General features: G+C 35.6%; 3 protein-coding genes, 1 non-coding gene and 1 pseudogene across 4 annotated transcripts; 4 read left to right on the plus strand and 1 right to left on the minus strand.

Annotated features, from left to right (window-relative positions):
- Nucleotides 1–8,213: 8,213 nt before the first annotated feature.
- On the plus strand, nt 8,214–8,286 carry Trnaa-agc. The gene has a single exon. It is a non-coding gene; the product is annotated as a tRNA-Ala (tRNA).
- Nucleotides 8,287–14,073: 5,787 nt separating this feature from the next.
- On the plus strand, nt 14,074–27,694 carry LOC114537874. The gene is made up of 2 exons (XM_028558984.1): nt 14,074–14,131; nt 26,470–27,694. Exon 2 carries the CDS (start codon nt 26,471–26,473, stop codon nt 27,623–27,625), a length of 1,155 nt encoding a protein of 384 aa, XP_028414785.1. The 5' UTR covers nt 14,074–14,131; nt 26,470; the 3' UTR covers nt 27,626–27,694.
- Nucleotides 27,695–44,691: 16,997 nt separating this feature from the next.
- On the plus strand, nt 44,692–47,164 carry LOC114537877 (contactin-associated protein like 5-3-like). The gene is made up of 3 exons (XM_028558989.1): nt 44,692–45,176; nt 45,369–45,426; nt 46,425–47,164. Exons 1-3 carry the CDS (start codon nt 44,838–44,840, stop codon nt 47,036–47,038), a joined length of 1,011 nt encoding a protein of 336 aa, XP_028414790.1. The 5' UTR covers nt 44,692–44,837; the 3' UTR covers nt 47,039–47,164.
- A 7,108-nt stretch (nt 47,165–54,272) lies between these two features.
- LOC114537884 lies at nt 54,273–57,043 on the minus strand (annotated as a pseudogene).
- Nucleotides 57,044–68,983: 11,940 nt separating this feature from the next.
- LOC114537885 (contactin-associated protein like 5-3-like) lies at nt 68,984–70,882 on the plus strand. The gene is made up of 3 exons (XM_028558996.1): nt 68,984–69,310; nt 69,484–69,541; nt 70,274–70,882. The coding sequence occupies exons 1-3, from the start codon at nt 68,984–68,986 to the stop codon at nt 70,879–70,881; spliced, it is 993 nt and encodes a 330-aa protein (XP_028414797.1). The 3' UTR covers nt 70,882.
- Nucleotides 70,883–72,089: the final 1,207 nt, after the last annotated feature.

The raw sequence follows: 72,089 nt of genomic DNA on the forward strand, positions 1-72,089 counted from the left end.
CGCAAAATTGAAAATGTGTTGCTGGATGTTTTCAAATATTGATATATTGGTAAGATATTATTTTTACTTTTAGCAGATCTTAACGAAACAAAATTAACGAAGGCTATGACTTTTTCCTGTTCTTTTTCAAATTTCTAGAACGTGATAGAATGTTTTTCGCCTAATTAAATTAAAAGAAAAAAGTAATTATAAGTAATTAAAGTAATTAAATAAAAGTAATTAAAAAAAAAGTAATCATAACTATGATAATAAGATCATAATTTTAATCTTGAATAATAAATTATTCCTAAATTACGTATGTAACACAAGAGACAGTTGTTCAAAAGAAAGTTGTTTAACTTCAACGGTTTATGTATACAGCTGATTCAATTAAGTTTGTGACAGGCAATAGCCCAATGTATATTCCACGCGCAAGAGGCATATGAAGGGATTGATGGCATTTTATGCATAATTATGCAACGAATGAAGTTATTATTGGAAAAGCATTGTTGAGTATAAATATAATCATCTCGTGGGAATAGTGTGAGGATGAACTTAAGGCTGTTATTATACTGTATAGCGGTAACGTGGAATACACGTTGTTTTGTATTATAGAAATAACCAAAATCTGCTAATCAACCGTAGTGTAAAAATGCCCCGTGCTTACAGTGCGCGCAGACCTGCGATGGAGAGCGATTTTTTTGACTGATATTTGTGGACTATCTGTACAAGCGGCTGCTTTCTTCTTGCAAATATCAGAGATGTCGGTTCGTCGCTACGTTGGCAAATTTCAAACAACAGGAAACGTTAACACGGAGATCCACCAAATGCACTATTTATCAATCTAACTGTTTGCTCGCCTGCAAAGTGCAACCACAAACTATTGTGATAAATGCACATGTTCCTTTGGGAATTGCAAAATCACCGCATTTTTCATATGTGTCTTTTGTACTCTGTTTTTTGCATAGTGTCATTGTTTTGTCGAATGATAACATAATAAAATAATTAGCGTCCATTAACGACACCATTCAAAATATGTCGATGCATTAGTTAGTCAAATGCACTGGACCCATGACACTGTTCGCGCTTACAATTTACATTTGCCTATTGCCTGTCACAAACTTGATTGAATCAGCTGTATATGTTTGCTACCTACTGTGATGATCACTTAAGCCAGCTTTCCACTTACGCGTTTTTTATACGCACGTACACGTACGGAAAATTTTATATGCTTTTAAATTTTTACTATTTAACATCTAGGTCAACTATTGCATACTAAAATATGCAGAAAACTAAGTTCCTTCGATTTATTCACTTAGTTTTTTCAAAGATAACATGTACAAGGATTTAGTCTTTCGCGTTCGTGTACGTGCGTATGAAAAACGCGTAAGTGGAAAACATGCAGTCTTTAGACTAAGTATATCATGAATTTACTTATGATTGACAATTAATTAACAAAAGGTGTAATTGTAAATCTAAGACCTTATTTATAGTATCATTTATTGCAAAGGTACAAGCACGAGCAATTATTAAATCTTACAGAAATTTGCAAAATGGTGATTCGCATATATAAAGTAATTTCCATTTAACTTTCAACAATAATGCATGGCTTTTAACTTTTAATAATGATGATGGAGAATGCTTTAAAGAACACTTCACCTAGCCTTTTGAAAAATTGTTTTCAAGCAAGAAATATCACCTCAAGCTAAAAAGATAATAGATAAAGACCAATTTGCCTATAAAGTTGGTACAAACATTACAACTGCTCAAAGTGCCAACACTGACTGAACTGGTTAGAGGACGATGCCGAACAAATTCGAGTTATATCGTTTGATCTAAGTGAAGCATTCGACACCGTTCCTCATGATATCGTTTGTAAAAAATTGGAAACAACTGATCTCAATCCATATATAATAGACTGGATGATCAATTTATCAAACCGAAAACAGAGAGTTGTGGTGGATGGAGTTGAAGCGGAATATGTCTGTGACGTTTATTAAAGTTTATATTTTTTAGTTAAATAAAGTCCGCGGTTACTGTCGCTGGTTAGAGTTCTGCGGACGCGCGGGACGAAAAAAGTAACGTTGCGAACACGTTTTGTCTTTGATCGAGAAATACAGCAAGTTTAATTTAGATTTAAGTCTAACAAGTTTCTACCTTATAGCTTAAGTTTATCGTCGATATCAGAAGTAAGTTACGTCATGATTATTTGCGCACCTTTTTTAATACAATTTTAGTCGCAGTTTTAGCTCTTATTTACATATTTATTTGTATTATTCATAGTTTTTACCGCTCTGTTTACGTGTGCCTTTGTTGAATAAATCAATGTTAAAAATGGAGTGTTGTGCACAACTGAGTGGTTAAAACATGCGAACTTGACGCATCAGCAACCTCGTGATGTGTTGAGAACGCGACAATGTCCATATCAATAGAGGTGTGCCACAAGATACTGTATTGGGTCTTTTCCTGTTTTCTCTGATGGTAAACAAATAAACAATATAAAACCAAAAGATACAGATAAAAATATGTTGGTCAAATTCGCAGATGACATGACTGTTAGTGTACCGGTTACCATTTCTGGGGATACCGCTTCTAACGAGGTTAAAAACATCAGAGATTGGACATATGAAAACAGAATGATTCTGAATCTATCCAAGACATGGGAAATGGTCATAAGTAAGAGATCATTATATCAGTTACCACCCCCAATTGATGGGATGAACGAAAGAAATGGCTCACACTCCTTGGTGTTAGCTTTTAAGACGATCCTTGTTGTTGAGATATCCATGTAGACGGTTTATTGTCTAAAGTTAGTGGACGAATGCATATCTTAAGAGTATGCAAATTATATGGTTACTCTCGTGATCAATTGACTAAATTATTTCAGACATTGATCCTATCCTTGTTTACTTACGCAATCGAATTATGGGGCGGGGCACTACTGAAGAAATACTTGAAACGGATCGATCAATTTTTCAAACGCGCTACTCGATATGGATACACGGATAATATGTCTTCGCTAATTGAAGAGAGAAATAATTAAAGATACTGAACATAGTCTTTATGAACTCTTGCCAGATAAGAAACAAAGAACATTAAGGGCACAGAATCACGACTACATCATCCCCCAAGTTAAAACAGAAATTTAAAGGTTTAAACGAACAAGAAAACTTACCTTGAAAAAAGGGACCCGTGCCTGCATGACATGCTGAGTAGGACGCCGAAAACCAATAACAACAAGACAGTGCTGACCTAGAAAAGGAAAGAAAAAAAAACGGCTAACCCAATTGGTCGTAAAAACTAGCTGATCAACGGTAAAAATGGGGGACGGGAGGTTGGGCGAATGAACAGTTAACAACTGGCCAATTTAGACCCCAGAGCCCTCGATTCCCGTGGTGAAAAAACAAGAGTCTGGATGACAGGATCTTCAGCTCGTTGCTCCAGGTTCACGAAAATGGAGCTGGCTTCGGATTCGAGCGAACCCTGAACTGGACTGGCTTGTTTTCATACAAACCGATGTGGCAGTTTTTAATGCAATTCGAAAAATTTTAAAAGGCCATTTTTCTTTTTTATATTGTTAAGAACATGACTTTAAATGAGAGTTTTATTTATTTTAGTTTGTTTGCAAAGGCTTCGTTAAGTTGGAAATTTTTGCGCAAAGTTGACTGGTCAGCGGCATGGGCGACCGTTAGGGTCTATAAAAGTTCGATTTACTATAGCTTTACGTTGAGTTTTTGTAAAAACTAAAAGATGGCCTTTCGAGAGAAAGCTTATGAGAATATCCTCATACTTCTAACCTTCTTCTAGCTTGCGAAACCACGAAAAGAAACTTCTGTAAACTTTGGCCGTCTGATTTCATGCACGCACCCGTGGTATAAATTTAATCCCTTCGCGAAGGCAACTAACCTAGCCTCCTCCGAAATCGTATTGTGAACAGGCGGGAGTATAAAGGAGTGAAAGAATTTTTGCTTTTGCTACAAATTCGCGTAAAATTTGGTGGTTTATTCAAGAACGAATAAAAGTGTTTTGTAATTGTAACATGGTAAAATATAATCACATGTCAACATAGCTGTGGAATGTGCATTTAGGCAAAATCGAGCAAATGTTATCCAGAAAATATCGAATTTGCCTGCGTTTGACTCACGCACGGTTTTAATGTAGACTGTGAATACGAAGGGTTATGCGTTTTAATTCAAGCGAATATTTCTCGAAAGGCTGCGATAAAAGTGGGATTGATCATTGATGCTCGTCGAGTGGAATGTATTGCTAGCCTAGATTATAGATGCATGCCTCCTCCTGTTTCATTTCATTGCATGTAATGTTTTGCAACACCCAAATCTTGATGCTTGTAAACATTCCTGTTTGTAAACTATTCTTGTGTCTATTCTAAATTAAGGGGATACAGTTTGGGCATGCTATCTCCAGTTAAATAAATTGAAATTTACTGACAAAGACATGCTGTCCAAAACATTTTCATAATAAAGTCCTGCCAGCGTCAGGGTTACATATATGCAAATAGTATGTCCATCATAGACAACAAGTGAGAACCAGCCCTTAGACTTAATAAAGCACTCCTGCTAGTTAATTAATTAAATAACAAATAAAAATTTGGTCTTACATATACAGTATAAGCACCCCTTGCAATTTTAGAATTAGATGATTTGCTACAATAGCTAACAGATGGACTATAATAAAAAGCAAATCAGGGTAATATCCGCCCAGACCTGATTTATCATACTTTTTAGGATACATCCAGTCAATACTAGACAACATCAAATTCTTCTCCTTCAGAGTAATACCTTTATAACAGGGGAGGGGACAAAAAAAAGGGGAACTTATAAAAAATTTTAAAGATTGCACTCCATGTGATGTAGAAGTTAAATTTGGTCAACTTACTGTGATTTTCTCACATATTTATATGTAATCCACACAGTAAATATGACAAATGGCAAGCACTGAGTGCAGATGCCATATACCACACAGTAATTATGCTACGATGTAAATATTTGGTGTCATAATGAATTGCATTATTTGATCTTCAAACCATTTTACCCTAACACAGTTGTTTACACAAATTTATGGAAATGTACTATAATTGCAATTTTACAACCCATGATTATAAACTACTACAGTGTAGGTAATATTAAAGATATTATATTATATTTATATTAACGATATTATATTATATTAACGATAACTACAACAGCGAGTTTGAGTTTTCACAGAACATGCCAGGGTTAACAATGCTCATGTCATAAAACAAGTAATGCCATGAAAAACGCTGAAAAAGAACATTATCTTTTCTTATTTAACATATGCCATTTTTGACTAATTTTTGCACTTTTCAAAAATACGTGTCAAAAGTAAAACGCTGATATCTCGATGAATATTGTATCAAAATACGCATGGAATATACCAAATTTTAAGTTAGACATTCACGAATCTAACGAACGTAATGTTTGTGTAACAGACATTTTAGTTTTGAAGTTATACTCAATCAAACAGGCTAATCTGAAGCCCATCGAATTACGAGCTTATCTACCTGACCCACAAATATGTTGGTTCTATATCTGAAAGCTTACCTGAAGACCACAGAAGGTATTCGGCAAAATGAATCTCCTTTGTTTATCACCCGCCAAAAACCTCACAAAGCTGCCAGCAAGGATACGATCGCTCGATGGATTAGAATGACCTTGGCACAGGCTGGTATTGATACGAGTGTTTATGGAGCACACAGCACTAGATCAGCTTCGACGTCGGCTGCGGCACGACAAGGATTACAAAGAAATACTATTTTTGATAGTGCTGGATGGTGTAGTAATAACACTTTTGAAAAATTTTATAATTTAGAACTTGAACAACCAAATTTTGGGGAAAAACTGTTAGATAGCTTTAATGCAAATTAGTTTGCATACGAAGCCTTTATAATTTTTCTGTTAAATATTTAGCAATTATTGAATGAGGTTGAACATGATATGAAGAATTATCAAGCCGAAGTTTGTCATTATCAACCGAAGCCGAAGGCTGAGGTTGATAATGACAAACTGAGACTTGATAATTCTTCATATCATGTGAAAACCGAATTCAATAAAATAATGTTTTATTATTTATTTAAAAGAACGAACATGTATTCCTCATTCCACTTGAGGAAGCCATTGTGTTGATGTCTTCGCCATTCGTGTAACGTCAAACGTGGGATACGACTATTTATAACACTAAAAAAAGTCGTATCACACGTTATGACGTCACACGTTGGATATGACGATTTCACACATGGCTATTAGCCAACCACAGACTGTGAATTCTTTTAAATAAATAATAAAAAACGTTGTTTAACTACTGTGTTGAATTATTTCCAAATATTCCACATCGCTTGCAAATCTCATATTATTTCGTAGTGACGTCACTATGACGAAATAGAATTGAGAAATTAAACGAAACTTACCTTAAGTCGAAGTTTGATTGGGATTATATGAGTCATAGTAAAGGCCATGTTACCCGCTGCAATTTTTCTTGCAACTTGCAATGCAATTCTTCTTTTGAGAGATGTAAATTTGACAACTACCAAACTTTTGTCTTTATTACACTCCATGGCGTATCTTGCACTAGCATTTTGGCACAGATTAGCTATATACAGATATGAAACTGAAGCCAAATCGAGTCACACGGTTTTCTGCCCAACGTGCGCATGCTCATGCTTTACTTGCTTGGCAAGTGTCATGTCGAAATTTAATGAGTAAATAGATAGAAAAATCGAATTTTTGACAAACAAATGCTGATTTAAACAAAACCTTTAGGGCCATGTCCCATTTGACTTAAAATTTTCAAAAAGATGGATAAAATGGCTCTTCTGAGCTAAGAACTGGTTTCTGAAATTATCTGATGCTGGCAAAAAGAGTAAGAAATATAGGTGAGGAGTGCAGGGCTTGCCGTATGGAAAGCTGTGCAATAATTTAGCACTGGCTGAGCTATTTTTGAGTTTACAAAACATGTAATACATGCTTTAGATACAATATATCTCCAGAAGATAAGATGAAATGAATTAACAAATACCTATAGGAATAATAGAAATGTGAAAACGAAATGATAGGAGCTTAAAAAGGATTTAGTGTACTTGAAATGAACAACAACAACAACATGCCGAACATGGCATGTAAATTTGACGAGCAATTCAGCGTATTTAGCGATTTTAGGCGTTTGGCGATAAAAAAACAACTTCATCACCCTTGTCTTGGACTATTTTTCACACAAAGTTTACAAATTGCTGCTTATGTGCGATTATTATGACCATACACGGGTCTTTTTAGCGGAATTCTGAAAACAAAAAATAAAGACATCGCCATATTATGTTTTGAGTTTCGGGTTTAAAATTAGCAATCAAACACTCTATGCTTTGATATTTTTTAAAAAAACAGATTTAAAAGACGGTTAGCAACTTGAAAAATTCAGATAAATAATATTTACGTGTAGATATGGGACTTCATTGCAAAGAATTCAGCCAGAGTACATTGATTCCATAGTGCCAATGCAAATATCATTCGGCATCAATCGGACCAGCTTTTTTTTATTTTCAAAAGTCAATTTTGAGCTATAGATATGCTCAATTGCCTTTCCACAATTAATGAAAGATACATATACCGATTCTCTTTAAGAATTTATTCCAGAATTAGCCATAGGTAGCGAGGGTTTTTTAAAAAAGCAATTTTTCGTCTTAAAATCGGCGTTTTACTCATTAAATTCCCTCATGACACTTGCCAAGCTCGCCGGAAGTCATTAGCTGCGCGTGGGACACAAAACAATCAGCAAAAACACAGATGTTTCATATCTGTATATAGCTAATCTGTGATTTTGAAGACTCTTCACTAATTTACATCTCTTAAAAGTAAAATTGCAATGCCAGTTGCAAGAAAAATTGCATCGTGTAACATGGCCTTAAGAAGCGGAGGTATAATATGCCCCCCTCTATAGATGGCTTTACCCATCCCAATATAATGTGCCCATTTCCGGGATCTCAATTATGGTGGATTCGCATTCGCTATCTCATATTATTCCTTACTATGACTCAAAGAATCCTAATCAAACTTCGACTTAAGGTAAGTCTTGTTTAATTTCTCAATTATATTGCTCAATTATGTCACTACTCTGAGTCACCAACCGGGCAAGCTGAAAAATTAGCTTGACCACGGTGGGAATCGAACCCGCGACCTTTGGTTTGCTAGTCCTCAGGTTTGCTAGTCCTTGTAGCTCAGTTGGAAGAGCATTGGACTAGCAAACCAAAGGTCGCGGGTTCGATTCCCACTTTGGTCAAGCTAATTTTTCAGCTTGCCCGGTTGGTGACTCAGAGTAGCAACATCACATATACATTACTAAACGACTAAACGGAGGCCAGGCATTACGGCGACGGCTGGTACACAATACATCACAAAAGAATGACAGGCTTGTCGCCTGTTACGCGCGTTGGCGGGCACACTGAACTCGACTTTGAGATCTTCAAGAAATGTCAACAAGTTGTGGTGTTTCTGATTTAACAGCGTATTCTTGTATTCAAATTGATTCGCAAATTGTTTATCATCAATGGTTATAAGCCGAGTTTCCATTTAGTCGTACATGTATTTGTCGTGAGCAAGTCTTTAGAATGTGGATGTGTGAATTGGGCCTTAATTCTGTATTCAAACCGCTAATTGCATGTTGACCGCACACACTTTAAAATAATCTATCACATGCATGCATCAGCCACCTTGATATGTTCAAGACACTCGGGACTAAATGAAAACCAGGCATTACGGCGACAGCTGGTTTACTAATGAGTGCAATGGTAAGAATATTTTAATGAATGGAACATTCAATCTTTCACCTGATCAAATTATTCTTACCAATGCACGAATGAAAACATTTATTATTTGTCCTAGATGACACCAAAAAAAGTTAGCTTAATGAATTATTTCTTTATTAAGTAAACATACCTCACAGAGTTGGCTTCGTCGATAAGCATGGAAAAATCCTTCGTCTGTCGTCAAAACAAAAGGCGATTCTGTTTTTGAAGCACCGACCATTTTGTCTCATTTGTGTTTATCGTTGACATGCAATCCCATCGGCCATATTATTCGGATTCGTGATCAAATACGTGCAAGCACGGTACGATTAATATTGTGAGTGATTGAATTTAGTGAAAGCAGCCGTACAATGGAAAAAACTGTGTTTTCCGTTGCGCGGTCATTAAAATGAAAATTTTTATTTAATGTTACGTGATCAAAAACAACCAATGAAAGACATTATAATTTTATTAATAAACTTTTATGTAATATACATTTCATAACAACATAAATGAAATCACGAGCTTCAGATTCTTGTTCCGACGCCCACGATTCGCAAATTGTTTATTATCATTGGTTAAGCCGGGTTTCCATACAGTCGTACATGTATTTGTGGTGAGCAAGTCTTTAGAATATGGATGTGTGAATTTGAAATAATTTATCACATGCATCAGCCACCTTGAATGTCCTTGATATGTTCAGGACAATCATGTCTAAATGGAAACCAGGCATGACGGCGACAGGTGGTATATACAATGCATCACGAAAGGAATTTTTTTAGGATTTGAGATTTTAGTCATATCATAGAAATTGAGAGTGAGCAGTATACTGAACTGTAATGTTATTTACAAAGAGGGACGTTTTTGTGACAGAGGAAAATGAGGAAGTTTAATCATTACAATATGTTCATTTCAACGTTGATGAGCAAACTGAACTCGACTTTGAGATCCTCCGGAAATGTCAACAAGTTGTGGTGTTTGTGTCCTAACCGACACACACTTTGAAATAATCTATCACATGCATGCATCAGCCACCTTGATATGTTCAAGACACTCACGACTAAATTGAAAGCAGGCATTGCGCCGACAGGTGGTATATACAATACATCACGAAAGGAATTATTTAGGATTTGAGATTTTAGTCATATCATAGAAATCGAGAGCGAGCAGTATACTGAACTGTAATGTTATTTACAAGGAGGGACGTTTTTGTGACAGAGGGAAATATTTTCCTTTACTGACCGACCAAACTTATAAATAATCTATTTATTTTTTTCATTATTAATCTCGCCCACAAGGAATTGAAAAGGCGGAAAATGAGGAAGTTTAATCATTACAATATGTTCATTTCAACGTTGGTGAGCAAACTGAACTCGACTTTGAGATCCCCTGGAAATGTCAACAAGTTGTGGTGTTTGTGTCCTAACAGACACACACTTTGAAATAATCAATCACATGCATGCATCAGCCACCTTGATATGTTCAAGACACTCACGACTAAATTGAAAGCAGGCATTGCGGCGACAGGTGGTATATACAATACATCACGAAAGGAATTATTTAGGATTTGAGATTTTAGTCCAGGCATTATAATATGCGTGTTTTTGATACACTTTGTGTCCTTGTAAAATGCGAATGTGTCCTTGTAAATGGAAAAGTGTCAGCCTCGTACCCAGGCGCTTTAATAGTAAAATCTATAACGTTGCATCCAGGTATTGTATAGAGTTCAACTGAAAAAAGCAAGCGCGCAAGGGTGCTTGGGGAGGTTTGTTTTAGCGAGGAAGCGCCTGGCAGAAAATGACCGATTTCTGGCAAATCGTGACCGATTTCTGGAAAACGCTTGTATTTTGCAGTTTTTATTCTCATTATTTATAATTTTTTTACTGGATCGACTGTCGACGGGCTAGCCAAGTATTATGAACGTTTCCTTTGGCGAAGAATCATCTGAAGGTACTTTTATTTAAATATTTTCCGTCGGAGTGACTATATTCGTAAAGTACTCGAATAATCGCATGCCGTATTTACATATTACTATTGGGAAAAGCGAGCGCATTTACAACATATTAAGAGGTCTCTGTTCATGACATAAAAGATAAACTCATATTCCTTTGTTTGCAGGATTAATAATCCGATGATGAATTCAACGCGATATGGCAACAACTTGAATTTAAAGGTAAATTGATTCCATACGTGATACTTATCGGATATAATTTGTAACATAATATTAATCAACCTACAACATTTTTAAAAGCCGGGGTAACTGTAAAAACCTGGATCTAATTCAAGTAATTATAGCATATAATTATATTGTATTGTATTATATTGTATAATTCATTTGATTGTTTACATGTTGTCATGTTGAATTCATTTTCTGCTAGGCGCTAAGTTTGGCAAAACAACCCCAAGCACCCCCGCGCGCTCGCGTTTTTTTTAGCTGACCTCTATACAATAACTGAGTGCATTCAATGCAACATTATTTTTTACTATTAAAGCGCCTGGGTACGAGGCTGGAAAAGTGTGTAGTTAAAAATCATGCCTCATGGACAAAGATGTCTAATATAATTTTAATTTGACTATTTAAAATAATTATTGTTTCTATTATAAAGTATATAAAAACGCTTGGATAGTTGGGGATTTAAAATTATATGATCTAGAGGCCATGACGCGTAACCTGCGTTGTAATTTCACGTTGTAATTTCTAAGACTAAGTGATTATTGAACCTAAAGACAATGTGTGTCCTTGTAAAAATTCCATATTATAATGCCTGTTTTAGTCATATCATAGAAATTGAGAGCGAGTTGTATAATTGTAATGTTATTTACAAGAGAGATGTTTTTGTGACCGAGGGAAATATTTTCCTATATATACTGACCGACCAAACTGATAAATAATCTATTTATTTTTTTTTCTTTATTAATCTCGCCTACAAGGAATTGAAGAGGCGGAAAATAAGGAAGTTTAATCATGACAATATGTTCATTTCAAAAGCGAATAAAACGAATATACAAGCGGAATTCAAACATCAAGAAAACTAATTCGTTTTTGAAATATTTAAATAGCTTATGATAAGGCAGAAAAACGTCAAAAAATTCTATTTAGTCCGATTCATTGTCATCGCTGGGGATTTAAATTCCGCGCGGTGCATACAGGTACAAAATATATTGTTATATAGGTGCTGTGTATCATTGGTGATAGCACACCCATTAGACTATTTTACCACCTCGACAATTTTGACATGTTCACGACACTTACGACTAACCGCTAATTGCATGTTGACCGCACACACTTTGAAATAATCAATCACATGCATGCATCAGCCACCTTGATATGTTCAAGACACTCGCGACTAAATGAAAACCAGGCATTACAGCGACAGCTGGTTTACTAATAATGAATGCTTATGAGTGCAATGGTAAGAATATTTTAATCAATGGAATATCCCATATTTCACCTGATCAAAATATTCTTACCATTGCACGAATGAAAATATTCATTATTTGTTCTATATGACACCAAAAAAGATCAACTTAATTAATGAATTATTTCTTTATTGAGTAAACATATTGTAATTGATGCATAATACAAACACTATACAGGGTGTATCAAAAAAAACGCAACCACTTAATATTCATGAATATCTTCTTTGTTCTACAACACAAAAGACGTTTGGCCCCTGGAATGCGAGAAAGCTTGTAATCATATTCTAGCGGCACAATCGTCGGTAAACAAAGTCGGGTGCGTAAATCAACGATTACAATTTATTTTACAAGGTCGACAGTTAGCATTCAAGTTATCATGCACGACAATAAAAACTCGTTGTTCGGTTGTTAGCTGCACCATTATTAGTTTAGCTGATTTGACTATTAGCAGTTGAACTGTACGATTAGAAGCCATTTTAAAATCCCAGGGGCATAAAATCTATTGAGCTTATGAACAATATGAATTTTAGAATATTAAGTGGTTGCGTTTTTTTTGAGACACCCTGTACAGGGTGTCCCAAAAAAAACGAAAACTATTGAAATCACTCATTGTTAAAATTTGAATGCTGTGTTCACGAATTACAGCCCGTGGGGATTTAATGCAACTTATAAAATGCTAAATGCTTTGTGTTGCTAGAGAAAGGGGACATGTCGAAGGTCATGGTCCTTGAGATGCACATTTAAATAATGTTATCTATATTTGTGAATTGTATATATTGTTGATAAATATTTTGCGAACAAGCAAATTTTACTGCATCATATGCATGCATAAAAATGACTACATGGCAAACATTTATACACCTATGGGTCCCAACAGAGTGCTTAGGCATTCAAACTCTAACAATCGCATTGTTATGGGTGATTTCAATAGTTTTCGTTTTTTTTGGGACACCCTGTAGAAGTTGCTAATGAATACTTGTTTAGCAGAGTCAGCTCACAGAGGCTTCGTCGATAAGCATGGAAAAATGCTCGTCTGTCGCCAAAACAAAAGGCGATTCACGGTCATTGAAATGGAAATTTTTATTTAATGTTACGTGATCAAAAACAACCAATTAAAAGACATTATATAATAAACCGTTATATAATACACATTTGTTTCCATTCAGTCGTACATGTATTTATCGTGAGCAAGTCTTTAGAATATGGATGTGTGAATTCGTCCTTAATTCTGTATTCAAACCGCTAATGCATGTTGACCGCACACACTTAGAAATAATCTGTCACATGCATGCATCAGCCACCTTGATATGTTCAAGACACTCACGACTAAATGAAAACCAGGCATTACGGCGACAGCTGGTTTACTAATAATGAATGTTTATGAGTGCAATGGTAAGAATATTTTAATCAATGGGACATCCCATATTATTTCACCTGATCAAAATATTCTTGCCATTGCACGAATGAAAACATTCATTATAATTTTATGATCTATATGACACCAAAAAAGATCAACTTAATGAATTATTTCTTTATTAAGAGAGTAAACATATTGCAATTAATGCATAATATAAACACATTTAGAACATGCTAGTGAATAATTTTAGCAGAGTCGCCTCACAGAGTCGGCCTCGTCGATAAGCATGGAAATATTCGTGCATATTAGTTATGCAAAAAATATGGAAATTTTGCTGGCTGTGCCCTCGCGCTAACGTTTTTGCAGTCTTGGCCAATGGCGTCGTCGAAGTTAGCCTATTGTAGAGCTGAACCGGAAATATATATTGTATTACACCTTAGGGTGCCAAAATCAACAACGTAGATTATAAAAAAGGATCTCACAATAATTGGTTCGCAGTTAACTTCAAAGGCCGACGAGTAAAGAGAAGTCGAATTCAAACACAGAAAAGGTTAAAATTTTAGGTGGGTATAAAGTAAACTTATATGATTGTCATAAGAATAGAAGAAGAGACCTACGAAATATCAGACTTAAATTTCAATTGCACGCGTATACATTTGGCTTCACAAGCCAATATTATATTAAATAATGCATTCCTCTCTATTCATTTACTAATAGCCAGTTATACAGGGTGTATCAAAAAAAAGGAGACCTTTAGAAATCCTTTTCAATTGCATTTGCACATATGCTAAACCGTAGTGCGTGAAATATTGATGGCATGCATGTATACATTAGAAAAAGGAGACCTTTAGAAAATTAATTGACGTTTGTACACAAGATTGTATGCTCCTGGGAATTTGAAAGTAACTTTAATAGCATAAAGAAATATAACGACCCAAAAATATTCAAATGACTAAGCACAAATGACTAAGCACAAAAGCGATAACAGTATGCATGGTAGATTGTTTTAGCTGTTCCTTCAAAACATGAACAAATATTTGCCATTCATTTTTAACACTGCGTGCGAGTATTAGGGCTGTTCACATGAGTTAGAATTGACTTTGAATCCGGAATGGCTCAGCATTCCATTTTACAAACCCTGGCTATTAAAATGTTTACATGAAAGTCAGGAATGAATTACAACTTGGTCTGACACAGATTCACTTGACATTTCGATCCGGATTGAAAATTACTGATAAATTGAACATCAAAAGAACTGAATGTCATGGACCATGTCCTTCAACGTGGCCTCCATTTCTCTCAACACAAACTATCGTACGCTTCTGCATATCGCGAACTGCTTCTCTGATGACGGCAGGCTGCCCTCGTAATGCATTACACTGTTCAATTATTACACTCGTTGCTTCATTCGAGTATTTTCGCACGTTTTTAAAAATTGTACTTTTTACTGGTGGCTTTCGATCACGAAATCTTTCTCGAAAAGCGTTTTGCACCTCAGCTATACTGCGAGTCTTTAACACTACAAAAACTCTTTGCTCCGAAGTCAGTTGAACCATTTTTGTACTGGTAGTGTGCTTAGTCATTTGAATATTTTTGGGTCGTTATTTTTCCTTATGCTATTAAAGTTATTTTCAAATTTCCAGGAGCAGACAATCTTGTGTACAATCGTCAATTCATTTCCTAAAAGTTTCCTTTTTCTAATGTATGCATTAATATTTCACGCACTACGGTTCAGCATATGTGCAAATGCAATTGAAAAGGCATTCAAATTTTAACAATAGCTTGATTTCTAAAGGTCTCCTTTTTTTTAATACACCCTGTAGTATGCCCCTCTGTGTGTATGGAACTCCCTTTTGGCACTTACAGAAGTCAAAACAGTCGCGTTCACGAGCGAAAATAAGCTGCGGCCTAAATAAGTTGCGAACAGTCGTATAAAGCTCCGTTTATACGCGACTAAAATAGGCCGCCCAGATAGCGACTTCCTGGCGTTGCGAAGCTTCTGTGCACTTCCATCGCGTTAAATATATCTGATTTTGGGGAGAACTATTTAGCCCACAATGTGGGCAATAAAATAATATAGAAAATAGGTTCGTCCTTTACGCTTGTAGTATATATGTGCAATTATTTTACCATACTTTTTCCAAATAAACCAAAATATATATTTATATTGAGATAAATCAACCGCCTCATTCCGCAAGATAACTTTACAACAACACTGCATTCATGGACATTGCAACAATTTTGTCTCGTATGAAATGTTATATATAGTTAAACGTGGTCGTGTAAGAATTAGGTATGTGTGTATATATCCATAACCTAGTATGTATATGAATATACTGTAAGCGGAAGGACAATAGACGTTAACAGATACTGCGAAACAGCAAACACGACTGTGAATGTTTTGTGTTCGCTATTTAGTATAACATACATGAACAATGTAGACGGTCCATCGACCATGTCTCGAGGCTGGTAGCACCATTGTAATGGATAATTGTCATTTTCATCACAATGATGGAGAGAATGTACTGCGCGAGTTTCTTGACGACCTAAACATAATTATGCCCACGTACAGTGCTGATTTCAATCCAACCGAATATGTTTTGGTAACTAAGTGTGTGTTTTTGAAACACAAGTTGGGGGATTTAACAAACAAAGATTTACGACTTGCAGTCTACAAGCAATCAATTTAATAACCCCAGGAGATATGCACGTGTTTCATCTAGTAACAGGATATTTAGATATTTAGATATTTAGTAGCCACATTGTCGAAGAACACATTTACCTTTATCAATTATATATTTCAGTGATAACAATATAAACAGTCTATACTACAAATTTCATGCAATGTCATTTTCGTGCGATACTATATTTGCGTAAAATAATCTTTCCATCGTCACAAATTTCATATTACTTTTTTTCTCTGATTTTACTTTTTTACGGTAATAATACTGTGGCTAGATACTAAAGCTGAATTTTAGATCTGTTCGCGTACATCAGAAACAAATCAACACAACTACAAGAATGTGCTAAAATTATAAAAATTTCAATTTGCATCATCCAACAACTACTATGGGTAAATATACCTTTTTCACTTTATGACTTTCGACTCAAATGCAATAATGCAGCAGCAGTGCCAGCTTGAAATTGGAGGTCCGAAGCCTGAAAATTTTCAGAACATGATGCAGGAACATATTCACGCTCGTTCGAGACTGCCTCATAATCGTTTTCGAAAGAAACTGGCTTTGTAAATGGCGAATCTTTTACTTCGATTATTTCAACCTCTGACCTTTCTTCCATCTCATCTCTCTGACGTTCTTCACAGCTAATTTATAGTAAGTTTCTTCTTGCATTTTTTGTTCATTTGTTTTTGAGATGCTTGCACTGCTTTGATTATCTTAGACGGCGGAAATTTTATAGCATATTCTTCGGTTAGCAGACGTTCATGGGATTTCATCCTTTGGTCGGTTTTTTGAACTTTGAATAGGTCCCATTCAAAGTTTCGTTCTTCGTCCTCAATGTCATATTTGTACAGAATTTGCAGAACACTATAGCGAGATGGAAACACCCATTTCAAGTGCTTTTGCAGAGCGGAGACATCCTCATTAAGTAAAATCTAATTTCGGAGGCCATTTGGTACGTACCTTTAGAGACTTCCTTCGTGAGTATGTCCTCGATTTTTTATACAGAATTAGCGCCTCCCTAAGTTCTCTATTTCCTTTTTAGTTGACGTCAGTTTATTTGTAAGCGTGACACTTCATTAAAACAGGATTGCCCTGTATTCAAACATTATAATGTTCAATCTTTGTACTTTTTCCATTTTGAATCTACAATATTTTGCAGTTTTTCGTCAGGATGTCTGCATTTTATCCCCAATGTTGCGTTTTCTCGAAACATTGCTTAAAAATGATTTGGTGACATGATGGCAAACTGAAAACACAACATTTGCCAAAACCAAGGGGGCCTTAAATTATTAGATGTGTTATTGTAGGCATTGTAAAATAGTCAGTATAGTGTATAGTACATATTATTACATATTTTGTTGATCAAGTTTTTAATTAAAATATGCCGTAATATTCAAACCTGTTGTTACAGTTTAATGAGTTTATACTCAAGAATACTTCAACTTGTAATTGCTGTTTATTAATAGTACTATGGCCAAATCAAGGGCAAACTGGGCAAATTGAGCAAATTGCATTTTTCTCCCGCAATTCAATAAACAATTTTCGACAAATTAACGACATATTTAACCGAATTTTCTGCTGCAGAAAAGGATAATATGTTGCTTAGCGACAGGTTTGCCCTATATTGAAAAATGCTTGGTTACAAAGCTATTTTGAGAAAGTTAGCCTAAAATATTATTCTGCCAGAAGTACAACGAAATTGTTTCAATGCTTCCGCTACAAGCAATTACATTTTTTAAAGTTCCACGAGTGAAAAATGAAACAATAGGCATCCCTATATTTTCCCTATTAAATGGAAACACCGCCTTCAATTTGATTTTATAACCCCGCTCACTGGTTGAACAAATTTCCATCAATTATGTCGTCGTTGCCATGTCTCGCCGCCTTTCTGCACGATAAATGCAACTTCTTGATCCCCACCTGTATTTTTTCACAGCATCGAGAAATACTTGATAGTACAATAGTACCTATCCAAAATTTAAAAGCATTTGTCCAACTTGGGAGTAAAAAGCCTCCTGTCGTTTATCGGGAATTAAATTTAAGTGCGAAAGACTCAAAATAATTTGAAAGTCTCGCGTGAACTCCGCGACGAGTCATCGAGGACAGCATTATGGGGGGACGCAATGCATTAATTAAATGCACTGTTGTGTATTCCCGGCTGAATTCCAAAGTTATCCGATTCTGTTATCAGTTTTGACCTTGAACCCCCAAACTATTCACAGGTAACAAATATTATTCGCGGAAAGAAAGCATGTGGCTCACCTTGCCCGTTTGATCAACTTTCAATAATATGCTCTTCGAGCGTACTTGACTTCGAACGTATTTGACAAAAATAATACGTTGCGTTTGGCCCGTAAAGTCCGTACCAACCGAATGAAAAAAAGTATGCTCGATACTTATTAATGAAAAGGCAGTACAAGTGACCCTGCAAATTTCCGTCCTCTTGCCCTTCAATCCATTTCTTTAAAAGTGTTCACCTCATATCTTCGCAACGCTATGTTCGCCTATCTAACAGCTAATAATTTTATCGAAGAGAAAATTCAAAGAGCTTTCACTCGCATCCAAGTCGGGCACTTTGGAACATACGGTTCAAATGACAAATATCATCAAACAAGCGAGAATAATACAGCGCTCGGTAGCCTCGGTAGTCATAAAGTCATAACCCTTCTTGACCATAAAAACGCATTTAGTAAAGTGCATCATAATCTTACCCAAACTGTCCTAAATTATCATCACATTCCTAATCACATTAGCGAAATTATCAAGAGCTTATACCTACCTCCTCCACAGGCGTTTCATTATACTGCGATCGGACGGGAAAACTATGAGAGGGCGGCGCGGGCAGCATTAGAAATGCGGGTATTGCGAACAGAAACTCCAGCTGATTAAGAGGAGATTTTTTACAAACTCGCGTATTGAGCGCTCAAAACCAATAAGATTGCTGGGGTGCGGAAGTTGATAGAAGCAATTCCATGTAAACATGGCGGCCGGATTTCAAATAGTATGAGTTTTTCAGTGCCGTTTTCACAACCATAACTCTCGGAAATTTATGCAATTTAACAGAAAACAAGATGGCCGCTAGGCATTAAACTCGCATTGCTTGAGTCGAGCTAGGGCTATGGCAAAAAAGACGCTTACTCAGGCGTGTGTTTGGGCTTGCCATATTTGTTCAGCTATGCAACGGAACGGGCGTGAAAACTCGTGAGAACTAGTGAGAACTCCTGAGATTGATTTGAGATTGTATTCAGTTTGATCAGGGAATTCATAGCGATATTAAGCAACTTTGGTTCAACATAAAGTTGAAAAGCATGAGAGCAACAGAACACCCCGTTCCGAAAACGCTCGGCATCTTTTAGTGTAGGGTACTGTGCTCGGCGTGTGCAGTTGTATGTAAGGTGAGCGTTAAGATAAATATGGCACTTGGAAGCCACATTTCGAAATATCTTGAATTTTTATCGTCTTTTGTCCACAAGAAAACGATGAACGTCATGAACGAATGCACTCAGCAGTGCAGCATGCACGTTAGCTTAGCAACCACGCCTGCGTAGCTCGTGGCTTGCAGGTCAGCGCACTTTATCGCACCTTGCGGGTCGCGAAATTCTCGACCATAAAAATATTAATAAGAACGCTTCCCATTTTAAGAACTCGCTTGTGCATTGCGCAATGCGAGTTAATAAAAGGCATGTGATCATCTAAAGATATGAAACTCCTAGACAAAATGGATTCACGGTTTGCCAAATAATTAAGCTTAAGGACGGTGGAATGTTATACAAGAGTTCGCTATGACTGCAGTTCATAGAAGTTAGGATTGTATGATTATCATTTTACTGTTTTTTTAGCTAGGTAACTGCCTGTGATCACAATGAATAAAATATAATGTAATCCTTTGACATATCAGTGTTCAAAAATTGCAGTTTCGTAGAACTTTTAGTGCCTAATCTTATTAATACACCATCTTATTTTACAAACAATTCAATATTGGAATTGCTATCGGAAAAATGTACTACAATCAGCACTTTTGACCGTATATCTTAAATATTAGACGGAAATACTGTATTGTACGTACGTGATTTTCTTTTGCAATAGATGTATTTTATGTAAAAGCATGCATTAGTTTTAAAATCCAAACATTAGATGTACCTAAAATAATTGCTGAGGTTTTGCTTGATTTGACATGAAATTAACCTTGGTCTATTGCTAAAACCTATGTTCAACACTGGTAAATTACCCCAAAACTGTTTTCGATCAAAGTAATTCATATTTTGCAATACACCCTGGGTATCGTAGTTTACAAAAAGTATAATTTGATTTAAATTTGGGTGGTAGGTCCATGGTAGTTTTTTGACATTTTCAAAATCAAGCAATTTTCCAATTATCACAGCACATATTTACCTGACATCTCAAAATAGCTATCTGCTTCTTGAGTAGAATTTGAATGGAGATACTTTGAGCCATATTACCCATGCATATAGTGGCTTCCTTAGTTCATATTACAAAATTCAGAGCAATTAATTTACTGAATAAACAATTTTCATCTAAAAAATCCATAGGTTTTTATTTAGGTCCTTTTTGTCAAAAAGGGACTTAATGCGAGCCTTAAGTTTAGCCATTAAAATTCAGTGCAGAATTGTTTCCGATCAAACTAATTTATATTTTATGCTAAGCCCCAGTTATTGTAGTGTGCAAAAATGGCGGCATATTCGTCATCGTGAGAAAGGCTGATTTTGTTCAAATTTGGTCGTTTGGCCGTGGTCGTTTTTTGACATTTTTAAAATCAACCATATGTTACTTTAGGCATTAGTATGCCAAATGAAGTGGCACCTGTATTAACCATATTATTGATATAATGTAAATACCTAGGCAATTATATTTATAAGGGGTTAATTGCTGTGAAGACAATAAGTAGTGGCTTTGTTACGTTTTTTTCACTTGAAAGAAATGTGCTAGGATTATGTATTACATTACATTTCCTTGTGTTTAACCATAAAAAAACAATGCAAATGTTTCCAATCAAATTTTCTCTGTATTCACAAAGATAAATATTATAATTTGAAACTACTTGTAAGTATTTAGACTTCCTCCGAATTATTACAGAATAAGTGTAGTACACTATTTATTGAAATTATTGATATAACATTTTAACAACAAAGTCACATTATAATGTACAGCTACATGTACACAGGCATATGGTAAAACGCGGACTGGACTAAATTAGTAAAACGCGGACTGGACTAAATTAGTAAAACACGGACTGGACTAAATTAGTAAAACACGGACTGGAATCAATAAAATTTCTTTAATTTCATAATTATTAACGCAACAAGAGATTTAAAAAGTCGTATCCCAAAGTTTTGGAAAGGAAGCGTAGAGCCTTGAACATTATTCACGATGTAAAGAAACGAAGAGCGACGAGCATTGCTTCAAAACATTCCGGGCGTAAAAATCGAGCAATTCTTTCAGAATCTACGCAATTTATCATCTTATGTTATGAATTACGAGCATTCAATTCAACACAAATATAGTTTGGAAGGTTTATTCCATAAATAGAGCTAAGAGGTTAGGAAGAAACGACGGTCTGTTGTTTATGTATTGATAGATCTCTTACACGAATGACCAATATATATTATGTCATTAGCAAGTCGATGCTTGGTATTCTGCATAGAGTACATAAATGATAAAATAAAAAACGGACATTTTGTGCAGTAATCAAATCAATTTGGCGGTATACAGTATTGATTATAAGTATATTATTTTGTATCGATTTATGCGTCGAAGTATCCACATCATAGACATAATATGCACCGCGGTTTATTTACATTATTTACAACGCAACTATTTTGGCTATTCTTATGAAATGACGGATAAATTGGTGCCATCATATAAATGTAGTGAATGTAGTCACAGTTGTTTGACGAAGAAAAGAGACTAAACTGAGAAAATCGCGCCTGGTTTACATGAGCAACTAAAATTATAATTTAATAGTGACAGCTAGTATCCGCGACTAACGTAACTTGAGTACTTTGAGTAATTTCCTTTAACCTAGTTCATTATATTTTTAGGGCATGAAAACTTTGCACTATCCTTGGATCCTTGAGTCCGTGTTTTACTAATTTAGTCCAGTCAGCGTTTTACTAATTTAGTCCAGTCCGCGTTTTACCAATTTAGTCCAGTCCGCGTTTTACTAATTTAGTCCAGTCCGCGTTTTACAAATTTAGTCCAGTCCGCCTTTTACTAATTTAGTCCAGTCCGCGTTTACTAATTTAGTCCAGTCCGCGTTTTACGAGTCCAGTTCAGAAGCTCTATTTTAAAGACTGGCACGTGCGCCGGACAGCCTCGTACCCAGGCGCTTTAATGGAAAACATAAAGGCTGCATTCAGCGTAATATAGAGATCTGTGGCTAAAATGTGCGAGCGCGCAGGGGTGCTTGGGGAGGACGCGACAAATGAAGCGCCTGGCAGAATATGCAACAAATATGGCGCCGCGGACGACTTATTCATATTCATAGATGCAAATGAGCAAATTGCCGTACACCCTATCACCGGGCGGTACATTTGGGAAAGATTTTGTGCAAAAATTGTCACTGCGTTGTATTATTCATCATTTTTGAATATTAAGGCACAAACAGTTATTTACGAGCGCTGAAAGAAGAGAATCTACTCGAATATGCAATGATTTACATCAGATTTAGGTTGCACATTTCTTCCATCTGTTTGACTTCTTTATTAATTTGTTTTTCTTGGGAATCTGTTATCTTAACACCTCCAGAAACACTAAGAATTTTGACTTTGACCTGGTACGTTTTTATCATGCTGAGTTTAATTTGATAAATTGTTGCAATTTCACATTATGGTCTTTTGCAAAGCTCATTAGCCAGTTCAATGTTTCCATCATCTAATGCAGTAATAGCAGCAGTTGATTCTGTTCATCTAAGCCATTTTCCATTACATTAAGTTCATTCTGCATTACAGAAATATTATCATTCTGCATTACAGAAATATTATGGTTTACTACCATGTGGTTTTATTAACAAATTAGTGTAAATAACTGTATTAAATGTTAAGAAAAATTAACTATTGAAACCTATGTAGAGAGTAATTCATTAATATTCCTTTACAACACCAACACTCTTTGGTATACTGTACTGTACATGAAATTCAACTGGTGTACTACAAAGCAAATAATAGACTTAATTCATTCCTACAGCAATATACTTATATATACATCACACAATGTAGATGCAGGTTGTGTACAGTATTCCAAGAAATTACTATAATACATGTATAAATTATATTGTTCCATAGTCCTATTTACTACATTATACTCTCAAAAGGAGATAAATATTTTCACATCCAACAATTATTTTCTTTTTTGTAGAATGTGGGAAAATTTCTTTAATTCCCGAGTCAAAGTATTATTTTTATTATCAGAATGCCATATAAACTCATTAATAATGTCTGTTTTTCATGGACATTGGAGTCTTCACAATAGTCATTAGTCCAACAACCTTTCTAATTCAGAGCATAAATTTGGTGATTTATATCTTCCACTACCTATGAAAAGCATAAATATGTATAATTTATGAATAACCGTCCCAATTTCTGACAATCGAGTCTTGATATATAATATGTACTTATGTTTATTGTTAAATTCACACAAACTCCAAGCATTGGGGTTAAAGCATGTTTCCCTGCTGAAATGATTCTTTTCCTTCCTCTTTCTGTTATTGTATATCACTAGTAACACGCATATAAATTGCATCTTGATAGCATATTTGATATAGAATGAAAATAAAAATGAATTATTGTTTAATTAATATCAATATAGTGGAAATATTTAAATCTCAAGGCAACTAAGCACTCGCCTCTAACACTCAATTCTTGATTCTTCGATACCAAACGTATACCTTTCCTCCTCCGAGCTTGACGATACTTTTGTAAGAAAATTAAGACGAATTTAAATAGTGTTAAATACTGCGCGACTGCATAGTAACACAGAGGAGTATACTCATACACTGTTTACGAAACGAGATTTGTCAAAATAGTCGTAAAATAAAAAAATTCAGTATAAAGCTACCTTCAAATGATAGTTTTTGAAACGATCGTCCAAATCATCCATAATTTTGATCGCAGGTTCAATTCTTCTTCAAAATATATCTACATATTGTAGCCTTCACGCATTTCTCACTTTTTGCAAAAAAGGAGACGGAAATCTGCATATTCTGCCAGGCGCTTCGTTCTCCCGTCGCGTCCTCCCCAAGCACCTCTGCGCGCTCGCACATTTTAGCCACAGATCTCTATATTACGCTGAATGCAGCCTTTATGTTTTCCAATAAAGCGCCTGGGTACGAGGCTGTGCGCCGGAGTTAAATCCAGAACAGGCGTCTTGTTGCTCCGGCATCAACGACGGAGTTGAAAATTCGCCCCGGTTTTGTTTTTTTGTTTTTTTTTTGCAAGTCTGAAATGGCGCGAAACATTCTAGTATTTAAAATGTGTATGTGACTGTATTTATCTACGTCCCAGTCTTATCTCCCAAGAGTTGTGGTGCACAGCTTTGGCTAATTTTCCGATGCGCGATTCGATTTCGCTCGCATGATACGGCAATTCCTCCAAGAGGAACAAATAAACCGTTGTTTTCATGCCGTTCGATTAAGTTTAGATTGAATTGGAGTCAAGAATATATTTAATACATGTAGATTCTGGTCCTATTTTAATAATATCGCTGCTATTTCGCCGTTTAACAAGATGATGTGGTCGTGTATGGGCGCGTTGACACGTCGTAGTTTGCACAGGATTGAAGATATAATATATAAGCGCGAATTCCAAAGGCTAAGTGTGAGACAAAGCGAATGTATCATGCGGTTTGTTTACATTTTCGAACAATTGAACTTCTATACTTTTTAAAGTACGATGTGCTGCTGAATTTCGCGATCGAACATTTAGCTTCGTAAGGCATCTAAATGCGATTAGTATAATTTCAGTATTGAAAAATGACCTTTGAGCATTCTGATTGGCTCCCTCGGCAGTAACTATGAGGCAATAGTTACTGCTCAGAGCAGTCTGAGCAGTAACTATTGCTTTTCCCCAAAAAACATGGCTGAAAATACTCAAAATCGTTTTGGAAAAATTTCGGAAGCAGAAATTGAGAACATAAATCAGTTGTATTTATAAATAAAACTTTTTCAATACTGAAATTATACTAAAACAATTAGTCGCCTCAGGCTCGGTGATTGCAAGCCTATATTCACTTCGCCTTCGGCTCAGTGAATATAGGCTTGTAATCACCTCGCCTTCGGCGACTAATTGTTAAATATGAACTGTATTGTTTATGTTCAGAAGCTCTATATTAAAGACTGGCACGTGCGCCGAAGTTAACGCCAGAACAGGCGTCTTGTTTGAATATAATTTCCCTTCAATTTAATTATGGAATTCAAGGTTTCATATTTCGCTTCAAATGGATCATATTTCAACAATAACTTCCAAAATATACCCAGCTAAGACGGAACACGCGAAATGGACATTTTGTCCCGAAAACAAATATATTATTTAGCAGGCCTTTCCCCGTTGTTTCGTTTTTCTTCGCATTACCCGAATATCTAATGCTGCCCGCGCCGATCGCTTCCTAATTTTCCCGCCTGCTCGCAGTATTATGCAACGCCTGTGGAGGAGGTAGAACTTGTACACTAACTTCAATATAATGATTATAACAGCTGAATATTCCACACCATTAATAACAGTTGGCCGAGGTGTAGGCTACATTCCCGTAATGGACCGACACTTTCCCGTAATGGACCGGCGTTAGCGGGGATCCATTACGAGATAAAAAACAGAGAAACTCTGAATGAAAAAGGCCTAAATAAATGCCCTAGAGAAAATTTAAATGATCTTGAAATCAATAAAACGTCTCCAGGCAGTTTAGGAAAAACTGAATAATTCAATATTGTGTTTTTGTTTTTATCAAATGCGTACCAGCTCGGTCTGTACAAAAATACCTCCGTCCGATATTTCTCGGTAAAGACCTCGCGTTCGGTTAATAAGAAGTTAGTAATTTCTACAACATTTGGCCGCTCCGCACGCCGATATTTTTACAGTTTCTATATTTTGAAACCAAACCTTTAAACTTTCCAGCTGTATAGTGGTGAATATTCAAATTTTTAAATTTAGCCTAATAGGGGAGAGTTTCATCACATGGTGTATATATTCTCATAAAAATGTTTTTTTCAGGATGATGACCCTTTTGAGAAAAGATTTTATATGTTGGGGGATTATTCTAATTGGGATATTGGAAGCCGTTCAAGGAACCGTTTCCAACACCAAGTATATCACTCGCTACAACAAACTTTGCACTAGTCCCTGTAATAGTAAATATGGAAAAAGCTATTGGTGCTACACAGAAGGAGCATCGGACAGTTGGGAATATTGTTCGCGATCACCAAACGAGGATATCGAAGGAAAGAAATGTAATAATCCGTGCGCTGGACATGGGGAAAAATATAACTGGTGTTATCTTCTCAACGGAGGGTGGAACTATTGCGGGCTTGTTCAAAACAGACTCCAGCGCTTCAAAACCAGATATGGCGATGACTGCATTGACGACTGTTCGTATTATCCAAGCAAAGGATATTATTACTGTCATACAAATAGTGATTATGATTATTGTTCTCCAAATTCTGACACAACTATTTATGGGAAGGCATGCAAAGGTAATAGCAAGTGCGCTTCTCACGGTAATTCATATACCTGGTGCTATACAAATGATGGAAGTTGGGATTACTGTGGAGTAGTTCAATGGAATTCTTGCCAAAACACTAGAGGAAAGCGGCAGACTGAACAACTATGCATGAGAGATACAGCAAATAGAATTCATGTCGTATACCTTATGGAGCCTGGGCAAATTGCTACTGATCAACTGAGCACTGCTCTTAGGCATAGTGCCCATCACTCCATCGCTCGAATGGAGATTTCGCGAATACCAACGCGACCACGCTCGAACATCCTTAACGATATAAATTCCGACTTTCGTATCGATTTGCAAGGAATCCATTCGTGGGAAAATCAAAATTACTACAATCTCCAACTACAAAGAAATATTCCTCGCCGACCTGGTCAATCAACCACCTACGCCACAGTTCTCGTTCCTGTAGCTCGAGCAGGAAGTCAGTATATGAATTCACAACTTCTCAGAATTGCATTCATCAAAAGCTTATCAGAAAAACAAAACATCCGAATAATTGTTCGATCGACTCGATCCAACCAGAGGATAAGCCGAGGACTGGCAGGAAAGGATGAAGGACCTGAAAAATTCTTTATCCAAGATGAGCAAATTAAAGAGAATGTGAGTGAAGGAAATTTGGCAGGCTTCGAGTGGAAGTTGGAATAACTGTTCTTTACAGTCTGCAAACATTATAATTATTATCATATATACTTTTGATTAATTAAATTAGATTTAGTTTCATATAAAAATGCAAGCTGCTTGATTGAACTAAAGTTATACATATACATGTAGATTTGTATTTGAATTAAAGATTTTTTAATCCAGGAATATTGGTTCGTCAATGAATGTTCTCCGGATTTAGAATTGTTTTTTATTGAGCTTTCGACTCGGTACTTAAGTCTTCTTCAGAATATCTAAATTATTGACATGTGGCTAATTTAATATATTTATTTAAGTTTCGCGCTGTTCTTTAAAACTTTGTATACGTTGAGAACCCCTTATTGGTTGTTTTGTTATATATATAAAATTATGCTGAAGCTGATGAGATGCACGACTTCGAGTAGCCATTCAGTTTCAATATCAGTTTCAACAAGATTCGCTAAATATTTTGATATTTGCACAATTTTTACCTGTTTAGAATAGGTAAGGAAAAACATCTCAGCGCCTTGAGAATTTGCGCAATAACGAAATTATAACCACGAAACTGGGCGTTAAATCCAGCATTATTAAGTTTCGTACTATATTCTAGTGAGCTAATAAAATCGTGTTCATCTTCGACGTCACACGACAACAAGGTGGCGGCCCAAATGTTCAAACAGGTAGTGCCAAAAGTCGCAACTTCAGATATCTATAAAGTCTGCTTTAATTGACCAAATTCATTTCTGATTACGGCAAACAAGTTGATAAAAAGTTAAAAGCTAAAGTGAAGCTAAAAAAAAATAGGTTAAAAAATTCGATTAAGTAGCACTTTAAAGAAAGATTACAGTGGTTTTTGCGCATCGGTTGTGCACATTACATTATGGTGCGCCCATAATTAATTGCTTGAGTATAATTACTAGCCAGCGTTTACACTACATTAAATAATTATAATGGCCCAGCATGGATAAATGGATACCTATACCCAGTTGTATAGTGTTCAAGGTAACAAGACAAAAGCCGAGCACAGATGAAATGGGCACGGATATCCATTTTAGCCTATAAATTCGGTGAGGAAAGAAATGAATCCGTAGAAAATACATTTTAAAAACGTAAATAACGACACGCTATGTGTCTTGAAACACTCTAAAATACCAGTAATCTGTCTGTGCCGAAATACAACAGGACCGATCTGGCTGTTTCTATAACGTTTAAAGAAAAGCGTCCAACCATAGGAACGTCCAACTTGGATTTCAACCACAATGATAGCCGCGTGTTTTGCAATGAGTTTGCAAACGGTTGGTTTCTCTCAGATACCTTGGCCAAATTGTTATCAACGTCATTGACAATGTTCTAGTTTAATTTTAACATTGATTTCATATTGCTGCAGAGGGCTGATGACCTAATATCGGGCTTTATCGGGCCAGCCTGTCGATTTGTCCCGCTATGCTAATATTTTAGTGTTCACTGACTGTGAAAACAATAGATTTCTAAAGACATGAATAATTATAATAACTCGAAATTTATATAGCGGGACAAAATCGTCAGGTTGGCTACGCTACTGGTGATTACTTTAATCGTGTTCGTTCTGTACATTTAGACTTAACTGAATTTTGCCAAGCGCGAGGTCTGTACCGTGAGATATCAGACCGAGGCTTTTTAAGTTCATGCAAAAAACCCTTGGTGTGATATTTAACTCTACAGACCGAACAATCGAGGTCAATAATTCGTTGATTATGTGACTGAACTGCGTGAGACATCCGGGATACTGGTCCAGACACCGAATATACAGACCACAGTCCTGATATGGGTTATACGGACCTCTCGTCAAGCAAACAGAATAGAGGATTTTGAAAAGCCATAAAATAATAACTAATACTTCAAACATCGATATATATGTAGAAATATGTTGATACTGAAGAGATTGGATGATTCACATTCTTAATTATTAATGTCTTTGAAAATTTAAACATATTGAAATACATTGCCTAGAAAAAGTGTTTGCGAAAACAATTGGTGATGCACTGGCTGGGTAACTTGAATCATTACTTAATTATAAATAAACGTATTCCCGTTTAAAATACATCATTTTATACCCACTGAGCATAACCGTTTTATAGTAGGACCAGTTGTATGGTGGTAAAAGTATTTGTAAACAGGAGAAGTTGTTTCACATTTCAAACACTATCACTGATATAATTAAATGTTTATTAATTTTTCATTCAAAGGAAGATGCTTAAAGCTTTCATGTTTCCACGGTTACTGTTCTAGTACTAATGGCTCTGAAATTTGTCATTGTGATAAGGGTTTCAAGTACAACGGACATGCTTGCATACTAATTCTCCTAGACAACGTTCCATCATCTGTTCTTTAAAAGGTTGCATTGCGATATAATAGTAATTAATTATAATACACCGCCCTTTTTAATATAAAAGATATGGTGATTGGGAGAAAAGTTTGATTGGCACTGATTATTGGCCGGGCTGACGGACCGAAATCTATGAAAGAAAGGGGGTGCCTTTCTCGGTTCTTGATCTTTTTTTAATTTGGACCTAAAATTATGACAAGCCAAATAACGTGGATTACATTTCGTTCTCCCAAACTCCCTCGCGTGTCTCTGAAAATGTATGTCGATGTCTCACCTTTCTTTTAACTTAAAAGGCAATAGAATAATTCTTAACAAAGGCAATGCCTTTGGCAAAGAAAGGGTATGAATACGTCTCGGGTACACCTACTCACCAGAACTACTGTCTCCCATACTAAATTAAATCATAAAGTCTCAGGCGGGAGTATCTAAGCTAGTCAGAACAAAATAATACAGGGTTTATAAAAAAAATGTCCCAAATGTAAATTTCCTTTTTCAGCATATTTTGCAGAATTTGGGAAATTTTTGTGTTCCTAGGGATAGTTAAGACTTATCTGGTATACCTAGGGCAAGTTTGTTTTTCATTAAAAAAATTATGTTATCGGGGGGGGGGTGGTTCCTATACACTGATATTGAGAGGGCTTGCGCGCGAAAATGTGAAGCCAAAATTGAGACGTTATTAAACTGTAGGAAAGTAGGAAAGGTTTTTAATAAACTGTCAAAGTTTTAGGAAAAATAATGCGTACTAGGAGCCAGGCGCGACCCCTAAAGCTAACGAATATTTCATTGCGCGCGGTGGATTGAATGCATCGTTGATTTTAGCGTGACCGAACTCATGCAAGGGTGAGCAAATGAATAAATTATAGCGAGAAACTGAGCACAAAGACAAAGCGATTTAATAAAAAGATTTTTTTATTCGTGATGTTACTGAATCCTCAACATGTTCACCATTTCTATTTAAGCAAACCGCGTCTCATATGAGGGATCGATATTTGATAAAAAATCTTCAGCAAATTTCAAACTTTGCGAACTAAAAAGTTAGTATTTTTTCCTATTGACTGAAGTTGACTAGATTACCCCGCGCAGAGAACTAGACAAACGCATTAAGCCAATCAGAAGCCAGAAGTTTTCTTTAAGCCAATCAGGACGCAAGAGTATTACGCAGTTTAGTCAACCCCCCGCAAACTTTAGTCAAAATACGAATTGACTAATCAAATGGCTTGAATCTGCCTCAGATTAGTCAAGATTCACACAGTCATCCGCTTTTTAGACTAATCTGCACGCTGGCTCAAGTGATGCATGAGATATATAACTGGACTTACTGGAGAGCATTTGAAACTTAATATGCGTACTTCTGACGCTGTATGGAATGTTTTAACTGGAGTACTTTGAAGTTTTCTGAATTATTATATCTGTGCAATATTTACCCTAGTTGCGTGACTAGTTTGACTACATAGGTCCGCCACTGACAGTAAACCAGGTGCTGATTGACTTTACAGATGATCATAGCCTTTTCCAACTTGTAACCCTTCCAACACGACAAGAATCTGTGCTTTCACCCAGATCTTGTGCACAGCTTGTCTAGCGTTGAAAGCATCATTGACCATTCAGCCGTACCGTTTAACTTAAATCCCTAAAAGTCAACAAAAAGAAGCCACGTATACAGTGTATCAGTTTGCTAAGGCTAATTTTACCGAAATACGCAAGGATGTTGAAATTCTCAGTAATGATTTCTTTGAAAGACATCCGGTGAATACAAATATTGAGAGCAATTAACAATTTTTCAAGTCAAGTATAATGAACATCTTAGATGGAAGAGTAAGCCAAGAGGTGTGGTACCAAGCAAGAAGTGTCGTTCATGGAATAACTCTCCTTGGATGCATGACAAGAGATTTGAAGACATCCCTGAGGAAGAAGAAAAGGCTATGTAATAAATACAAGATATCAGGGAAAGTCTGTGACAAGGAGAAGTATTAATATATTAAATCAAAAAGACAAGATCAAGTTGGAGTTGAAATTAAAAAAAAATGGTGGCATAGTTCAGACGGGCAGTGAGGGCAAGGCAGAAATCCTGAAAAAAAACAGTTTATTTACGCAAGAGGATCCAACATCGATACCATGCACAGGCTGTAGTGGAATCCCGATGATTGGTTCAAAATCATTTGATAAGGCTGCAGGGGAAAAGCTATACTTAAGAACTTAAATATCAATAAAACAAATGCTCCTGATAAGATACCAACTATATTACACATGGAAACTGCATCAAAAATAGCAAATGTTGTGACTTTCCTTTTGAAAATATAGTTCTGGCCAACTACCTGAAGACTGGAAAAATGCACAAGTGGTTCCAAATTCAAGAGAGGAGTGAAACATAACCCTTGTAATCATAGACCGGTGTCCTTAACTGTTGTATTATGTAAGCTTAACTCTGATATGATAACTATGATAACTCTGCATATCACAAAAACCTCATCCAATAATTGTTTATTATTTGTAGGTGGCTAGCTAATTAGAACGGAGATTGTGTATGCAATGAATAATAATACCAATTAACAGCAGCAAAGAAAGAAGTGAGCATAAAAATTTGCAGAGAAAAACTTGTACTATATGAACATGTTCAGGATTTACATTTTGCTCTCAATATTCTATAATCATTAGCCATAGGAAAAACCAATAATATTAAGCTACAGTATGCATCATGATCTAATTATTTTACGCTGGTTAAGGTTTTGGAATGATGCAAATTTTGTAATTTCAAGAAACCTGAGAAACTCAGTTTATTAGATATTACTCAACATGATAATCTACCTATTTGATTGTCCTTAAATTTCATTTGTAGTAAGCACCAAGTCAGGCCTGCATTACATAGTAACATTGATGTGTTTTAACCACATAGCTTTTTAACTAGTATGTACTATACATGTGCTTTTAAAGAGTAAAACATACATTTTACTTTTCTGGATTTCAGTTCAGATTTCAGATTTCAGTATTTCTTTAGTAATTTACCATGCCAGTTGAATGCTCCCTGCTTTTCTTTGCATATATAATTCATATGCATAAATCTTATCTAGTATCCTAGACTTGATTGAAATTGTAGTAGTGAAGATAAATAATAGGTATGAACACCTTAACACAAAAATCATAAAACATGAGCTTTATAAAACTAGAGCCAGACAGCTTCACTTCTCCAGATCGAAAGGTAAAAAATACATGTGTTTCATCTCAAGCGGTTTACTATAGAGCTTAACAGACAATGTTTTCTCAAATATTTACTACAACAACCACAGGTATTAAAGGCTGAAAATACAAATTCCGACTATTAAAGCCGAAATATCGTTTTAAAAGAGAGCGAAGATCATACTAAAATTATTTTTACCCAATCATCCAGCCTCTTTAACTTCATTTTGGTGTTTTTTAGTTTTTTTGTTTCTCCGGCCTTCAACTGCCAATGACCCCAGACGTTTTTGCCTCATGTATTCGCCGACATCAAACCTTTTGTAAGCAGGCGCCTTCGAATATGGATGATTTTGCGGTTTAAGATGCCCTTATTGAAAAAACAAAAACATACAAATTTAAGTAAAGCATAGCACTTTAAAAAAACTCTCAATCTAAAAACTGAAAGCCTTTCGATGGGATTCCTATACTAGCTGAAGTTTGAGTATTTTTGCAATTTCCATCGAACAGCGACATTTCGAGCAAAAGCCCTGCGCAAGAAGCGAAGCATCGTGTAAACAGCTTCATTTTCCATGGCAATTTATATATCAAATTGAAGCTCCGGAATGTCCCTATCTATCCAGCTATTTATCTTTATGATCAAGAATCTACAAATATCTATTTCTCGCGCAATTTGACGCATTTTTCAAAAACTATTTTCATTAGCATCCTAAAAACTCACGCGCGGTCAAAAAAAAATTGCCACACTTTCTACGGGCGTTTTTCGAACAAAATATGCCATTCTTCCAATCATTTCTTCCCGTCTCTTAAAAAGTAGTATATATGAATGTTTTATGAATGAAAATTTTTCTTCTGTACATAGTGCATATCAAGACTTTAAAAAATAAAAATTTGATAATGTGGAAAACGAGTTTAAGACGACATATATTCACTCCCACGCAGAGTTTCGCATGTCACGAATCGCGTATAATATTGCGCCGCTGATGTTTTTGTTTACTTGACATTGTGCTATTTCTGGACGTGAAATAAATGGAATTTGCTTTTATTATAGAAGCAAAATGCACCTGTCATTTTGATAAGCAAAGAATAGACACCGTGACGTACGATAAAATGTCCGGCCCAATATCATGGACAAGGCCAAATATTTCATGCCAGCATAAGTTTCAAGTTCTTAATCTAAAAGTAGTTCCCTACGTAAAATCCCCGAAGAGTTTTTCTGTTGGTTTGAACAAGATCAGGAATATTTTTGAACTGTATGGTGGGCTGAAAAAATCGTGTGACATTTTGATTTATACTCGCTCCTGTAACGCGACAAACAAAGGCAAGTAATATTCCTAATAATTTACGCATACCGTATTAAACATTCGTACCGCATTAAATATTAAGCTATACAATAAAAATTCATCCTGAAGTGGGTCATCTATGGGAAATAGTGTGAAATATACGTGAAGTGGGTCAAAAAATCTAATGTGAGTAATTTATTTTTTATTAGCAATATTTGAGAATTTTTGTCAGGTATATTTTAACCATTTCTAATGAGCATCAGTTTTACTAAATATTTAGGAATTGATGGAATTACTAAACAAAAAGCCAACACGAAAGGTAGAACTATATTGTGTATTCACTTTTTTAAATACACTGCATCGGCGAATCAGTTGTACTGAATTAGTACTGCTTTTCATATATTGAATTGTCATGTAAACAAAGTTACAGCAAACGTGTGTTTTAAGATTGAGGGTGCATCAAATGAGGAAATCTTTCGCAATCATGCACAGCCTAACACAACAACTACAGCCTCCTTTATACAAATTCAGAAGTAAATTTAAAGGCAAAGTCGATAATTTACCAAAATGGATCATCCAGCCAGACAATTTTGTTTAAGATTTAACTTCCGTGCACATGCAGTGAACACATGCATGAGGGATTTTTAAAGAGATCAATTATTATACTGAAAACTTCATGCGCATCACGGTGCTGAATCGTTAGGTTAGCTAAGCTATTGATTCTTTTTAACATCGCGTGTGTAATTTCAGAATGCAAAAAAGATATTCTTGTTCTTTTGGACAATTATAATTTTGTTGGCCTTAACCCTAATGTGAAAAGATTTCTAAAGAACTTAGTCAGAAATGAGAAGCTGGCCGCGAAGGAACAAGGAACTTATCTTGGTTTCGTCACCCTCCAAAACGACAACAAACTAAGAGAATTATTGCAACTTGGGGATATTAAAAATAAAACAGAGCTGATAAAGTGGATTGAGGATTTTGAAAGCAGCAATGATTCCAGAAGCAATACGACCATTATAAAAAAGGCAACAGAACTTAAAATTCATGTGAGTTGATTGTGAATTATCCCTATACAGGGTGTATAAAACGGTGTATAGAACTACTCATTCTATTAACGATTTTTTTTCACATTGCAATGGTTAGCCTTTTAACTATTTAATGACATGTTTTTAATACCAAATGGTGAGAAAATGAGCAAATAAGAGGGTAATAAAAAATGTTAGTCAAAATTGCATATTTTCACATCTGAGAGTTGAACATTGAAAATGGTTTTAGTCCCAACTCTCAGGGTGAAAATAATCCCAACTCCCTATGGGACTTAATTGAAGAATTTCGCTTCAGAATAAACTGCCCCCATATGCATATTAAGTAGGAATAAATCTCACTCATCGAACAACGAACATTCGTCATTAAAACATCGAATAAAAAGGAAATTCAGGCAGAAGTCGCTCTGGACGATCAGAAGCCCACATTCCGGCAGCAAGACAGCGATTGGCTGAGCATCCGACAGGTACAAGACGGAATATTGATGGCCTACCATCCGCTACTTTTAACTAGGATAACGAGACTAGATCTAAACACGCACCCTTACCGCATGCAGATCTGACACCAATTCCTTCCTCGAGACTATGCTCGGCGACTGCAGTTTGCGCGATGGTGGTGTGATCATTACGAGAGAAACGAGGATTTCCTTCGGCCATTCATTATTGGAGATGAAGCTGCATTTGCGATGAGCAGCCAAGTAAACTCGCACAACGTTAGAGAGTATGCAGCAGCAGGACAACCACCCGAGTTCAACTATGAGATCAAAATGAGGTCGCGAAAAATTGACGGTTTGGATTGGACTTTGTGGCACCGGCCGATAATTGGTCCATTTTTCTTTGAAAGAAATGTCACTGGACAAATTTTTCTCCAAATGATAAACAACGACGTTGTACCACAACTCCAGCGACTTTTTCCAAGGCAAATCGGAGGGGCATTTCTAAATCTCTGATGGGTGCAAGACGGTGCGCCAGCACTTCGTTTAATTGCAGTCCGAGATCCGCTAAGAGAACTGTTTGGTCATCGCGTGATTGCCTCTACTATGACGTGGAATGGCCACCAAGTTCCCCTGCATGAGATGCGATTTCTTTCTTTGGGGTTACCTAAAGAGTAAAGTGTACACAAGCCCACCACATGATCACGTTCAACATGAAGTTGAAGCGTTGCGAAATAATCCTCAGCTAATCAGGAGAACATTCCAAGCAATTCCGGGGCGATGTCAACTTTGCATCGATAGAGATGGTGGTCACGTTAAATGCATTGGCGCATAATCTCTTTAAAGTGTAAATGTAAATAATTTGAATAAACATGTTGTAAAACCAGTGCAAGCTGCAACATGTTCGTGATTAATTGTTTTTTTCTTTTGTTATGCATGCACTGCTTTAATTATGCTCAGAGGTGAAAATATGTGATTTTGACTAAATTTTTTTATCAGCCTCGTATGTGCTTATTTTTTCACTTTTGGTATTAAAAGCATGTCATTCGATAGTTAAAAGCCTTATCTTTCTTAATGTGTCGTTCATAAAAAATGTTGTTCATAGAGTAGTTCACGTACAAAATTAAAACACGAAGTTGGATTATCTGGGTTTTTTTATACACCCTTTAAAAATCTTTAAAAAAAGTTATGTAAACTTCGTTGCATGTGCGAATGTCTTCTGCTCATGGAAAAGTAAAGCGATATTCCGTCTGGTTAAAACATATGTAAACATTTAGGCTTTTTGAGGAACGAAATGCTTCTAACTGGCCAACTGAAGTTTTTGACAATGTTGACAGAGCATCAATATAAAATAAATTATTCTATCCATCTTACTATATAAATTATAAACTGCGCAACCATTATAATAGAGGGAGTATATTCCATTTTACCGTATACAAACTACTATATATAATCCCAGACATTAAAATGATCCGAATGACAAATTATTTCTTTCTCATTTGAAGGCACTGAAAAGCAGCAGTTGGCAAAACGACCGTCCTGATGTGGACGACGTCATCCTGTTGTTATTATTGGGCAATAAGACTGACAACAACAGTTTAGTAAAAAATCAAGCGAGGTTCGCTGATATCTTAACGAAAGCGAAAAATTCCACCATCGTAGGCATTGTTGGAAGCGAAAGCAATTTCCTCACATTTGACGTTAAAATTTCGACTTTTGCCTAAAGGGTCACGTGTTCTGATTATGAGAGAGGTCTAGTCGATCCACCTGGCGTCACGTCTCCCGCACATTTCTCGCTCGGCAAACACGTGATTACCTATCCATTCTCGTACAAAAGTGATGGCAAGATTATTCGGTTTAAGTGTTTTGTGAAATTCACCGTTGTTCGTTGTTCGTTTACATCCCAAGTACTTTTTCTTCTCTCGTTTTCAGAAAAAAGGGGAAAATGTTTGCAAATAAATGATACAAGTCTCAATAATTGATCCTACAGAAATATTAAAATCTGTCCTATATAGTCATGAAAATTCCAGGCAAACCAAATCAATAAATAATTATACGTCCATGTTTATACCGCTCCGGAAAATATTTTGGTATGATTTTATTCTACTAGACTCGTCCCTTGTCTTGACCAGTCTCTTAGGAAGTATGTTCCCTTATGCATTTTTTAATTCTCGCATGCAGCAACTTTTGATTTTTTTATTTAGCCTGTGAATGTCCATGGCCAACAAACAATGAAAGTATTTGTCAAAGCTCGGAGAAATCTCTTTTTTAGCTGGCTAGAACCTACGTCCAATTGCCCAAATACTCCAAGTTCAGGCAATCCGAACGAAACCAGTGGGTGGTTCTCTCATGGAAATTACAAACTGAACAACAATTACACGCACAAAAGCAAACATCAGTCATTTGGTATTCAATATCTTGTAAGAGTGGTAGTCAAAGGTATGCTGGCTGTTTTATATTCTAGCTTTTTGACATGTACATGATGGACAAATAAGATAAAATTGGATTTATATTTAACAATTATACCACGAGGTCGAGTCGTATATGAGCCGATAGTCGACGAGATGCTTAGCACCGAGTTGGCTATCAGCTATATATACGACGAGAGCGAATAAATACATCGGCTATTGATTTATGTTTAACGAGATTGGCTATTGATATATGCTTTCATGAACAAAAAGCTGTTTATTCTCTGATCCACTTACCTTTAAATATTTTTATCGCATATTTTGCTTATTTGTTTGGACCTTAATATATAAGACTCTGGGACCTGAACTTTCAAGTTTTGTTCCAAGTTTAAAACATTGGCAGCTAAACGCCTGACGAAGCTATCGTTTTCGCGTAACAACACTTAAAAAAGTAGGCTTTAAAGAACCTATAGCCACTTTTAGACGAGTAATATCAGCAAAAGCGAAATACATTTTTTTCGTGTAACCAAGCTTCTTACTTATTGCTGTTGTTCCTATTATTTTCTTCCGCTATTAATTTCTATATTATATAACCAATTAAGCCTCCAACTTATCCAATTTTTTTGGGCAAATGCAAAACCAGATAATAAACACTCTAATAACAAAGTGTTCTTATTCCACAGAATTCCTAAGTACATGTTCAATATTACGAGAAAAAAATGAAACAGCCGATAGCGGCATGTATCGTATAACTTCCATACAAGGAGGCTCAGCTATGATATTCTGTAAAATAGCGTCAAAGAATGGTGTTGGTGTGACAGAGATTGCACATGACAGCGAATCGAAAAAAATTGTAGGTGGATATGAAGCTCCAGGTTCTTACAAGAGAAAGATTAAATATAGCATTTCCATGGAGCAGATTGTCGCGATTATCAACCAGTCGAAGAATTGTGAGCAATTTATTAAATATGAATGTTTTGGTAGCGTTTTTTTGACAGATTCCTATGGTTGGTGGGTGTCACGTCAAGGTTCAAAGATGAATTACTGGGGTGGAGCGGCAGTCGACAGTGAAAAATGTTCATGTGGAATGACCAAGAGCTGTGCAGGTGGAAGAAAATGTAATTGTGGCGAGAATTATTGGACATGGCGTGAAGACAGTGGATACCTGACAGACAAACGCACTCTGCCTGTTACTGAACTGAGATTTGGCGATACAGGTATACTGCACCGTGTAGATGAGCGTGGTTATCACACACTGGGTAAATTACGTTGCTGAGGATAAGAGATGGAACATCAAACCTGATGTGATTCGTAAAATCTTTTGACTTTATAAGCTTAATATAGAAATGTTTTATGCGGTATAAAACGCGAGGCGTAGCCGAGCGTTTTATAGCGCATAAAACACGAGCTACGAGTGTTTTGAATAGCTTAAAATAAGACGTTAATATTCAATAGACATTGCGACCAATTGGATTGAACATGAACTTTATATAAAGCCACATGTGTCTTTATATAAAACAGTGTCCTGATAGTGCTTTATCGAGTATAAAAGCCTACTTACGTGTTTAAATAAGTTCATTGGATTGGTCAAAACGTCTATTGAATATTAATGAGTATTTTAAAAAATATAATAGAACAGTAACTCGAAGTAACATTTTGTAGTTTTATTCTATCTACATTTAAACTAGCTTGTAGTCATCATTGGGATAGATTAGGGTAATATTACAAATTCTGGGATATATATATATATATATATATATATATATATATATATATATATATATATATATATATATATATATAGTTAAGAAGGAGGAACTCGATAATGTCTTTGAAATATGATCAGTTCTTTAGAAGCCTTAGCACCGTGGTTAAGATCTGGTTTTCGTCGGCGTATTCCGACGATAAATCGTCAGACCTATGAATTATCTTTCAATTTTAAAAAAAAAGTTCTGTTATAAGTCATTGTTTATACTGTTTATATCATCAGCTGTAAGTTCCATCAACGATCTGATATGTTGTAAGTGTTAACATGAGTTTATATAAGCGTAAATCTCTGCATGAGCTTTCACGTATGAGATTTACGCTCATATAAAATCATGTGAACACTTTGAACAAATCAGATTGATGATGGAACTCGTTTTGCTGTGTAAAAATATTCAGTGGTTTCCGTAACTATAAACCTTACTTTGATTATCATTTTTCATTAAACTACATATGTCATAAATACAAGACTGCTCGTCATGCTGTACTTTAAGTATAGGTAATAGTATGGTTTCGAGTGCAATTTGGAAAAAACATGCACGAGTGAGTTTTTCAAAGTCTCAAAATAGCACGAGTTCGAAGGACGAGTGCTATTTTGGGTCTTTGAAAAACTCACGAGTGTATGCTTTTTTCCAAATTGCACGAGAAACCATACTATTACTTGTTAATAATATACATGAAAATGTTTGAGACAAACACAGGAGTATTTCTTGTATTTCTTGTCTCTATGTACATTTTGTTGATCGATTTTTCCTTTATATTGAATATTTTCTTTAGCGACGTTATATTTCTTAAATATTTTGTTGTGAAACCATTGTTTTAACGTTAAAAAGTCGCGAAAATCCAAATTTCCGTTTTTTATTTCCGTCGCCATCTTGGTTGTTTTGTTTGGGGCAAGCATTATATTTTTCCCGCCAAAACGTAGCTCAAATTTGATTGGCTGATATATTTATGACAGCCAATCAGATTGGTCTGTTACAAATTTTTGCACTGTTGTTACAGATTTTTGCACTGTTGTTACAGATTTTTGCACTGTTGTTACAGATTTTTGCACTGTTGTTACACATTTTTGCACTGTTGTTACAGATTTTTGCACTGTTGTTACAGATTTTTGCACTGCTGTTCGGGATTAATTGCACTGAAATCGACCAATCACAGTCGAGAAACATTTTCATGTATATTATTACATGGAATATTACAGACCCAACTCCCAAGTATTCGTAATTAAAATTTTAATGATTCTTATCTATTTATTCCTTAATGGGTAACTGTCTTAAGCTTGCCTGCAATAAAACAGTGAATTATTCATGTTATTTTATTTTAGCATAATTAAAAAGACAATTATTCAAAATTCTGGTCTGTTTGAGCAACTTCGGGATACCAAGTAGTAATCACTTAAGCAGATTTTTCAATATGGCGGCGAATTGCATTTTGTCAAAGCACAGGTCACATTGGTAGAAATTTACGGAGTGTGTAGACGATCCAATAGACGATCGGCGACTTTTTTAACACCCTGATAAATTTCTAATATTGCTATTCTTATGATATCAAAAATTTAAGTACGGTTTTTCATATATTTCAAAATATTTCCACTTAACTGACTTTAACATTGAACAGCACAAAGAGTAATAAATTGGAAGGAAGATTGAGTTTAGGCGATTATGTTTTCGGCGTGCGACCTAGTGCAACCAAATCCTGACATAACTGCACGTTTAAATAATACACGTTTACATAAATTCTTGCCAAAGTATGAATAAAATAACAACGCCATTGTATGACGAGATAAGTGTTCTTGATCAAACATGAGCAAACATTTTAAGCAATAAACACTGAATATTATAATGCCAATGAAATCTTCGTAATTAAAGTGCCTATATCACTTGTGGGATCTTTACGGATTTGAATAGAGCTTGAAAAATTAGTTTATAAGTTCTACAACCTTTTTTTATATAATTAAATAGTTTCGAAAATACGTCGATTGGGAGGACTGGGACTCAGGAATGATTTGCAAATACGCCGTCTTTTATAATGTAAACATGAAAAGTTTCATTGGCGATATAGTTTGCGCTTTTCAAGAAAAAAAATCGGAAACGGTGCGTTGTGTATGGCTGTAGCAACTGGGCGAGTTTTTCTCAAAATGTTTTACGTTATTGGAAGATCGAAGTAAAATTACAATTGATTATATTATGTTTGACAAGCACTCGGTTCCTGAGTCCCAGGCCCCCGAGCACAACGGAAATTAAGGCAAATCGTCATGTTTAGATGTAAATATTTCCGAAACTATTTAACTATATCAAAAAGGGTTGTAGAACTTATAGACTAATTTTTCAAGCTCTATTTAGATCTGTAAAGATCCCACAAGTGATATAGGCACTTTAAAATTTTAATGATTGTTGTATATTTATTGCTTATTGGGTTGAGATTAGAGATTGTACGATTGTACGATCATGAGATTATACGTGATCTATACAGCTCATACGTGAAAGCTCATGGAGAGATTAAAGGCCGCGGTTTACACTAGCAAAGTTTCTGTGCGCACAGTGACGTCATCGTGTATGAGCACAGTGTTTGAGCAGAACTTCGGAAAACACACTGTCCAAGGTCAAAGCATAGTATTTTCTGTTGCACAGACAACAGGTCAAATATGGACGCCCGTAAACGGAAAGCGCTTCTTTGTTTTTTGTTTTTATCAGCAGAAATGAATGAAACTTTGGTAGACATTATAATTTTTTGACTTTTCCGCCACAGATACAGCTTGAGTTCCCCACGCAATAGTCTCGCAAAACCCACGAGTGGCGGCTTCTTTGAAGTTCAGTGTTCTAAGTTGAACACGCTGCACTTCGTTCAAAGCTCTTCATAGTCTTCGCTCAAAGTCTTTGAAACGTGTTTACATTTGCACACACTTCGTTCAAAACATAATGTGCGCGCAGGAGCTTTGCTAGTCTAAACCGGCCTTAACGCTCATATAAAATTATGTGAACGCTTTCAACATATCAGATAGTTGATGGAACTCGGTGTGTTGTATAAAAATATTCCGAGTTGTTTCCGTAACTATAAACCTTACTTTGATTATCAATATTCATTAAACTAGACATGTAATAAATTCAAGACTACTCGCCATGCTGTACTTAACATACATTAATATTACAGACCCAAGTATTCGTAATTAAAATTTTAATGATTGTTATCTACTTATTGCTTAATGGGTAACTTAAACCTTAAGTCTTAAGCTTGCCTTCCTTAAAACAGTGAATTAATCATGTTATTTTATTTTAGTATAATTACAAAGGCGATTATTCGAAATTCTGGTCTGTTTAGGCAACTTTGGAATATCCAGTATATAGTAATCACTTAAGCAGATTTTTCAATATGAGTTTCCCACGCAATAGTCTCGCAAAACCCACGAGTGGCGGCTTCTTTGAAGTTCAGTTTTCTGAGTTGAACACGCTGCACTTCGTTCAAAGCCCTTCAAAGTCTTCGCTCAAAGTCTTTGTAAGATTTTTGAAATTCAACTACGGCTTTCAAAGCTTGACGTCTTCGAAAGATAATTCGCCGCGAAAAACTAGGGTCGCTTTCTACCTATATGACCTATCAGTTCGCGCGAATAAATTCGTTGAGTGGGTTTTAAGCATTGCTACATATAAACACAGACAGCACTGTTAAATATCATGGTCGCTGTTTATTTTTGCGCTCGCGTGAGTATGGCTTTTTGAGAATTTCTCAATATGATTTATGAATAAAATAAAATAAGATAATACTTTATTATTTTATTATGATATATTAATATATTTTCACTTTAAATCCATCCCGAAGCCCCATTTACACTACGATCAATTTTAGGTTAGGTATATACGGATGAAATTTGCTCCATTTTACCAAAACCTAAATTATTGAATTTACGTAGTATGAACGGATTAAATTGGTACGTTTGAAAGTTGACTATTTGGCAGTCTAAAATTTCATCCGTACCATTTTTTCGGTACCGTACCAAAATTTTTGTAAGTATTGTAAAATATTACACAGCTCAAGGTTTGATATTTCACAGAACCAAGGATGATAAACAATGCCATGTGAATTGAACTCTGATGTTTCCGATGCCGGACTAATTTTAACTTCTCAAATAATAATCACGTTTAGCATGACACAGCTAAAAAATTTTGCCAAAAAATTAATAAACTATATATGTGTTGCCGGCAATTGAGCAAACATTTTAAGCACCAAAAATTGAATGATGCATGGGTCTAAAATTTTAATTAAGTTTCAAAGTTTTTTCCGACGCCAAACTTGTTGTTAAAAGTGGTAAAAAGTTGAAGAAAATATTGAAAACGTTTATTTAAAATATCGTATTGTAGCATAGGCATGATTGTAAAACAATAAGACCAACTTATATATAGTGATCGAATACGCGTGTATATTATGTCATTATCCATGTTCGGGCGACGTGGCGAAATCTGAATCCGGTGATGTGATTGACTGGGACCGCCGCAAAAGATTGGGATCGCTTCCTACTTTTTATCATTCCGCGCGAATAAATTCGCCTTGTGGAAAACGGGCTTTAAGCATAGCTATATAAACACAGACAGTTCTTTTAATATCTTGGTCATATTATTTTCACTATGAATTGAGGATTTGTCAATAAGATTTATAAAAAAAAAGAAAAACAGCGCGATTTCAATTAAAGCACACGTTTCACGACGCCAAGAGTACTTTAAAACAAGTGGAAGACTCTTACATAATAGACTATTGATTTAAATACGAGACGAAGAGCCATATGTTCAGTTTCAGAATGGCTGTCTTACTAAGAATTTGTGCGTTAGTTTTCATCTCAAGAATACTCCAGCCGGGTGAATGCTCAGTCGCCGAGGCCTTCTTTCGCAAAATGGATGGCAAATATTTAGCGAATCATGTCATCGAAACAATTCACGCTGAAACTGAGTTAGAATGCAGTATGCATTGCGCTGCTCATGGATCATGTGTGTCGGTTAATTTCAAAACCTCTGGAATCGGTAAAGGTCGTTGTGAGCTCAACAACAGGACCCTCAAAGACAAATCTGAAGATGATGAAAGTATGAACGAACCTGACTTCAAACATCTTTATATTATCAAAAAGGTTAGAAAACAATAATCATTTTTCTAAAGATATAAACATATATGACCTCAGCAGTTTTAAAAAAATTATCCACCTTTCTACGTGTCTCAATATATCTAATATTCTCGAAGGGAAAGTTTAATTATTGCTACTCAACCCGAAATAGGAATTGCCTGAGTAATGAGTGTTTACGACATAGTCTTTTTTATATAGATAGCTTCGAAACCAATTACAACAAACACCCAACATTCGTCACAAAATCTCTCCACAGGTATGAAAATTTGTGGTTTAAGCATGAAATATAATAACGAAAACACGGGCTTGAAAAAAAATATCAAAAGTTTCTCCGTCGCTTGTACACCTTTTGCATCACATTAACGTAAGTAAACATTAAATAACGTCGTTTGCTGCACGCCAATAAAACTTTGGAATATTCATACAAACGAAAAGAAATTGTGTCGCTAATTTCTTTTATGTATAATTTATTATTGATAGGTAATAGCATAGATTCTTGTACAATTTGGAAAAACATGCACTCGTGAGTTTTTCAAAGACTTATAATTGCACTCGTCCTTCTAACTCGTGCTATTTTGAGGTCTTTAAAAACCCACTTTTGCATGTTTTATCCAAATTGCACTCGAAACCATCCTGTTACCTATATATATACATGCATATACTAGCTTCACATGTTGTAAGTCACAGTTAACCTTTTTCTTTTCAAATTACGCTCTCCGTCTGACATATACCAATGGCTTTGCATGAGCCGTGAATATATATCTCATTTTTTGCCTAATGTGTTTTTTCGGACTATAGATGAGAACGAGATCCATTTCATATGTACACTGTAGAAATTTTGTACCTGAAAAAGGAACCCAACTGCAGGCACTGTGAAAAGGCTTCTCAAGTTGCGAAATATAGACATTATTAAGAATAGACATTTAAGTCACATTATTATTTATAGAATAAACGTAAAATAAGAGTGGTGAACTTTATAGGACAGGAGAAAGGGAGTCGTTGTTGTTTAGAATTGAGACTCTTGATTCGAATTCATATTAAATAAATGAAAATAATTCTAGCGACTAGCGAGTATAAATTTAAATGGATTAATCTACAATGTAGTCCACAGTACACAAGAAATGTTTAGCACTATGAATGGACAACACATCCTCAGTTACCAAATTTTAAATTTTTACCTGCCATCTTGTTATTTTTCAAAATTATTTTGAAGCACGTTCCAGAAGTAACAAAGTTCTTTGTCTTAATTTACAGGAATTCTGAAAAATTTCAACAAATCTTGCACGAGTTTGCGAACGAAGCATCCTTCTGCTGACAGTGGAATGTATTCCATAAAACCTCAAGGACTCAACCTCATGGCTCAAGTATTTTGTGACATGACTTCTAAGAATGGTGTTGGTGTGACAGAGATTGGACATGACAGTGAATCAAAAATACTTGTTGATGGATATGAAGCTCCAGGTTCTTACAAAAGAAAGATAAAATACAATATTTTCATGCAGCAGATTATCGCGGTTATCGACCAGTCCAAGAATTGTGAGCAGTTTATAAAATATGAATGTTTTCATAGCAAATTGTTAAAAAAGTCCAATGGTTTGTGGGTATCACGTCAAGGTTCAAAGATGAATTACTGGGGTGGAGCGGCAGTCGACAGTGGAAAATGTTCATGCGGAATGACCAACAGCTGTGCAGGTGGAGGAAAATGTAATTGTGACAAGAATGATCAAGTATGGCGTGAAGACAGTGGATACCTGACAGACAAGAATACGCTGCTTGTTACTGAACTGAGATTTGGCGATACAGGTAAACGTAACGGTGTAAATGAGCGTGGTTATCACACACTGGGTAAATTGCGTTGCTGGGGATAAGAGATGTTACATCAAACCTGATATGATTCAAAAAATCTTTTGACTTTATAAGCCTAACTTTATAAGATACAATAGAACAGTAACTCGAAGTAACATATTGTAGTTTTATTCTATCTACATTTCAACTAGCTTGCAGTCATCATCGGGATAGATTAGGGTAATATTACAAATTCTGGGATCTATATACATATAGTTAAGAAGGAGGAACTCGATAATGTCTTTGAAATATGATCAGTCCTTTGAAAGCCTTAGCACCGTTGTTAAAATCTGGTTTTCGTCGGCGTATTGCGAATCTCAATGGTCTGACCTATCAATTATTTTGCAATTTTAAAAAATTAAGTTGTACGTGTTATAAGACAGTATTTATACTGTTAGTGTCATTATCTGTAAGTTCCATCAACGATCTGATGTGTTTGAAGTATTTACATGAGTTTATATATAAGCGTAAATCTCTGCATGAGCTATCACGTATGAGATCATAGACAATCCAAAAGACAGGTCGGGACTGGAAACGCTAGCTAAAGCAATTAGCACTGTGGTTAAGATCTGGTTTTCGTCGGCGTATTACGAAGATAAGTGGTCTGAGCTATATGAATTATCTTGCAATTGTAAAAAATAAGTTGTGTTAAGTCATTGTTTATACTGTTTGTGTCATCAGCTATAAGTTCCATCAACGATCTGATATGTTGGAAGTGTTCACATGAGTTTATATAAGCGTAAATCTCTGCATGAGCTTTCACGTATGAGATTTACGCTCATATACATAAAAATCATGTGAACACTTTGAACATGACAGATTGATGATGGAACTTGTTGTGTTGTATAGAAATATTCAGTGGTTTCCGTAACTATAAACCTGAATTTTATTGTCAATATTCATTAAACTAGACATGTAATAAATACAAGCTTACTCGTCATGCTGTACTTTAACATGGAATTTTACAGACCCAACTCGCAAGTATTAGTGATTAAAATGTTAATGATTTTTATCTATTTATTGCTTAATGGGTAACTGTCTTAAGCTTGCCTGCAATAAGAGAGAATTATTCATGTTGTTTTATTTTAGTATAATTACAAAGGCAATTACTCGAATTTCTGGTCTGTTTGAGCAGATACTTCGGGATACTAAATAGTAATCACTTAAGCAGATTTTTTAATATGGCGGCGAATTGCATTTTGTCACAGCACAGGTCACACTAGTAGAAATTTACGGTGTAGTTTGTAGACGATCGAGCGTGGCTGGCTTTCTAATACTGGAAAATTGCGTTGCTGGGGAGAAGAAATTGAACATTCAACCAGATGTGATTAATATATATAATCGTGCTGATTAACTTAAAAGCTGGAGATGGAAAAATTCTGTAAAACCGGTCAACGTCTGTAATAATTTGACAGACTGATTATAATATTTGTTGCATTATTATTTTCTCGTCGATTTGTTCCTTTGTAAAATACTTCGCCTCGCACTTTTAAGAAGGCCCTGGGAACAAAGTTGGGTATGTATTCGAGATCTAGGCAACATTTTTGAGGCATAACACTTTTTCAACCCTCCGGAATATCTAATATTGCCATTTTTATAATATTGAAAATTTAACCACGGTTTTGCAAAGCTTCATATCTTCAAGAGCATAATTATTCATATATTTCAATATATTTCCACTTAATTGACTTTAACATTGAACAGCACAAAGAATAATAAAATTGGAAGCAAAAATTGAGTTTAGACGATTATGTTTTCGACGTGCGACTAGTGCAACTAAATCCTGACATAACTGCACGTTTATAGCAATATTATTACAGCTGAAAATTCCTGCCAAAGTATAAATAAAATTAACAACGCCATTGTATGATGAGATAAGAGTTCTTGATCAAACATGAGCAAGCATTTTAAGCAATAAACACTTAATATTATAATGCGAATGAAATTAATAAATTAATTAATTAAAATTTTATTGATTGTTATATATTTAAATACTACCTCTGTAATCATTATTCTATGTTAGTATCGACTGTATTCGACGTAAACTTGTTATGTACCTGGTCCATGTCACGTGTCTGTCCTTGTCATAGGAGTTAATTGTCTCGTTGTATAAACTTGTTATTAGTGTGTTTATTAAGTAAACTATATTCACATGTATTTTGTTGGCAAGGTGCCTCGCATGGATAGCACAAATTTACGTTCCGTTCGCACCTCTTCCATTTGGGTAATACTGTATATGTTCTGTGCATGCATATTATTAGTACGTCTTTTGTAAATAATCATGTTCATATTTACCCAATAAAGTATTAAAGGTTATTTATTGCTTATTAATTGGGTTATTGTCACGGTCTTAATTGAGCTTGCCTGCCATGAGCAGGTAATTTCTTTCATGATATCTTATTTTAGAATAATTACAAAACCTTTAATAGATTGTTCGATCGGGACTTCGAATTATCAATTATCAATCACTCAAGGCCCTGGCACACGGTGCAATTTTTCCTGCGACTTGCAATGCAACTAATTTTAAGAGATGTAAATTAGTGAAGAGTCTTTAAAATGTTAGTGTAAGCAGGGCCATGCAGTGTAATAAAGACAAAAGTTCCGTAATGCCAAAATTTACATCTCTTAAAAGTAGAATTGCATTGCAAGTTTCAAGAAAAATTGCACCGAGATTTTTTCAAAATGGAAGCGAGTTGTTTTGTCAAAGCACATGTCAAAGCACAGTTAATAGAATTTATAATACAACATTTATAGTACGCGCGTGCTGATTGGTCGAGAAAGCGTGTTTCTATATGTATAGAAACACGGGAATTTTCCCGCCGAACTTGTCAAGCGAAGTAATGTAATGAGAATTTGTAATTGAATCGAATTATAATATTTGTAAAAAATATTTTTATTGAGTTATATTATAAAAGAAATAGAAAACGTTTTTCCTGTGTTTCTATACAGTTATAGAAACTCTTGTGGGAGTTGAAATTAACTCGAAATAACGTGGAAAATATCGCCCTACGGGCTCGTTTTCCCACTGATTATTTCTCGTTCTCCAAAACTCCCACGCGTGTTTCTACAACTGTATAGAAACACGGAAAATGTTTTCTATTTCTTAAATACATGGGTTTGGAGACTAAATAGAAGTACAATACATGCAACTCATTAACAATGTTATTGTCCACGTTTATGCAAAAAATGGTTCCTTTCTCGTCCCGTGTCCATTGTATTTTAGCCAAACGTACCAATGGCATTCGTCTTGCTAAGCTCCTCAACCTTGACTTGAAAAATATGTTAATTATAAGATTGCTATTGGTTTATCTGTGTAAAATACAATAGGTATGTGATGAGAAAGGAACAATTTTTTGCATAAATCTATACCTCACTACATGAGTAGTATTGTAGTTTTACGTGGTCAAAGTGACCGGCTACGAAATAATGCAGTTATTAAAAAAAAATCGTAGTAGTCTTATATAAAAATTCTTAAATCATCTGAATAAGCCGATGCAGTAGCGTGCAAATTTGGGCGATATCGAGAAACGAATGTGCAGTAATGTAAATAAACGCCATTTTTACATTTTGAACGCAATATTATAATAATTATACCGTTATACTTATTATGGAAACTGTGTGCATAATCAACATAATATTAGCTCGCTATGGTTCTTAATAAAAAAAATAAATTTGTTTCCAGGAAAATCTAAAAGATTAGAAATTTGAGCAATTTTTAAAAATAGCGTGTCCCGCCTTGACCTTGTTATCAGCAGAATCGATGCTCAGATGGCAGACCCGAAAGGACATAAGCTTTGACAGGTAGTGTTTCTTGCCGCACGGCCAGACGACCTCAAAAGTGTTTCGCTCGTTCCAACTTGCATTTCTTTGCAAATATTTGGCCGATTTGAATAAAAATTAAACCCGTATTTTAAAGATAAACTGCCCTTATAGTTTAAAGATTTTTCTTACATTGACACAATTTTCATGATTATGAATTGTCCATACACACATTGCCAATCCAAAGTATCATTGCGTTTTGCGCCCTTTTGAGATCGCATTAAGTATCCAACCGCTTACAAATAAAATTAACCGACCAACATGACAATTAGCCGCTTACAGCGAAAGAGCAATTCATTTAATTGCGAGGGAAAGACCCAAAAAAGCAAACTACATGGGCGGATAAGCAGGTTGTAAGTAAATTAGAAAAGGATAAGAAGCATAAATTTGAAAAAGTATAAAACAGAACATAATCCGAATACCAACATCTTGGAAAATCAATCAATCAATCAATCAATAAAACTTTATTTAACCACGCTACCCTCATCATCTGTCGATGGTTTTCGTGAGGGGCGTCACACAATTACAATAGATTAAAAATACTTATGTACAAGTATTAAAAATAATATTATAATATAAATATATAAACATGCAATGTAAGTATTAAAGACGATAAAAACTAGGAATAATCGATGTCTGACTCAGTAGTTACATTATTTTATCATATTTTTAAAGATACCTAAAGATTTTGTTTCCTTTGCTTGTTTTGGTAGACTATTCCATAGCGCAGCCCCACTGTAATCAAAACTCTTTTTTAAATATTCAGTTTTTGGTGTAGGAAGTGAGAGATTTATGTCGCCATTTCTAAGATTATAATATCTCATATTTGTCTCCCTGGAAATAAATTTATGTTTTAAATTAGGGGATGAGTGGTTGTTTAGTATTTTAAACATCAAAACAGATTTATTAATTTTATGTCTATCATTCAGATTCTTCCACGACATAGCATGGAGCAAATCTGTTGATCTAACATCGTAGTTGGCCCCTGTCATAATTCTTGCCGCCCTGTTTTGTAGTTTTTGCAGTTTTTCAATGAGTAAGCTTCCACAATTATCCCATAAAGAAGAGCAATAATATGGGAGCACGAGAGAATTATACAAATTTTGTAAAGTTTCGTACGATACAAATTGTTTTACTCTTTTCATAATTCCAATGCCGGACGCAACTTTTTTACATGTTGCATCTATATGCTTATCCCAGCTCATTTTTTCGTCTAGTTCTACTCCCAAACAACGAAAAGAGGTATAGCGAATAACACGTTTATCTTTAATCATTATAATTATAAGAAGATCCTATAAACATTGCTTTTGTCTTTTTTGTGGGAGGTTTCTAGATCCTGATTAAGTTTTGTTATTAGTTCTGAGAAACTTGAAGAAGACGCATATATTTGCGTATATCATCGGCATACATGCCAGGAGTTGTGTTTTTTAAACATTCTGGCAAATCATTTATCCCCGAGCGGGCGCGGAGCGCCTGCGAGGGTACTAATTCCGCTCGGAGATTAGGAATTACACCCGGAACCCGGTAGAACATAGGCGAATCCAAAGTTGTCCAAATTCTTTGTCATGGACGGTCGACGTTGGGTGGTTTTGTAAGTTATTCGCATGCGCGAGTAACGTCTGGTAATCAACGAACGTTTTGATTAGCTAAGATAGAAAGTTTGTATTTCAATGAGAACGTCAGCAATTTATATTAACTGTCATTTTGTAAACATTTTTGTAAAAGCGTTTCATAAACTTTGTGCAAAGAAAGTAAAACGAGAAGAAACAAGATATATGAAGCTTGACAGTTACCAAAGATGATCCTGGATACGGTCAAGATAAAGCCGTGTAAGAGGAATAATTCATAATCTGCAAACTTATAAATGTTTTCAAAGACAAAGGGTACGTGTTTACTTTGTTTATTTCGTATTTGTTTCGCGATAAAAATGAGCCGTATTTGTACACTTTTCAGCTTTGTATGCCGTTTATTTGTTAAATTTTAAGCTTTTTATGCAAACGCATAAACCCATGGCGAGAAATTTGGACACGCACAGGGGGGGTAAGAAATATCGGACAGCGCTCGAGAATGCTCGCTATAGGTCGGAAAATGCTTTACGCTTTGCCAAAATGGCTGCAAAACGCTGTTCGCATTCCGTTGGTTTTTTTAGCGACTTGAATAAGTTGTCTTCCGCTGGTTTTTTCGTTCGAAGCCCTGCAAAAAAGCCAAAACACACGATTGAAAATGGCCGGCAGTTTGGTGTGGAACGAGTGATAACTTCTCGTCGTTCAAGAGATTCAGATGTAAGTCATTTAAATGATTTAATACATGGATTGATGGATATGTGATGGACCATATTCGTTGATCAGTGTTTCCCATCTGTCATTTGATGTTGTTATTTCACAATACGAACATTCACGAGTCTATGCAGGAATAATATAGAATGATAGGGTGCAGACAATCAGACATTCCATGCACTCCAATGACTCCATTATGCAGCATATATAAACTTCAAGATTTTATACAATTTATAATTCATAATAAATATATATATATTATGTTGATTACACAGAATGTACATACCTAGGGTTAAATTGTGATTGCTAAGAATTTATTTCCTGTAAGGAACTGATTTATCCATTTAGTATTTCTTTACAGCAACTTTGTAAAACAATGAGCCTTTTCAATAAATTTACTTATTAAGGATTAATTCACACAAACATTCTCTATATAAAATACTAGCACAGTGAGTGTTAAATAAACTTAAATTACCTTTAACATGGTTGCATTATGTTATTTGAAATTTCTTTAATAAAGGGAAAAGAATATCTGATAAAGTGGGAAAATTTTAGCCCCTATGAGTCAACCTGGGAGCCTCAAATTCATCTGAATGAGGATTGCTTGAAGTATGCCTGCTTATTATTTGTTGAATATTGCCATCCTGTATGGGTATTAAATTATACCCTTTGATTTGCAGATTTGCAGATTTGCAGATTAGATTAGATTGTCACTGACTCAGTGCATATATTCTATATAGGTATTTTGAAAACCCTAATCCTGAAGAACGAGTAATTTTGAATGAAGTAGGGCGTCTCAGAGTAGCTGTAGCTCAGGCTTTGAAGGCTCCTCGTACTCAACAAAAAATAGTTGTGGAGTTTAGACAGGATGTTTTTCAACATCTTTTTGGGAGCAAAGTCAATGTCCTAAGGCAGTGGGAAATTTTGGAAGAAAAAGATTTCCCAGAAAAGTATTTTTTGTGCCCACTCCATGGGATATTTTGCTTGATCTTCATGGTCAAGGTACCAAATTGCACTATCCAGTGAAAGCAAGACATTTCATCTCTTGGTCTCCGAAAGGATTTACCAGGCTAGATAATTCCATTGTGAAAATACCAAGGGCTTACCAGGAAAAGTTATCTCTTGATATTGTTAAAGTAGCTGCTTGAATTGAAGCCTTGAACTATTTTTTTGTTCTTTTTTTACTTTGTTTGCCAGTCTTACCCTTCTTTCGTTTGACTTTTGAATTTTCATTTGCACTTTCTTGCCTTTCAATTGGCTGGTTGCTACCTTCAGCATAATCTTCCATTTCTTCCTGCTGTCTGCTGACACATTTATCTTTTGTGTGCTTGGTAAGTGCTCCCTTTTTCTTTGACCAGAATTCCTCGTTTACTTTAGTGTATCCTCTCTTTGTTCTTTCTCTATCTTTCAATGCCATCATTCTGTGCTCTTTCCTTAAAACCTCTGCTGGACTATCCCAGTTGTTGGACTTACGGAGTACCGTTGTTCTGGCCACATCGTTGTTCTTTTCAACACCTTAATATCCCATAAAGTTGTTATTAAAGACACGTAAACTGTAGATCTAATGCTAATTAATTTTTTTTACCACCTTGTCCACTGAATTGCTTTACATTCCCGTACTTGTCCACGGCACCTTGGATGTGATATGCGGCACAGTGCATATAAGGGGTAACATTTTTCTGTCCATATCCTTTGCGAACATTGCCCAAGGTCAAAAACAGTTTTATCCAATCACGTATCTAAAAATTGCAAGATTATAAGTTTTTCTATCACTTTATTTCACATCGATACGCATTACAGTTTAAAGAAAATTATTATTATTACTGTAGCTTGATGCGCATACATTTGATCCCAAGCTCTCTTTCATTTTTGGCTCACATGAGGAGATTTGGTCGAAGTATATTTGAGAAAAGTCCTACAAAATACAAACTTATATGAATAACTAGACTTTTCCTCCACTTGCACTGCATACATTTGTTGTGAAACAAGGGTGGGAATTGCTCTCTTGGGATATGTGCATTTACGTTGTACAACTGGCTTTCGGCCACGAAAAGCTAGTAGAAGGTATGGTACAGTACTGTTAGTGCCATTCCTATATGGCGTTTATTAAAATAATACCTTCCATATTTGGATGACTATCCGTGACGAGTCTGGCTGGATTGCCTCACTCGCCTCTTCTAACTTTAGTGGAAGCAGTTTCAGAAGTTTTTTTTTCTCGGCTCCCATAAGTGACGTCCAGTCCATTTTTCCGGCCCCTGTTCCACTTGCATCCTTTTTTTCCCATATGTTAAACGTGACCCCGCAACTATTAATGGTTTGGACCAACGTGCGGAGATGGACTCCCTTTTCCTCTCCTCTCTTCTTGAGAAAATCACTCTTGTCATCCCACTCCATTGCGTCTTCAATGAGATTGGCGAGGAGGACATCGGTGATTCTTAAAAGAAGATGGAGTTCATCCAAAATGATGTGGTCAAAGGGTATATTGAGTAGTGGGGTCTCTACAAAGCCAAATTTACGTGATGCTACAAACGGATGTATATCATCAAGAGTGAACGCCATTGGTGGTGTGGTGTATTCAGTCTCTGGCTTTGACATATCCCACCTAAAATGAAATTATTGTCTTCGTTAATCATTTTTAATTTACGCTAGTGAATTAATTTTTGGTTTCATGCATTCTCTTTATGAATGAGTATTCAACGTTTCACCTGGCATTCTTGTGCACCTTACACCACAAACATGCATGGTCTGATGTTGCACCCTTTCGTCCTCAGACAAGAAGCAAAAACTGAAAGGTACATCCATAAACTTAATTCAGACTGCCTGAAGTGTCCCGGAACAGTCGTTGGAATGGTCGGGAAAAAATTCCATTTTTCCGCCAAACTAGACATGCAACGAGTAAACAAGTCACGGTTGCACTCTCCTCTGCATTTCACTCTCTGACCTATAATTTCACTTGTTTCCAAAAACCAAAATTACATGGCATAGTTATTGGCACGGTTATGCGAGATTGGGGTTAGGATAATATTGTAGAACTCTGGGTTATAGTAAGGACCGCTCCTTAGGTTAGGGCATTTTTAATGCAAAAAACCTAAAGATTATTTAGTCGAAGGAAAATGATGTCATATTTGTGGTTGGAAACATGTGACAACCTAATTCTTTTTGGCAATTTTCTTACATCTATACTTGTAGTTAAGAAGGGTGGTAGCCGGTAGGGGGAAATTGCTTCTCTCTTCCATTTCTGTCTTCCCACCTTTCCAAGCGGGCTTGCCAATCGTCAAATCGATAAAACGGAGTTTTGTGGTATGGCTGTCGCATTACATTATGGAAAAATTCAAGTTCGATCAAATCTGTGCGTGGAGGTGCAAATTGGTGACTGATGAGTGATGTAACAATTTGGTACGTACATCGGTTTTCTATAAACTGATATGTATTTTGTTTTGATTGCTAACGAAAGGATAAATTGGGGTCAGGGTACCTTGTAATCACCACTAAGAAACATTTCAATTGGAACGGTTTTACCAGTTTCGATTTTCAGTGCTCCCTCAGCGATAACTTCGTTTATCTCTGCCCAGCAGTCTCGGAGATTGATTTTCAGGGAATGATAACATTCTTTTCCACACATGACAGCAATTGTATTTGTGCCTGTATTAAAATATAATTATGCATAAATCTGGGAGTTATATACCAATGGTTATTATATTACACTCACTTCTGTATCTGAATTTTGATTTCTTATGGATAACATAAAACCAGGGGTAAATCTTTCCCAAACTAATCTGTCTCCATTTAGAATAACAACAGACTGATAACTTTTTTTACCTATTAGGTCTCTTTAGAAGTATAGTAACTACCTTTAGCAGAGAAAACATCTTCATTATTGTCTAAGAGACAATAACTTAGGATGACATAATTTGTCTGTCTTTGTCCGTCCATCTTCGGCCATCGTCGGACGTACGAAAGATGACGAACATACTCGCTCGCACGTTCTTCGCTGCTTTCGGAAAACTTCGTGAGTTGTCTATTGATAATCAATGGCTATCTTTAAAATAGGGAATGGGGAATGCGGGAATGGGGGAATGGGGGAATGCGGGAATGGGGGAATGGGGGAATGCGGGAATGGGGGAATGCGGGAATGGGGGAATGCGGGAATGGGGGAATGCGGGAATGGGGGAATGCGGGAATGGGGGAATGCGGGAATGCGGGAATGGGGGAATAAGGGAATAAGGGAATGGGGGAATAAGGGAATGGGGGAATAAGGGAATGGGGGAATAAGGGGATGAGGGAATGAGGGGATGGGGGGATAAGGGAATGGGGGAATAAGGGAATGCAGGAATGGGGAAATAAGGGAATGGGGGAATAAGGAATGGGGGAATAAGGAATGGGGGAATAAAGGGAATGGGGGAATAAGGGAATGTAGGAATGGGGGAATAAGGCAATGGGGGAATAAGGGAATGCAGGAATAAGGGAACACAGGAATGGGGGAATAAGGTGAACAGTGAAACCGGTGAACGAGTGAGTGGGGGAACCAGGCAATGGGGGAACAGAGGGATGGGGGGAACCAGGGAACAGGGTAAAGGTATAACTATGCATGGACTCATTGAGCAGCTAAACTAATAGTAACAGTCTTGAGCCTGAAAGGAACAATTGTTAGTATATAGTAGGCGTGTATACAATATTATGGCTCTCTACATATATTATTGTTATTAATGCCAACCTGGCAAGTGTTAATTGTTATTGTGAAACTCAGGCACTCTTGTATTAGATTTTACCAAAGTGAAAAATCAAAATATACTTGCCTTTCAGTAAAAATTAAAACTATAAATAAGATAATGGTATTGTTGTGTGCTAGTGTGTTCATTTAGTTGGCATGCAAAATTTCATTTCAATAGTGATATCTATTCAAAATATAATGACAAATGCAACAGCTAGAACATATGTTAATTATATGGGAATAACATTGCTCAAGAAACTGTTCTGTGTTGACTGTGTATATAATTTTCATGCATGTTTGCATTTGCTTTCAACAAAATCTATGAATGAACCCACTGACCCTTAACTAATTAAGGACAGTCATCCTTTATTAGCGGGTTTGGGGCTGAAGAGAAAAGGGTATAGGGTAACTGCATGAAAATTAAGTGTTATTAACAATATAAATCCTTTCATCATTAAAATCTGAAACCAGGCATGAATCAACTAGCTGTACAATCCTAAATCATCATGCATCAAGTGACTGACATCAGCAATATATAGTCAACATATTGGCTCTTTCCCAATCAGCATACAAAGCTTAAAATCTCATAAAATCTTTAATGAATCTCAGTCATTCCTTGGTAGGAAGTCTCATGCAGGCCTATATATAGCTAGTTATATGAAAACATTATAAAAAATTGTATAATCAAGTATATAATCAAGTAGGGCATTTAGATATTTATTGTAGTACAGGAAGTATTTATATGTATTCCAATAAATGTCATAAAAAGGTAATATACATAAATAGTATTCAGTATTGCAATGTTTGCATGCCAAATTATAAAGTGCAAACATTGCTTATTTACATAATTACCAAGTTATTCACAAAATGCACATTGTTGTTTCACTGTAACCAAAAATGTTTCTTTCAATAAAATATATTCATCATAATTATATGTTTCCCAAAAAGTTTGTTGTCTAAAATCAGTGGAGTAAAACACTCTAAATATACTATTAATTTTGAAAAAGCTATAGAGTTAAATAGTATATATAGGGAAAATACTTTCTGATATAATGTTTTCATATAACTAGCTATAGGCCTGAGACTTCCTAGCTACCAAGGACTGACTGAGACTCATTAAGATTTTATAAGATTTTAAGCTTTGTATGCTGAATGGGAAAGAGCCAATATGTTGACTATATATTGCTGATGTCAGTCACTTGATGTATAATGTTCCCCCATCCCCCTGTTCCCCAATTTCTCGGTTCCCCCGCTCACTTGTTCACCGGTTACCCCATTCCCTTATTGCCCCATTCCTGCATTCCCTTTTTCCCCCATTCCTGCATTCCCTTATTCCCCCATTCCTGCATTCCCTTATTCCCCCATTCCCTTTTTCCCCAATACCTGCATTTCCTTATTCCCCCATTGCCTTATTCCCCCATTCCTACATTCCCTTATTCCCCATTCCCTTATTAGTTATTCCCCCATTCCCTTATCCCCCCATTCACTTATTCCCCCATTCCCTTATTCCCCCATTCCCTTATTTCCCCATTCCCTTATTCCCCCATCCCTTATTTCCCCATTCCCTTATTCCCCCATCCCCTTATTCCCCATTCCCTTATTCCCCCATTCCTTTATTCCCCCATTCCCGCATTCCCCATTCCCGCATTCCCCCATTCCTTCATTCCCGCATTCCCCCATTCCCGCATTCCCCCATTCCCGCATTCCCCCATTCCCCCATTCCCGCATTCCCCCATTCCCGCATTCCCCCATTCCCCCATTCCCGCATTCCCCCATTCCCGCACTCCCCATTCCCTATTTTAAAGATAGCCGATAATCAATTCAAGATTTCCAGGTTAATTTATATCGTTTGAGCTTCGAAGGTATTTGCAAATTTGTTCTTCGTTCGAAGGTTTTGGCAAATTTTGAAGCCAAGGTAAGATATTTTTTACGATATTTGTTTATTTTGATCGCTAATTTATCCATTGTTCCATTGTGTTCGAGAAATTTCAATCACAAACGTACTTATATATACTATACGCGAATCGATCTTTTGAGACTTTTCGCACGAGGCAAACTTGCCTGCACTGACTTTTGGCCAGGCGCCCTAAGTGTCAGAGGTGCACCGTGCACGTATCGAAAAATCAAATAAACCGGAGCCATTTTTGCTCGCACTGGTCGTCATAGATCGGGCATCATTTACGTGAAAGGCCACGTACCAATTACCAAAATTAGACCTTGCCATTGTGCAGGTATTGAAATTAGACCTTGCCATTGTGCAGGTATATAAAATGACAGTCATTGTGCTTTTACATTCAAACAAAAACCTTCCATCTTGCAGGTAAATCTACAGCCGAATATAAGACAGCTATTGTTTTATTATTGAAGTCAACATTTGAAACAATATGGGCGTTACTATTCAAGTTTATCGCTCCAGAATTGGCTCACATCACAATTTTACAGACAGTCACAGCAGGCTAGCTGTGCCGCCTAAATGGCAAACATTGGAATCAAATACTATTAATGTTCTACTGTAATGTATTCTACTTGCCTTTTTTGAAAAGTCAATATTAAATAAAAGGCAAAAGAACAGTGAATTGTACATGTGTATGTTCAAATGATATACTGTCATAATGTGTACATGCCATTGTTACTAAGGCTGTCAAATGATATGGAGGAAAATCCAAACCCTAGGACTATAAATAGTTGATGTCGATATAGTTGATGCTGTCTGTACAGTACATGCTGATTTTAATCAGAGTAATGAATTAATTTTTGGTACAAATGCTGGTAAACAGTGTGTGGCTATGTCATTGTATGCAATTGTTTACAGAGAAATTAAATCGGTGAATATTTGGGATCAGTCAATTCTAAACACAATTTTAAAAAGTGGAAATAGTTTGTATGGTGTTATCAGCCAAACTGTAAATAAAAGTTATTTATTGTTAACTGATGTCCCTGAGTTTGTGGATAGAGATAATCATACTTTTAATTTGCAATATAGTGATTCCTTTTCAGGAGCATTATATTTAAGTGAGAATAGTCCCCCATATGTGACTCTTGAGCATGCTTTGAATGAAGTATTTTATTCTCCAAACTTTAAAAGCTGTTTGCTTACAATTGGTATGAATACTGTTGCAATTATGATGCCCTTTCCTGATGTATTTAAGTGTTTGATTCACACTCAAGAGATTTATGTGGAAGACCATCAGCATTGGGTTACTGTGTTTTAATATCTGTAGAAGGAATAGAGAATCTTAGACAGTATTTTCAATTAACTTCAAGATCCAGTGAAGAAAATATTGTGTTGCCATTTGAGTTAAAGGGTGTAAAATGCATTAATTGTAATATGATACAGTTGTATGCAAAAGATGTTACAAATTCAGATATGACTGATTCTACTGAGCTATTTGAACAAGAAAGTCAAACTAAACCTGCAAAAATAAGAGCTTATAGTAATTTGGGATGACAGAATGAGACCATGCAACAAAAAGAAGCCATACTTGCACAAAATAATAATGCTAAAAATGCAAAAACACAACATGAAACTAGTCAACAAAGGGAAGCTAGGCTTACAATAGAATAATACAATAAAAAATATAACATAATTTTTATATTTTGCAATAAAATTGATTTCGTTATAACTGAATTCAACTGGCTATAATTTTTGCCATTGCGTATGGCATTAGAAAGTAAAATTATACGCATTAGTTTATATTTACTCGCCACTATAGCAGCCTGTAGCTGAAATTTTTTGCTAAGCTATAGCTTTATTGCATCCAATGTTTTGCAAAGTTTTAGAGGCTACCCACATGTACGCATTGCGTACCTATTTTTCTAATAGTATACAAATAATACAATATATTATATATGGTATTCAAAAGAATAAAGGCTAGCTAGTATCCATATGTCTATGCATATGTGTATTCTGTAAGTAATCTATGACATGCAACATCAAACGGTTTGATGTTGCATATGTCATAGATCACTTACAGAATACACATATGCATAGACATATGGATACTAGCTAGCCTTTATTCTTTTGAATACCATATATAATATATTGTTTCAAACCTCTATAATTATATTTCAAATCCGACCTTTGTATTTCAGTGCATGAATGATAATTAATAATGTATCATGAGTCAAACATTAGAAATTACTTACCAGTAGCTGTAGTTTGTTAGTTATGCTTTCCCTAAATGATATCTGGGCACCAGGTTCACTTCCAGGTGTGGGTTTTATAATGCAGGTGCTGTTTAATTTGTCTCTGCATTGTTTGACCAAATACGACTTGGGCATTCCGTCGATGACCATACTAACTTCATGTATGAATGCATCACTTACTGAGAATTTATCCATTAGGAAAAGCAAGGATTCCACCTTACACTTTTCATCCTGTGACTGATTCTCATATGATTTCCATGGTTTATTCAATGGGGCTGGTAGGGAAGTTTCTGTTTCTGGAGTACTGGACAATGACTTTAGTGGGGATTTGGGAGCCTGTGGTGGTGCTGTTTGTGGTGTCTGAGGAACTGTGGTTTGAGAGGTGGTGGGCTCTGGGATAAATGGTTTTGATGAATTGGATTCTGTAGCTGGTGAAGGCTTTACAAGATACTTTTTACCACTTTTGTCACAGAATTGCATGCTGTCAAGCTCAAGTCCAAAATGTGATGCAAACTATAGTGCCTTTTCTGCCCTGGTTCTCAAAGCTTACATTCATCTTTTTTGTTGTCTTTGTGAAAGGTCGGCAAAGTTTTTAACATTGTGTGGTAGTTCACTGTTCTTTTCTAGCTGTCGAATATAGTTTTGCATGTTTTCTTTGTCATTTTCCAGGTTACTTTTTTCATTTTCCAGTGCTTCTTTCTGTTTAGAATGTTGTACCATAATTTCTTCAAATAGAACTCTTTTCTCTTCCTCAAGGTTTTCATATTTTTTCTTCCAGTCTTCCATGCTTGCATTTAAACCCATGAACTCTTTTTCCATTTTTTCCTTTTCCTGTTCATATTCACATGCAGTAATAACATCACTAACCAAAATTGACAATTTTGAAAAATCTTCCAAAAATTCATTTCTTTGGGTTTTAGATCCAGATCTGCTAAGCTTTTTTACTTTTTCCTTGGTTTTCCAGCATAAAATTCTTACTTTCTCATGAATGTGCTGCGAATCTGCTTTAATCTTAATGACACTTCCAGGGATCAGAGAATTAATTATATCTATGTAATTTTCCTTTGCTGGCTCACCTGGCTGATTTGAAAGGTTGAGCAATAAGGAATTTTTTATTGAGAAGGTATACATTACTTCATCTCCTGCAGTTGCTTGATTGCGGACATAACGAAGCTTGTTCTACGGAGTTTCACCATGAATTATGAAATTTAATTCCTGGTCAGTAACTGGTAATTCAGACATTACGGAGTTTGTAAGAGTAACAAAATTTAGAAGTAAGAAAAAGTGTTTTTTCATATGAAATTCATATTTCGAGCCTTTTTACGCAGGAATGCCTGGCATCCTGGCCGATGCGATTTACATAAATTATGTGAGCATATTGAACATATTTTACAAATTGTTCTAATTTATTCTAACGAATCACAAGTGAAATACACACGATATATCACATTCTAAATACCCTAAAATGCGACAAAAAAAGTTTGAATATGCCTTAAAACCATGGCAACAAGTCAAGGCTTGGTTGCCTAGCAAATATGGACGATGAAAAACAATTTCAGTTATTTTTTGAAGAGTTTTTGGGGAAAAAGGTCAGTTTTGATGAAAATATAACGTTGAAATTTGCTGATTTTGAAGCTAAAAACCGCAAGAGATATATATTCTTCACATTTTTGCACTGATGGGTGTTGAAAATCATCGCTCGGAGTTTAGAAAACCGATAGAACATTTTGGTTATCGTGACCCGATCGCGCAAAAATCTTACAAGTTCAACGGTCAAAACAACTTTCGACGCTATAAATGGTGTTTTTCTATACTTTAATAGCCGTTGGCTATTTCCTGCAAAACCGCAAGAAGTATTAACATCTAAATATCATCCATGATATCAAAATATCAAGTTTTACGTCTAAAAACAGAATCAGATGGAACATTTTCACATTTTTAAAAAGTTTAGAGGTAAGACCACATTTTTAATATAACCCTAATAAAGCCGTGTGATTTCGCGTGGCCATATTGTTTTGAATCTCTCGAAGTCTGTGTATCTACCGCGCGTGCGTGTCCAAAATTTCTCGCCATGCTGTGAAAGGCTTTTACACCTTTGCTTTAACTTCAAAAAGTGTTTTTGAAATTGTAATTTGAATTTTGGTATAAAAAATACACACTATATTTATAAAGTATAAATAAAACTTTTAGCCGCCGGTGTCGACTGCAATTACAGAATAAAATAACATTTGAAGTTTTTTCTTTGTCTGTGAAGGTTTTGTACTGTTTTAATCGTTTAAAACGTCGATTTTGAACCGTTACTTAATTGCTGGCATGATATAATGCAGCAAAATTGAACGGGCAATGTTTACTTACACTAGCTTTATGATTATTTTTGTACTTAATGATGGAAATATTAGCTATAATATACTCAGTAAAATATAATAAGACTGATTTGAGTCTTCATTTGTGTCATTTCATAATATAAGTTTAGGTCAGGTTAACTCAGGAAATTGTGTACTTGGTTTGAAATAGCGAGGGGTTGCTGCATGCATGTATTTCTAGTATATAATAAGAACATGAGGGGTCCCAAAATAGATCCTTGTGGGACTCCGCATATAATTTTTTTGGCTGAAGATGTATAGCCATCAACCACGCAGACTTGACTGCGTTTCGACAAGTAAGATTGGAACCACTGCATCTCCAAATTTTGAACGCCAAATTGCTCGTGCAACTTCTTTAGTAATATGTTATGATCAATACAGTCAAAGGCTTTCTTAATATCAACTGAAATTAATCCGGTTATTTCTCCATTGTCTATATTTTCGAGCCACTTATCACTCATTTGTATTAATAAGGACAATGTCGAATGTTTTGGTCGGAAGCCCGATTGAAAACGTGAGAGCAATGAGTGACCTATCAGGTATTGATAAAGTTGACCAAATACTTCTTTCTCAAATAATTTGCTTATTATAGGAAGAATGGATATTGGGAGGTAGTTCTCACATTTCGTTCTATCTTCTGATTTGTAAATAGGTGTTACCCTAGCTATTTTCCAATCGTCAACAAATATACCAGATAAAATTGAAAGATTAAAGATATAAGTCAGGGATGGGGTAATAATATTGCTAGATAATTTCAATATTTTTGCAGGGATGCCGTCAACCCCGGTGGCTTTGGATGTTTTTAGATTGTTTAGGTTTTTCAGAATGTTAAATTCAGTGATTATGTGAAAATGAAATTGTGAATTTGCCTCATTAGAGTTACGGTGGAGGTCTTCGTTATCGGATGAACATTCACATTCTGCAGCAAGGGTCGGCCCAATATTAACAAAATAGTCGTTAAAATGTTCTGCTATTTGTTGGCGGTCATATAATTGTTGCCATTAATGTTGATTTCTGCAATATTAGATCTTTACCTTTGCCTAATAAGTTATTTATCAGTGACCAGGTTTTTTTCATATCTTTAGCTAGAGAAACTTCCTTAATTTTTGTTTGATGATAGACTGTTTACGTTTTGGCCATTTTTAGTTCCGAGTTGACTTTATTTCTCTCAGATCTATATATATTCCAGTGAACCTGAGAATTATATTTCTTTGCTCTCTTTTTATGAAAGTCTCTAGATCTGATTAGATTTTTGATGTTGGAATTTATCCAAGGGACAGAATTATGCTTAAGACTTTTGTCAATTAAGGGTGCATGCCTGTCAAGAGTTTCCAGAAAAAAAGATTTTCAAATTTAAATATGCCAACTATCGTTTGGATTCATGCACTGTGTGATTATGTACAAAGGTATTTTAGATAGTTCATCAAGAAAATCGCTTTCATTAAATCGTTTGAAGTTTCGAACTTTCGAATAGGTTTGTTTATATTTTGGAACATTGATATTTTTAACCGCATAAATTAAACTGTGATCTGACATTCCTATGTCAATAACACCACTACTGCAGATGTTGTTAGGCTGATTGGTGAATATCAGGTCAATCAAAGTTGATGATGTAGTGGTTGTCCTAGTTGGCTCCTTGATTAGTTGTTCCAAATTATACAGTGTGCTCAAAAATTGTAATTTATTGGTACTTGAGTCATATGGTGACTTTAGCATGTTACAATTTATTTCACCTATAATAAGCAACTCCTTGTTTTCAGCATCACACTTACTGAGAAAAATTTCAAAGGAATCAAATGATTTCATCTCTTAATTGGGCGGTCTATACCATACACTAATAAGAAATGATCTACTTCGTTGTTTAGAGATCTCAATACAAATCATTTCAAGATCACCGTAATTCAAATCCTTCCTTTCGTAGAAGGAGTGTATCTCTCGAATGTAAACAACCACTCCACCCCCAAATCTATTACGATCTCTACGAATCATATTATAACCTGAAATACTTATTTCACTATCAGTTACCGTATTATCAATTTTAGATTCGTTTATAGCAAAAACATCAATTTGAGAGTTGGGTCATATTAAACGAAGTTCATCAATATGTCTTAATAAGCTATTAATATTGAGACTGGCTATTTTCAATCCCTTTTGAATTATTATTTCATGCAGACAAGAATCTTTATCACCTGAGTCAGACATCTTATTGTTTATCGATGAGTCTGAGGCATGATCATTTTCAACAGCTCCTCCAGTGGACGAAGTTCTTTCGGAAAACCCCTCGCACTTGGTCGTGGACTTTTTCCTCTGAGAAATTTGATCAAATGAACCGCCATTAACGCTGACCCCTTTGCATTAAGATGTAGCTTAGATCCATTAAGACAAGTACCATCTATGTTTCCATTTTCAATGTAGGTATAGCCCTCTTGTAAGCATAGTTCCTTTAATAACTCATTGGTTTCTTGCGTCTTTAATGTTACGTCAAAATCCTTTCTTATTATAAGGCTGGATATCCCGATTCTAGCTTCTTTGAACTCGCTCTTTACTTTTGAGATTAGAAGCTTAATATTATCTAAACATTCATTGCTGGAGTCTGTCATTAAGTTATTGGTACCAGCATGTATAATTACTTCTGTAGGTGGAAAATGAATGTGGGTTGATACGACTTCATTTGCAATTTCCTCTGCTCTCTTTCCAGGAAAAAGAAAATCTAATATATGTATAGACTAAAGAAAGCCGCCAAACTGTGAGATCAGTGAATGTAATTAACATTGAAGCGAGAAGTCAAAAAAAAACCGTCGTGGACCGACATAATGGTAAAGGCTCGTACAAGAAAAAGATTAGATATAAACCAATCCAATGTGCAGGTGGAAAAATATGTAATTATGACAAGAATGACAAAATATGGCGTGAAGACACTGAATATATCTGACAGACAAGAACACACTGCGTGTTATTGAACTGAAATTGGGCTGTACAGGTGGAGGGTGAAATTTAACTACGGCTTTCAAAGCTTGGCTCAGCTTTTATATTTATATTTGCCATGATATTTGCCATATTTTCTTTAACGTAAAGTAACTATAGTAGGTAGAACGGTATCATAACTAGTAGAAATAAAACGGCTCAAACATATTTACATGATATTCATATATTCACGTTCTGAAATATTATATGTGAAAGCTCATGCAAAGATTATACGTGACCTCATACGTCTCATCATGAGATTATACGTGATCTATACATCTCATACGTGAAAGCTCATGGAGAGATTAAAGGCCGCGGTTTACACTAGCAAAGTTTCTGTGCGTACAGTGACGTCATCGTGTATGAGCACAGTGTTTGAGCAGAACTTCGGAAAACACACAGTCCAAGGTCAAAGCACAGTATTTCCTGTTGCCCAGACAACAGGTCAAAGATGGACGACCGTAAACGGAAAGCGCTTACTTGTTTTTTTGTTTTTTTCAGGAGAAATGAATGAAACTTCGGTCGACATTTTAATTTAGTTTTGACTTATCCGCCACAGATACAGCTTGAGTTTCCCACGCAATAATCTCGCAAAACCCACGAGTGGCGGCTTCTTTGAAGTTTTGTGTTCCCGTTCAAAACATATATGTGCGCACAGAAACTTTGCTTGTGTAAACCGGCCTTAACCCTCATGTAAAATTATGTGAACACTTTCAACATATCAGATTGTTGATGGAACTTGTTTACTTTTATAAAAATATTCAGTCGTTTCCGTAACTATAAACCTTACTTTGATTATCAATATTCATTAAATTATATAGACATGTAATAAATGCAAGAATATTCACCATGCTGTACTTTAGTATGGAATATTGCAGACCCAAGTATTTGTAATTAAAATTTTAATGACTCTTAATTATTTATTGCATGCTTAATGGGTAACTGTCTTAAGCTTCCTGCAATAAGAGGGATTTATCTTATTTTAATAAAATTACAAAGGCGAGTATTCGAAATTCTGGTCTATTTGAGTAACTTGAGGAATATCAAGTAGTAATCACTTAAGCAGATTTTTCAATTGCATTTTGTCAGAGGACAGGTCGCACTGGTAGAAATTTACGATGTAGTGTGCAGACGATCGAGCGTGTCTGGCTATCCAATACTTGGAAAATTACGTCGCTGGGGAGAAGAAATTAAGCATCCAACTTGATGTGATTAATATAATCTTGATGATTAACTTAAAAGTCTGAGATCGAAAAATTGGTCAACGTCTTTTTTAATAAGACAGACTAATTATAACGTTTGTTGCATTATTATTTTCTCTCTCCGAGGCGATAATGTTTTCGGCGTGCGGCTAGTGCTGACCTATAAACTGCACGTTTATAGCAGCTGAAAATTCTTGCCAACGTATGAAAAAAATAACCACGCTATTGTACGATGAGATAAGTGTTCTTGATTAAAAATGAGCAAACATGAGCAAAAAAAGAAAAAAAAACAAAAAAGAAAAAACAACAACAAAAAAAACATGAGCAAACATTTTAAGCACCAAACACTGAATATTATAATGCAAATGAAATATTAATTAAGAGTGCCTGGCCTCTATATATTAAAGCACACGTTTCACGACGACAAGCGTCACAAGCGTACTCTAAAACAAGTGGAAGACTACTCTTATATATATTTAGTTTGAGAATGGCTGTCTTTCTATGGATTTGTGCGTTAGTTTTAATCTCAAGGATACTCCAGCCGTGTGAATGCTCAGTCGCCCAGGCTTCATTTCGCACAATTGATGGTAGATATTTAGCGAATCATGTCATCAAAACAAAACACACTGAAACTGAGTTAGAATGCAGTATGCATTGTGTTGCTCATGGATCATGTGTGTCTGTTAATTACAAAACATCTGGAATCGGTAAAGGTCGATGTGAGCTCAACAGCAAGACCCTTCAAGACACATCAGACGATGATAACAATATGAACAACAACACTTATTTCAAACATCTTTATATAATCAAAAAGGTTAGACAACATTTTTTTCTCTGACAGATATAAACCTATAAACCCGGCATCTCTCGGATCATTATCCACATTTCAACATGACTCAATATAATAATGTTGAAGATGAAAAATATAATTATAATTTTTACTCGAATGGCAGGAGTGTTTAAGACATAGTCTTCTTGTTTATATAGGTAACTTCGAAACAAATTGCAGCGAACAGTGCACAGTCATCACAAAATCTCTCTACAGGTATGAAAATTTATGGTTTACGGATGAAATAACGAAAATATATATTTCAGTAATTAAGAAGCAGATAATTTTCGAAAATTAAAACGTCCCCACTCCATCGCTGCGAGCATTCTTATATCGGATTTCAATTATCCGACTAAAGAGAAGTAAACTTAGCTATAGAGGTTTACCTAGCTTTATTGCTAGAGCATATCGGCAATGTTTCGTGCATGCAGAACTTATGTGTTTGCGATATTATATGTATATGAGTTTCATCTATATTATTTTCATCTATGCAAACCTTGTAGCTAAATCATACTCGCTTCACATATTGTTAGTCGCAGTCTTTAACAATGATACTGGATTTTGTTCTTATCATCGCATACTATCCGGATTTCGAAAGTCAGAATCATCCATATGGCTCATGCGATGCAATTTCAAAATTAATGAATTAAATTAATATTAAAAAAAATTTCAAAATTAATTATATGCCTTGTGTAATCATGCATGGGCAAATACTGCAATTTCATTGGTTAAGAGGAGTGCGTTAATCATTAATCGTATTCGTTCTGTTACCAATATATACATTTTATGCCCGGCATAAAAATACAAGTTTCAAAAAGTATCAAATGTTTGCTACCCACGGACTAGTTAAGATTATTCCCGTTTCCTCGCTATACAGGATTGAGCAACTATTATAGATTATCCTCAAAAACATTGCAGTAGTAAAAAATTTTTTATCCTGATCTACAGGGATTTCAAATTTTGTCAACAAATCTTGCACGACTTTACGAACGAAATATCCTTTAGCTGATAGTGGAATGTATTCCATAAAGCCTCAAGGACTCAACCTCACGGTTCAAGTGTTTTGTGACATGACTTCAAAGAATGGTGTTGGTGTGACAGAGATTGGACATAACAGCGAAGCAAGAACATTTGTGGACGGATATAATCCTCCAGGTTCTTACAAAAGAAAGATTAAATATGATCTTTCCATGGAGCATATTGTTGCTATTATCAACCAGTCGAAGAATTGTGAGCAGTTTTTAAAATATGAATGTCATAATAGCATATTGTTTAGAGATAAGGATAATGGTTGGTGGGTATCGCGTCAAGGTTCAAAGATGAATTACTGGGGTGGAGCGGCAGTCGACAGTGGAAAGTGTTCATGTGGAATGACCAACAGCTGTGCAGGTGGAGGAAAATGTAATTGTGACAAGAATGATCACATATGGCGCGAAGATAGTGGATACCTGACAGACAAGAATACGCTGCCTGTTACTAATTTGAGATTTGGGGATACTGGTGGGAAAAATGAACATGGTTATCATACGCTGGGGAACATTCGTTGCTGGGGGTAAAGATGAAACTTGTCATTTGATTTACATAACTTTGATTATTATCATTTGCCATTTTGGACGCAAACCAACCAAGACTTAATATTTGCCAGGCATAAAAATTTTCAACAATAAGAATTAATTCACTATCATTGCACGTGTTTCGTAGTTTAAGGAAATGCATTTAGAAGAAAGCAGAATAACGAAAATATTTGTTTCTATTGCTCTATAGACGGGAAATAGTGGACGACTTGCGCTTTAGACTAACTTTTGATCGCAGTAACTAGAAGAAAATAAATCACCCCAGCTAGAAAGATCTTACTTAAATTAGTAAAACTGCCAAGTTTGGTTGCAAAATTTTGTAAAATACGGAAAATATAGCCATGCGAAGTTGGCAAATTTTGTATACTTTTGTATTACGTGCGGAAATGTGTAACTAATTTAGTTACAAACTTCCGGTCGTAATGCAAAAGTATACAAAAATCGACAACTTCGATTGCGTATATTTTTCGTATTTTACAACAATTCGGAGTCAAACTTGGCAGCCTCACTTATTTTAAGAAGCTCTTTCAGAAAATGTCCTTTTTATTGCTGTGGTAAGAAATTAGTCGAAAGCGCAAGTCGTCCACTATTTATATTATGCATGAAGGAAGGTTATAGGGTTGCACGTGGTTGCGCCAAAAACGGATCATTGACAATCACTATGCGCAATGAAAAGTAATGCACTAGAGTTGTTGAAAATATAATGATCGCTATAACAAGTAGAATGGAGTTAGTGACTTTCTCCAGAGCACACTATGCAGAATAAAAACTGAAGAAACTAAAATTGTAGCTTTGTTGATTCTAACTTTTGAGCGGTTCAATTCCCCATTCGGCCCCGTTGATCCTGCTTCCAAGTAATTAGTTTTACACATCAGCAGTTGCCACCATCCTAGCATTTCCTCCAATCTGACTGGCTGCATGTAGCAGCTGGCAACAAGTCAAGTCTCAACACGCGCAAGTATACCGATCTATAATTGCAAATTGACTTGGAGATAAAATTGATTATCACAAAAGCTGGGGTTCCTAGTAACATATATATTTTCTACTGCACGATTATTGTATTATGAGTATTATCGACATATTAGACTTAGTGACTTAATTCTTCAGGCATATTGTGTCAAACGTCATATTTTATGCACGTCTGTTATGACATTTTCGTGACATACTTTTAAGAAAATAAAGATAAGATT

The sequence above is a fragment of the Dendronephthya gigantea genome, unplaced genomic scaffold, assembly GCF_004324835.1.
Source record: "Dendronephthya gigantea isolate DGI-Jeju-01 unplaced genomic scaffold, DenGig_1.0 000168F, whole genome shotgun sequence".
In the NCBI taxonomy this organism is placed as follows: domain Eukaryota; kingdom Metazoa; phylum Cnidaria; class Anthozoa; order Malacalcyonacea; family Nephtheidae; genus Dendronephthya; species Dendronephthya gigantea.

Coding starts and splice junctions, on each gene's coding strand:
- LOC114537874 (XM_028558984.1), top strand. CDS start 26,471: ATGATGACCCTTTTGAGAAAAGATTTTATATGTTGGGGGATTATTCTA.
- LOC114537877 (XM_028558989.1), top strand. CDS start 44,838: ATGTTCAGTTTCAGAATGGCTGTCTTACTAAGAATTTGTGCGTTAGTT. Junction 45,177..45,368: donor ATCTTTATATTATCAAAAAG/GTTAGAAAACAA, acceptor TTTTTTATATAG/ATAGCTTCGAAACCAATTAC. Junction 45,427..46,424: donor GTCACAAAATCTCTCCACAG/GTATGAAAATTT, acceptor CTTAATTTACAG/GAATTCTGAAAAATTTCAAC.
- LOC114537885 (XM_028558996.1), top strand. CDS start 68,984: ATGGCTGTCTTTCTATGGATTTGTGCGTTAGTTTTAATCTCAAGGATA. Junction 69,311..69,483: donor ATCTTTATATAATCAAAAAG/GTTAGACAACAT, acceptor TTGTTTATATAG/GTAACTTCGAAACAAATTGC. Junction 69,542..70,273: donor ATCACAAAATCTCTCTACAG/GTATGAAAATTT, acceptor CCTGATCTACAG/GGATTTCAAATTTTGTCAAC.